Source organism: Triturus cristatus, chromosome 6 (genome assembly GCF_964204655.1).
Source record: "Triturus cristatus chromosome 6, aTriCri1.1, whole genome shotgun sequence".
Lineage (NCBI taxonomy): Eukaryota > Metazoa > Chordata > Amphibia > Caudata > Salamandridae > Triturus > Triturus cristatus.
This window is the reverse complement of record NC_140589.1, coordinates 137,522,812-137,594,900: the sequence shown is the minus strand read 5'-3', so window position 1 is coordinate 137,594,900 and position 72,089 is coordinate 137,522,812.

The window sequence follows — 72,089 nt, the reverse complement described above, 5'->3', positions numbered from 1 at the left end:
ATGTTACATAAAAATAAACATAGAAATACTTGAATACCTGTGTTTTAAACAGCATACTCTGTAAACTTGTGTACAAAAAGGTAGAAGCAAGAGAAGTGCCGAAAGAAGCAACAGAGATGCAGAAAGAGGGAAGAGGGGTGCAGAAAGAGGCAGGAGAAGTGCAGAAGGAAGCAACAGATATGCAGAAAGAGGTAAGAGAAGGGCAGAGAGGCAGCAGAGGTGCAGAAACAGGCAGGAGAGGTACAGGAAGAGGAAAGAGAGGTGCAGAAAGAGGCAAGAGAGGTGCACAAAGAGGGAATAATGCTACAGAAAGAGTTAAGAGGGGTGCAGAAAGAAGCAAAGGAGATGCGGAAAAAAGCAAGAGAAGTGCAGAAATAACCAACAGATGTGCACAAAGAGACAAGAGGTGTTCAGAAAGAGGCAAGAGAAGTGCAGCAAGAAGCAACAGAGGTGCAGAAAGAGGCAAGAGAACTGCAGAAAGAGGCAAAAGAGGTACAGAAAGATAGAACTGGGGTACAGACAGAGGCAAGAGAGGTACAGAAAGTGGGAAGAGGGGTGCAAAAAGAGGCAAGAGGGGTGTAGAAATTTGCAAGAGAGGTGTGTAAAGAAGCAAGATCAGAGCCGAAAACCAACAGAGGTGCAGAAAGAGTCAAGAGGGTTGCAGAAAGAGGCAACGGAAGTTCAGACAGAAGAAAAAGAGGTGCATAAAGAGGCAAGAGAACTCCAGAAAGAGCAAAGAGAGGTGCACAATGAGGGAAGAAGGGTGCAGAAAGAGGCAAGAGGGGTACAGAAAGAAGCAAGAGAGGTGCAGGAAGAAGCAAGAAAAGTACAGAAAGAAGTAACAGAGGTGCAGAAAGAGGGAAGAGGGGTGCAGAAAGAAGCAGCAGAGGTGCAGGAAGAGGCAAGAGAAGTGCAGTAAGAGGCAGCAGAGTTGCAGAAACAGGCAGGGAAGGTGCAGAAAGAAGGAACAGGGGTACAGAAAGAGGCAGGAGAGGTACAGAAAGAGGCATGAGAGGTACCGAAAGAGGGAAGAGGGGTGAAGAAAGAGACAACAGGGATGCAGCAAGTAGCAAGTGAGGTGCAGAAAAAGGTAACAGTGGCGCAGAAAGAGGCACGACAGGTGTAGAAACAGGCAAGAGAAGTGCAGAAAGAGGCAAAGTAGTGCTGAGAGAAGCAGCAGCGGGGTAAAAAGAGAAATGATGAAAGACACAAGAGAGTTGCAGAAAGAAACCAGAGAGATGCAGAAAAAAAGCAAGCAAAGTGAAGAAAGAGGCAAGTGAGGTGCAGAAAGAGGCAAGAGAAGTACAGAAAGAGGCAAGAGAGGTGCAGAAAGAGGCAAGAGGGGTGCAGAAAAGTGAAGTGCGGGAAGAATGCAAATGATTCTTTAACTAGTAGTCGCGTTTACAGAGTGGTGGAGAAAGGGGGGCATGTCCTCCAAAGACCTCGTAGCAATCCCACTGTGTTGGACTTACTGGAGGTAAGTCCAACACAGGAGGATTGCTAAGTTCTCATAGCAGGCCATGCCCCCTTTTCCCACCACTCAGCAAACGCGCTCCCTGGTGCGCTCTTGGGGCCAACTAGCCTACCTGATACCTCCAGAAAGTCCTGACACAGTGGGATTACTAAGAGGTGGACACAGACCACTCCCCCTTTGTCCACCACTCTGCAAATGCTCATCCTGGCGCGCTCTTGGTTGGGTGATGAAGTCCCCTTGCCTCCTGAGGGTCCCTGGGGGCCAACTAGCCCTCTAGTAAGCCCCACACAGTTGGATTGCTGAGAGTGATCAGAGGCCATGCTCCCTTTTAACACCACTCTGCAAACGGGCCTCCTGGTGCACTGCTGCTTGGGAGATGAAGTCCACTTTAGTCCTGATGTCCTCAGGACACAAGAGGACCTCATCGCCCCAGCAGCAGTGCACCAAGAGGCACTTGTGCAGGGTGGTGTAAAAGAGGCACCATCTCTCAGCAAACCCACTGTGTGGGGCTTACTGGAGGTACCTGGTGGCCTAGTTAGCCCCTAAGGCCCCCTAGGATTAAAGGGGACTTAATACACCAACCAAAAACACGGCAAGAGGCACGTTTGCATAGTGATGCAGGGAGGGGGTGGGGCCTCCGGCGAGTTGCCGGTTTATTTAATTTTTTACATTTTAGTAAGGTGGGATGTGTGGCCCCCCTTCCCTTAACCCTTTTGGGCCCCGGGCACCCCATCCCCCGGGGCCTTAGCCATTAAAAAAACAAATTGTAAAGTGAGAGGGGTGCGTGCTGCTCCCCTCCCAGGTCGATTTCGGCCCCGGGTACTCCATTCCCCGGGACCTGGCAAAGCCTTTTTATGGAAGGGGGCCACTTTTTGCCCTGGGGACCCCATCCCCCGGGCCTGCCTTTTAAAAAAACATTTTGGAGGGGGACGTGTGGCCCCCCTCCTGAGGCCGTTTTCGGCCCCAGGGACCCCATCCCCCGGGGATTTCCTTCTTTTAAAAAAAATATATATTTTATTTTGAGGTAGGGGGGCTGTGTGGCCCCCCCACCCTGGCCCTTTTTGGCCCTTTTTGGCCCCGGGGACCCCATCCCCGGGGCTTGGCAAATCCGTTTTATTTCATTTTTTAAAGAGAGGGGGACCGCGTGGCCCCCCTCCTGAGGCCAATTATGGCCCTGGGGGCCCCATCGCCTGGGGCTTGCCTCACTTTTTTTTAATTAAATAAAATAAAAAGGGAGGGGGCTCCCCTCCAACATGAGTGTAGCCCCAGGGAGGTTGTGGTCCCCAGGGCCTCGAGGAAGTGGTGGTCCCCGGGGCAGTGTGGGGAGGCTCGAGCCCCCCACACCTATTTTTTTAAAGTAGCCCTGGGGAGGTGGTGGTCCTTGGGGCTGCGGGGTGGCCATGTGGCCCCCCACATTTTAAGCAGAGAGCCCTGGGGAGGTGGTGGTACCTTGGGTTTGGGGGGCCCGCAAGGCCCCCTGCCTCAAATAAATGAAAGCCCAGGGGGGTGGTGGGCCCCGGGACATGGGGGGCCCGTGAGCCCCCTGCCCAACAAAAATGAAATCCCCAAGGAGGTGGCGCTCCCCAGGGCAGCTTGGGGGGGCAGGAGCCCCTTCACACATTTTTAAGAAAAACCCCCGGGGAGGTGGGGGTCGCCCAGGGCCTCCGCTACATAAGTATGTAGTGCCCCCGGGACCTGGTCTACCCGGGGGCTTAAACCAAACGAAGCATGGTTTGTTTTTAAAAAGAGTTTCATCCGGATTCATGGGCCCTACCCGAATCCAGCCAATGTTTTTTTTTTAAATTGCTTTTTTAAGGCCCTGGGGGTCCCTATGAGAACCCCTGACCACGCCTAGGGGGTCAGGGTGTTTCTACCCTGCTCCCTTTTCTTGCTTTGAAATGTTTTTTCACCTTTTTTCTTATGACTCGGTTCAACAGAGTCACAAGATGGCTGCCAGCACTTCCTGGTTTCAAGTATTGGAAGCCAATCAGACTAAAGCTCATGCTTGGCAGGGTTTGCGTATCCACCGCAGTCACCAAATACTAATATTTTTTTAGGTATGTATTTCTCAGAACTACTGAACATATTTACACCATTAAAAAAATGTTGCTTTCTGAACTAAGACCTACCTTGTTGCCAAATTTGATGTAATTCCATTGATCAGTCCGGGCTGTAGCCTTGTCTAAAGTTTCCTATTGAAATGAACATGGAGAAAATGTGTTTTGGGACCCCTTTTTTCTTGGCCCACGCTTGACGAATCATCCTGAAACCTTCAAGACAGGAGTTGACCGGAGCGCCCCATTCATTTAGAAAATTTCGGGAAGATTCGTCAAACGGCGCCAAAGATATTGGCAAAAGAGAAAAATGCTTTTTGAATAGAAACTAGGTCCTAACTATAAATACCTACTGGCGACCACCAGTAGGTAAAAATGATTACCCCATCACGCCTCAATTATACCTCCTTCCAAAGATACATAAGAATGCTCAGATTCCTCCTGGCAGGCCAATTATATCTGCAATTGGCAGCCTATTTGAAAACACCAGCAGATTTATAGACTATTTTTTACAACCATTTGTTAAGGAACTTCCAGCCTACATCAGAGACACTGGTGACTTCTTGGCAAAAATTTATGATCTAGCTTGGCACGATGATTATGTGCTCATGACTCTCGACGTACAAAGCCTGTACACGAGTATCAGACACAAAGATGGCCTAAATGCACTCAACCACTACTTAGGCACCAGACACATAGGGTTACATCATCACACACTCATGCTTTTACATATGGCCGAGTGGTGTCTGGAAAATAATATCTTCATTTTTGATAGGCTATTGTACAAACAAGTGCAGGGAACTGCCATGGGTACCTGCTTCGCCCCCAGCTATGCTAATTTGCATATGGGCTGGTGGGAGGAGCAGGTACTCAAGAAGAGACATGAAAGCTTTTTCATGAACAATGTCATTCTAAATAAAAGATATATAGACGACATCTTCATCTTATGGCAAGGCACTGAACAGAGCGCAATTGACTTTGTGTCCGTCATCAATGACAACTCTCTCATCCTGAAGTTTACATGTGCCACCAGTAAAGAGTCCATTTGCTTTTTAGATCTGGAATTGTATATAGAAAATCAAAAGATTCAATCAAGGACGTTTAGGAAACCTACGTCAGGCAATGCTATCCTCCACGCCAGCAGTTTCCATCCCCGTAATCTTATAGACAGCATTCCTTACGCTGAATGCTTAAGGATGAAACGTAATTGCAGCACCCAAGACAGTCTTAACACCTCCACAGACAGTCTCTTTAAACGGTTAAAGAATAGGGGTTACAACACCAAAACATTAAGATTGGCGAAACAGAAATATGACAAATTTAAAAGGGAAGAACTAATCTTTAAGGATAGCAAACAACAAACACAAAAGACAATAGATAACACATCCGACTCATTACTGGTTATAACACCTACCACATGAATCTAAGAAAGATCCTATATAGACACTGGCCCTTAGTGCGCAATGACCCTACAATAGGACCAACATGCTCAAAATTCCCCCAGTTGACTTTCAGAAGAGCAAAGAGTATGCAACAGGAATTGGTAACTAATGCACCTACACTCATCAAGGGGGGTACCTGGCTCAAACCACAGAGAGGTTTTCAGAAGTGTTCAAAATGCAAAGCCTGCAAACACGGTGTGAACACCAGATCCATTTCTCTTCCCCTTAGAAAAACCCCTTTTGAAATCCGGGGAAGTTTTTCTTGCAAAACAGATTTCGCAGTATATGTCCTTCGCTGTACCTGCAACAAAATGTATGTAGGGAGTACGATACATCCTGTACATGTCCGGATATTGCAACATCTAAGGGCCATCACTAATGATGACCCGACATATCCGGTAGCGAGACATATCAACCTACAACATGAGGGCAGAATAGATGAACTATCTTATTTTGTAATTGACAGTATTGCTAAAAATATAAGGGGAGGGAACAGACAATTAAGTCTGAGAAGACTAGAATCCAGATACATTATACTTCTGGACAGCAAGATCCCTAATGGGATGAATGCTGACGAAGCGCTAAATGTACATCTCTAAAAATATTGCAAATGTCTACTAGCTGTGTACGTATCTCGCTCCTGAGTTCCGATCCGTAACATGTGGATCCTTCTCCTTTCACAACACTTTTTATTTTCATGGCACATACACCTCTAATCTTCTCTTTCTTTTTGAACACTTTGCTTATCTGCCCACTTGGGCTTATATAACGAACATCATACCAACATGGCACATTGGATTTTCAAATGGCTGAACAATTGTTAACCAGCGTTTGTAATATATCCAATTGTTGAATTATTTCTATATGTATACATACATTCCCAACCGTGGTACATTTACACACTGGTGTATCACTATAGTTTCTTATGTAGACTTAAATTAATACACGGTTTTATTGTGCCACAATGCATTGATGTTCTCCTATTAGGTTGCAATCATAGTGTTTTTTATTTAATCATTGTATTATAATTACTGTTACTTGGTGTAGACATACCTGATATTTCCTTTATGTCTATGATAAGAGTTGCTGTGACAACTATGGTGGATTGTGACTCGCTTTTGCAATATAAGTAAACACTATAGAGGGACCAGATGGTAGTGAAGAAGACGGTTCTACCCGTCGAAACGCGTCTGGGCGTCCTTTGAAATAAACATTTCTTTGATACATCGTCCCACGGTGTCAGCGCCTGTCTTCGTATGCCAGAAATTCAGGATTGGTTTAATATATATATATATATATATATATATATATATATATATATATATATATATATATATATCAGGAGCTCCGTTTTTTTTTTTTTTTTTTATAAAGTATTTTATTGAGTTTTTCCAACCAACGTACCAATAAATCACTGTTACAGTAGCATCTTATATAAGACCCAACCTTCAATGCGCATATCAAGAGAAACCAGTTCTTCAACATTTACTACCCTACCTCCCCCCCTACCACCCTCTCTACCCCCACCCCCCCTCTGTCAGCGTGCCCGCGTCAACCCCTCTTAGGTTTAGACATTAAGCACCCGGTGTCCGAGACAGCCTAGCTCAAAGCAATAGAAAAGACATCATCAATGTTCTCACAGGACTGGAGGCTCCAATCAGGAACTCCGTTTATATGTATTTATCTTACCTACTGGCGGTTAGAACCTAGTTTCCCTAGGAAAAGCATTTTGATTTGCTAATAACTTTGGCACGAAATTCTACAAAAAAAAAGTCTATCCAGGTCAGCTCCTATACGTAATCAAGCGGGGGCTGAGAAAAAAGGGGGGGTCCCAAAAAGTGTTTTCTCCATGTTAATTTCCGTAGGAAACTTTAGCCAAGGCTACAGCCCGAACTGCTGAACGGAATTACACCAAATTTTGCAAAAAGGTTGCGCTTGATTCACAAAGCGACCTTTTTTTAAAATGGTGTAAATCCAGTCAGTAGTTGCTGAGAAATTAAAAAAATAATAGTCAAAAAATCAATTTCCATTAGGAAACTTTAGCCAAGGCTACAGCCCGAACTGCTCAACGGAATTACACCAATTTTGGACAAAAGATACTGCTTGGTTCAGAAAGTGACCTTTTTAAAAATGGTGTAAATCCATTCAGTAGTTGCTGAGAAATTCCACAAATAAAAATATTGATATCTAGAGGCGCGGTGGATCCACGGACCCTCCCGACCATGAGCTTTATTCTAATTGGCTGTTAACACTCCAAAGCAGGAAGTGTTGGAAGCCATCTTGTGACCTGGTAGAACCGAGTCACAAGAAAAACAGTGAAACAAATGTGAAAAACAAGAAAAGGGGGCAGGGTAGAAACACCCTGACCCCCTAGGCCTGCTCTGGGGTCCCACAAGGACCCCCAGGGCCCCAAAAATATATTTTTTTTAAAGTGTCGCTGAAATTTGCGCTGGGTTCGTGAATCCGGCTGAAATTAAAAGAAAAATGAAGCGTGGGCCCAGGGACCGCCACCTCCTGGGACATGGTTAAAATGAAATGATGTGCGGGAGGGCACTCGGCTCTCCCGCAGCCCCGGGGACCTGGGCGCCCTGGGGGAAGATGGAGAAAGGAAACGTTTTAGAGGCATAGAAAATACATGATTGCAGGCCAGGCTGTGCCTGGCAGCGCTGTCACCCGCGGCAGCACTATGCTTTTGTACTCTGCCTTGCAGACCTGCGATCTCACAGTGAGCGCACGTCCCTGAAGACTCGGGGCCTTCTAAAGACAGATGAATAAATCGATTCAGACATTAAAATATAACAAATGCATCTCAAGTCTTCTAAATAGAGCATGGACTTTAGACTTTAGTTTAAATCACTAGGAGACCCCAAGCGTAGCTATTAAACTCTAATAGATTCCTGAGATCTGCTCAAAATAGCTAAATACATGGCATTTGCCATGCCAGTGACGCTGTAAAGCACATCAGCTCTCCGAGTAGACATTTTAAAGTACAGCTAAATGGCCATTGTGAGTTTAAAGTAGGGAGATACCGTCTGTAGTTAAGGGTTCAATTGCACCCTTTCTGATAACATGGGCGAATCCAAAACATGGCCATTTTTGCATTTAAAGGACTGTTTTATCAAAATCCCATCAACATATATCCAACACGGAGATCCGGGTTGCAAGTCTAATATACACTTGTGAATAGTTAGGTCCTTCAGAGACTTTACATTTGGAGTTTCGTTCTTAGATGTGTGTTACACTATGTTAACGGCAAACCTCTCACAAAGCATCGCTAAAAACTTGCCGTTCAATAACCAGCATTCATCTCCACACAACATGTAGGTAAGCCCCAGACAGACCTTAGAACCCTCGCCTCCTTACATGTAATCAGCGATAGAGTTTGTGGTTCGCAAGAAAACTTGTGAAGAGAAAGTAGTTACTTAGCAAAGTGTTAAACACAGTAACACAGTATAGTTTGTGCTTTAAAACACATGGACGTGGCCTACAAACGTCTAGCGCCCCTTCCATCTTTAGGCACTTTGCGCCGTGTCTGGTGAGCAGTACTGAGTAGTTGAATGCATTTTGGTGTACACATTGTGGTCATCTTTTTTCCAGGGCCATTGCCTGTCGGAGTGCAGTGAAAGGGCTCTGTAGCCGCAATTCCTATCGTAAGATTTCTGCTTTTATTTTCAGTTTATGATTTTAATTTTTATTTTACAAGCCAAACTTGTTTTTTGTTCTGTTCTCTAAATGCCCATTTACAGCAAACCAGAAAGGCCCAGAAGCAGAAGAGAGCCTCGGACAGCCCCGAGTTAAAGGCTGGGGCTGATTTAAGCAGGCCGCGTCTGCGAGGCAGACTCAGGCATTGTACATAAGCCCTTGACGCTTGGCCTGCGACTTCTATGCGGTTCAATGTGATAATGGCCTGCTACAAGCTTCCGCAGACCATTAACAAGGAGCCTAAGAAAATAACGATGGCAGTTCATCCAGAGGGGAGTCAGCACGCGCTCGGGCTGCTTTTAAACGCCAAATTTACATGTAAAGGAACACTCATTCTCATCCGCTCTCCCCGTTGCAATGCAACCTGTAAGGGCTCTTAATTTCCACATTACAATAGCAAGAACACTAAAAAAGCCCTCTTTCACTTTCTATTTTGCCATCAAGGTTGATAATCTTTTTATTTTAAACTTGTAACTGGTGATGGAGCAAGGTTTTGTATAAAATAAACTTGCTTCTATGCAATCCTCTCAAATAACCTATTACCTTGTAACCAACCTGTTCGTGAATACTAATTTTGCAACAACATTCTACATATTGTATCCAGGAGACGCTTTCCTATGTGCCTCACTAATGAATAACCCAAGTGTCCTAAAATGGCCGCCAAAAATGTGGGAACTCTTCAGCGCATTCGTCTACTACATCTACATAGTATGACGTCTTCTGTTGCTTGGGGGGAAATCTTTGCAGATGAGCAATAGCTTTTAATATGGCTTTCTTTAAGTAATGCACTAACACACATGCTGTGCTGAAACTAACCTATGCAAGTTCTACTAAGCTATTAATGCAATGGATTTATTAAGGAATGGGGTTAGAGTAGAAATAAGTGGTATACAGTGAATTAATTTAAGTTTATATTCTAACGTGTTCTTCTTTGACTTTATTAATAGTTCATATTTGGGCCATGGAGGGTGATCGCGTCTCTGGTTCCTTGTGGCTTCTAGGCATGCGCAAAAGGCTGCTTGTCCTAAGGCAACTGAAGTATTGACTGGTTGCCAAACTCTAAGCCCAGCAAGGACATGGGAAGAAAAACTCTTGACCCTACGAGAGGAAGAAGATGCAACATTGTATTACAGACTTATCAATCCACATATGAAATGCTTGTGGGAATAAAGTTTGTGGGTATTAAAATTAAGGGGCGGGGAGTTAGACAATAGACTAAAGAAAATACTACACTTAGTATGGTGTGATGTCCTCATCCCACTGTTTGGCCCAATCAAATTGCGGGTGAACATGGAAATGAAACATTTGGGTGTGGATCATACATTTGAATTGGTATAACAGAGGTAAGTTCTAGATAGTTAGACACACTTGATGCTGAGATGCTGATGCTATGCTGAGATGCTGCCCGATTTTGCTGCAATCTGACTGAAGAATCCAACACTAGGGAAATCCACGGAGCAACTGAGGAGGCACATCTATGAAGGGGTCCCGATGAGCCCGAGCCAGAGAGAGTAGCACCAGAGAGGGGTGTAACGCTGGCGTTACACTAGAAGAGGTCACCTTCCCTGAACCTGTCCTGAATCCTTGACTCTTTAATGTCGAGGTCCTCGCACCATTCTAGGTAAATATAATTGTAGGGTTAATGCTCCATACTTGCTCCCTATTCTTTCTCTCGTCAGGTGCTGTCATTGTAAGAATTTATTAATGCAAACTGATTATAAGCTAACTGTACTATTTTTCCAGATGGAGAATTCTGGCACATCTATGTGTATTCTGATTTGACTCACGAAAATATTAATTCAGATAAACATTTAAAACTCCTTCTGAGTCAATAAAATTGATGACCAGTGGATATTTACTAGCTCATTGAGTGTATGAATGTATATGGGCCCGAATGAGTGATGTGTGTATGAAGGAGTAGAGCTGGTAAACTCCGCTGGATCAGTTTTACTTGGTAGCAGAGGCAGGTCCCTGAAACCACGGCAATTTCGACCAACATGTCACAGAATGCATACAAATAGGCCCCCAACTCTCAAGTCACTCACACACAAGCACTTGAGCGGAGGAACACTCTTTCATTAGCTTTCAGCTGCCCAGATGTTACTGCCACACAAGTCCACAAATTATAAACACCATTCCCCTGTGGTCCACAAATATACACAGGGAGCTATGAAAGAGGGTGCGTGAGTCCAGGGGCACTGAACAGCTACAAACTGTCTCCTTTTCTCAGGTATTAGGAATGAGCCCAAACTCACGGAGCATTTAGCATTCTTTAACCCCGCACCTCTCTTCCTTCAGTTACCGGTTTCTTTCTTTCCTGACCTCTTCAAGTCTCCCCCTAGAAAAGCCCCCTCATCTCTGGCCCTTTTAAGTTTTCTTCTACGAGTTCAGTGGGACTGTTCCCTGTAGAGCCCTCACACTCCAGCGAGCCTTCATCGCCCCATCCCTTTCACGACTGTCCACTTCCTCCTCGTCTGATAGTTTCCCTCTCCTCGAGTTCCTTCTGAAGTACCATCTTTTATGTCCTTCTCATTTCTTTGGCCCTTCCATTCTATTTTTTTGCACACGCCCCCTCCCCCTTTATTGACTATGTCCCAACTCTCCAGCCCTCAGAGCTGCATTGCAGAGAGTGTAAAAAGGGGCGAGGCCTCTGAACACCTCTCTGCAGCGCAGCTCTGTGGCGCTTACTGGAGGTACATGGTGGGCTAGTTTTTACTGTATTCTAAGTGTCTTTTAGCATAGCACTGGCTCCGGTCCTGGTTAGTCAGAGTAAGTTACCACCAGTACCCGTCACTAAAAATGTGGGGGCACAGGAGGACTTTCTGCTCCTCTGTTGGTTCTTTCTGCACATCTCTTGCTTCTTCCTGCACTATTCTTCATCTTTCGGGACGTCTGTTGCCTCTTTCTGCATTTGTCTTGCTTCTTGCTGCGCTTTTCTTCCTCTTTCTTCACATGTCCTAACTTTGTAGGCATAGTTAGAAATTAGCATTTAAAAAATCATTGAAATTCACAGAAAAAAACATAGGTTTCAGGGACGTTATAGTTAGTTGGACATTTCACTCGTACAAAACCATAGAAATTCCCCCGTTATAGTTAGTTCAGCTAACTACTATAACTCGCGCCCCCGCAATGCACTGCTGATGACGTCACATATTACATCATTCATGACATGGTCAGTGATATCACTGATGACATCAGTGATGACATCTCAAATGACAACACAATCAGAATTTGGACAATTGCGCCTGGAGAGACAGCGAGACAGAGACACAGATAGAGAGACAGAGACACAGATAGAGGGACAGAGATGGAGACAGAGAGACAGATACCACAGCACAGAAATCTAGGGTCAAATCAAAAAAGATCAAGCAATTCAAACATGTAAATTGTCTACACATGAAACGTGAATCCCATCAGCCACCAAAATAGCAGCCCACATCATTTGGGATCCGATAGCCCTGTCTGAGCCATCAGAAAGAACAAGGCTGCAAACAGTACGGGCACCTCTCTATACATCTCGAGATGAGGTGTCTATCAAGTGATAGTGTGGCTGACAAACATACATAGTGGTGACAAAAGCGGTGCAAAAAAAAATACATTTTTAAAGAGAGTGATGTTAAAAATGCCCAATGGAAAGAAAAACTATTTATTAATATCTATCCATGTGGCAACAGTTAAAAACAGTGTAGACGCAGTTTTGACAAAATAACTGCATAAGTCCAAAAATTAGGTCAACATGTTTCAGCCGATGGTGACTATTAATCCGGCTTTCGTCAGGACCAAACAGAACTCTTGCTACTGCTATGTGCTGTGGTATTAGTCTTAGAATTAAAGGGATTAGTCTTCTAGTGGTCGGTAAAAAATTCTCCCTTTGACCCTCCTTTGAAATATTCGTATATCTTGTTATATAGTGGACAGAGACACAGAGACACAGATAGAGACAGAGACAGAGAGATAGATACAGCTAGATAGCTAGAGACAGTGTCACAGATAGAGACAGAAACACAGAGACACAGTTAGAGACAGATAGATGAGTCAGATGGATGGAGACAGGCAGATGGATAGAGTCAGATAGATAGAGACAGATAGATAGAGACAGACAGATAGATAGATAGATAGATAGATAGACAGACAGATAGATAGATAGATAGATAGATAGATAGATAGATAGATAGATAGATAGATAGATAGATAGATAGAGACAGCCAGATAGATAGAGACAGACAGATAGATGGATAGAGACAGACAGATAGAGACAATACATAGAGAGACAGAGAGATATAGATAGAGAGATAGAGACAGACAGACAGATAGATAGAGACAGTCAGATGGATGGATAGAGACAGAGAGATGGATAGAGACAGACAGACAGATTGATAGAGACAGATAGATAGATAGAGGGACAGAGATAGATAGATAGATAGATAGATAGATAGATAGATAGATAGATAGATAGATAGATAGATAGATAGATAGATAGATAGATAGATAGATAGATAGATAGATAGATAGATAGATAGATAGATAGATAGATAGATAGATAGATAGATAGATAGATTGATAGATAGATAGATGTGTGTATGCCGGGTCTGGTGGCTCAGTGGACTAATGCGTACGCTGCAGGGGCCTGTGTTAGACCTCATCCCTAGCCCCGCCCCCACTGGCCCCGCCCCCACCGGTGCAGCCCTCGGCCACAAACCACACTGTAAATTTGGCCCCTGAGAGAAAGTTTGTGAGTACCCATGAATCTAAACCATCTAAGGAAGGGTCGGTGCCATAAAAATAATAAAGAAAATTTCACAGTGAAGGATTGCCATGACATCTCTGCATTAAAGAATAATGCATTATTGATCATTAAACCCTTGAATAAAGGGGGGAACATTGTACTGTTGGACTGGGACACATATCTCATGGAGGCAAAGCACCAATTAAACAGTACTGTACACTATAAATGGCTCCCTTAAAATCAGACAGCAAGTATTGTACAGAACTTCCATCAAAAATTGCAGATATGGCACCTAAATGACTTATTAGATTGGGATGAATAGAAAATAGTAAATGCCAAAATAGCGCCACGTATTTCCTCCTTAAAATCTACAAAGATCTGAAGACACCCCTGTGCAGATCGATCATTAGCTCTATAGATTCTACACTAGAAATCCGCTCAAGATATTTAGATCTATTCTTATAGCCCAAGGTTATTAGTCTACCTTCTTATTTAAGAGATTCTACCAATTTACTAAAACATTTGATGGCATAACATGGAAAAATGAATATGTAATGGTAACTCTAGATGTGGTGTCCTTATACACCTCAACAAATCACAGTGATGGTTTCCAAGCATGCAAAAACTTCTTGAGGGATCGAGAATCGAATATTCAGAACACACCTGGATTGTGATCAAACTGTTGAGATTCTGCTTCATAAACAATGTGTTTATATTTAAAAGCAAGTACTATTTGCAACAACAGGGCATGGCTATGGCCACCTCCTTCGCCCCCACCTATGCAAACTTGCTCATGGGTAGGGGTGGGCAGAATTTGCGTAGTCGCATAGCTCCGAGAAACAGTAAAAATCTGCGCGCGCGCAAAAATTCCGCGAACACGTGGAATTGCTTGTTCGCGATGCTTTTTTCCTGTTCGTTAACGCTGTTTGCGTGCTTGGGGGGAAATATCTTGCGAACACGCATTTTGAAAGCGCGAACAAGCAAAAAAGTCCGCAAAGCCGCAGATCACGGAATTTTGGGCAATTTCGAGTTCTCCGCGGAACACGAAATTACCTAAATTCCGCAAATTCCGCGAGCGGAACAGAATTTACCGCCCAGGCCTACTCATGGGGTGAAGGAGGTGGTCTGAGCTGAAGAGCATGATGAACACATGAAAAAGGTTGTGTTATGGACCAGATTTATAGACAATCTGTTTATCATCTGGGATATCACAACTGGAGATGTTCATTACAAAGCTAAATTCCAATCAAGTGAACATTCAACTGACAAGCACATTCAGCAAAATATGTTGTGACTTCTTGGATATCGAACTGGAAATCAAAAACAGAGAACTAAGTACAAGAATACATAGGAAAGCAACAGCCAAAAATTAAATGCTTCATGCCAACAGTATTCACCCTGCATTTTTGAAGTGAAGTATCCTGTACCGTCAAATGCTAAGGACAAAAAGATCTGCTCAATGACAGAGGAATATGATAAAGAGACTAGTTTAATGATTGAAAGGTTTACTCAGCATGGATATACCCCTTTAAAGTAGTGAAAAACACTAAGGAAAGGGTTGGCAATAAGACAAGAGAGCAAGTATTATACCAACAGAAAGGTAACTCCATCAAAACTAGCAACCTATTAAAAAGGCTGCTTGTAAGGTTTTTGGTTCGGCTCAATCCAGCATCAAAAATATATTGTAGAAGAAGTGGAACATACTTGAAAGGGATGAACACATCAAGGAGATCATTGGTACAGGTCCACGAATAACATTCAAGAAGACAAAATCTTTAGGGGATACTCTGATGTTCAGCTTCTGTGATCCCAAAAAAGGAAACAACTGGCTATCCATTAGGAATAATGGAATACTAAAATGCAGATAGCCTGTCAGTATAGACTGATTCAGAAGACTTACAAAATGTCAGAGGGCTGAACAATCACAATTCAGGACCACATAGCATGTGACACTGACCACGTAGTATATATTCTAAGGTGTGACTGCAATAAATTGTACATACATTGGGATTAGGATTAACAAATTTAGGATCAGAATCCTGCAATTTATGAGGCCCATAAGGAATGGGTACAGGAGTTACCCAGTGGCTCTGCATTTTGAGAAGCATCACAATCGGTCACTAACAGGGTTTAAGTTTTACGGAATAAAAGATGTGAAGATCAGAAGTCGACGAGGTGATTGGGAAAAGGAACTAAGGAGAGAAGAATCCAGATTGATTATAGCATTGGACACGGAACCATTCTCGGGCCACAATATGGACGCAAAGCTTTATGTGACCTATGATCTGGCCCTGAGTGGTGGGATGTGTGTTTTTATCCCCAAATTTAGTGATTGTAAAACTGATGCAAAATTTCAGTCTGCTATTACGTGGAATCATTACAACAAACAAATGATGGACGGAATGCTGACAATGCAGACATTCTCCCCCAGTCAAGAGATCTGGGTTACATCCATCGTTCTTTTGCCCACTACACCACCCCAGTTTGGACATGGCCATATGCAAATCAGTCTTGACCCTGTGCCTCATGGGAACAGTCCAGCCCGAACTGCCAAGCCATGTCTTCCCTGGACCGGAATCAAGCATCCTAGGACCGGTTTCTGGCTATCAGCCGTCATCAGCCAGGATAGCTTGACTCCAGTGGCGTAGTGAGCACGGGTCCCACGTCTGGGAATACCCATCCCACTTAGGGCGAAAAGCGTAACAACAAACAAATGATGGACGGAATGCTGACAATGCAGACATTCTCCCCCAGTCAAGAGATCTGGGTTAAATCCATCGTTCTTTTGCCCACTACACCACCCCAGTTTGGACATGGCCATATGCAAATCAGTATTGACCCTGTGCCTCATGGGAACAGTCCAGCCCGAACTGCCAAGCCATGTCTTCCCTGGACCGGAATCAAGCATCCTAGGACCGGTTTCTGGCTATCAGCCGTCATCAGCCAGGATAGCTTGACTCCAGTGGCGTAGTGAGCACGGGTCCCACGTCTGGGAATACCCATCTCACTTAGGACGAAAAGTGTTACAACAAACAAATGATGGACGGAATGCTGACAATGCAGACATTCTCCCCCAGTCAAGAGATCTGGGTTAAATCCATCGTTCTTTTGCCCACTACACCACCCCAGTTTGACCATGGCCATATGCAAATCAGTCTTGACCCTGTGCCTCATGGGAACAGTCCAGCCCGAACTGCCAAGCCATGTCTTCCCTGGACCGGAATCAAGCATCCTAGGACCGGTTTCTGGCTATCAGCCGTCATCAGCCAGGATAGCTTGACTCCAGTGGCGTAGTGAGCACGGGTCCCACGTCTGGGACTACCCATCCCACTTAGGGCGAAAAGCGTTACAACAAACAAATGATGGACGGAATGCTGACAATGCAGACATTCTCCCCCAGTCAAGAGATCTGGGTTAAATCCATCGTTCTTTTGCCCACTACACCACCCCAGTTTGGACATGGCCATATGCAAATCAGTCTTGACCCTGTGCCTCATGGGAACAGTCCAGCCCGAACTGCCAAGCCATGTCTTCCCTGGACCGGAATCAAGCATCCTAGGACGGGTTTCTGGCTATCAGCCGTCATCAGCCAGGATAGCTTGACTCCAGTGGCGTAGTGAGCACGGGTCCCACGTCTGGGAATACCCATCCCACTTAGGGCGAAAAGCGTTACAACAAACAAATGATGGACGGAATGCTGACAATGCAGACATTCTCCCCCAGTCAAGAGATCTGGGTTAAATCCATCGTTCTTTTGCCCACTACACCACCCCAGTTTGGACATGGCCATATGCAAATCAGTCTTGACCCTGTGCCTCATGGGAACAGTCCAGCCCGAACTGCCAAGCCATGTCTTCCCTGGACCGGAATCAAGCATCCTAGGACCGGTTTCTGGCTATCAGCCGTCATCAGCCAGGATAGCTTGACTCCAGTGGCGTAGTGAGCACGGGTCCCACGTATGGGAATACCCATCCCACTTAGGGCGAAAAGCGTTACAACAAACAAATGATGGACGGAATGCTGACAATGCAGACATTCTCCCCCAGTCAAGAGATCTGGGTTAAATCCATCGTTCTTTTGCCCACTACACCACCCCAGTTTGGACATGGCCGGATTTATAGACAATCTGTTTATCATCTGGGATATCACAACTGGAGATGTTCATTACAAAGCTAAATTCCAATCAAGTGAACATTCAACTGACAAGCACATTCAGCAAAATATGTTGTGACTTCTTGGATATCGAACTGGAAATCAAAAACAGAGAACTAAGTACAAGAATACATAGGAAAGCAACAGCCAAAAATTAAATGCTTCATGCCAACAGTATTCACCCTGCATTTTTGAAGTGAAGTATCCTGTACCGTAAAATGCTAAGGACAAAAAGATCTGCTCAATGACAGAGGAATATGATAAAGAGACTAGTTTAATGATTGAAAGGTTTACTCAGCATGGATACCCCTTTAAAGTAGTGAAAAACACTAAGGAAAGGGTTGGCAATAAGACAAGAGAGCAAGTATTATACCAACAGAAAGGTAACTCCATCAAAACTAGCAACCTATTAAAAAGGCTGCTTGTAAGGTTTTTGGTTCGGCTCAATCCAGCATCAAAAATATATTGTAGAAGAAGTGGAACATACTTGAAAGGGATGAACACATCAAGGAGATCATTGGTACAGGTCCACGAATAACATTCAAGAAGACAAAATCTTTAGGGGATACTCTGATGTTCAGCTTCTGTGATCCCAAAAAAGGAAACAACTGGCTATCCAATAGGAATAATGGAATAATAAAATGCAGATAGCCTGTCAGTATAGACTGATTCAGAAGACTTACAAAATGTCAGAGGGCTGAACAATCACAATTCAGGACCACATAGCATGTGACACTGACCACGTTGTATATATTCTAAGGTGTGACTGCAATAAATTGTACATTGGGAGTAGGATTAACAAACTTAGGATCAGAATCCTGCAACTTATGAGGCCCATAAGGAATGGGTACAGGAGTTACCCAGTGGCTCTGCATTTTGAGAAGCATCACAATCGGTCACTAACAGGGTTTAAGTTTTATGGAATAAAAGATGTGAAGATCAGAAGTCGACGGGGTGATTGGGAAAAGGAACTAAGGAGAGAAGAATCCAGATTGATTATAGCATTGGACACGGAACCATTCTCGAGCCACAATATGGACGCAAAGCTTCATGTGACCTATGATCTGGCCCTGAGTGGTGGGATGTGTGTTTTTATCCCCAAATTTAGTGATTGTAAAACTGATGCAAAATTTCAGTCTGCTATTACGTGGAATCATGTCATTGTTTGTAGCTTTATATTCCTGTTTGAACATAGCATATTCTAATTGACATGGCTTTTAAAAACCTTTTGAGGTCACAGGCCAAGTCCAGTACAGAAATCTTGGTGGAATACTGTTTGGCTTACAAATGTAACTATAGGGTTTCCCCTGTTATTGTATAAGTCAGGGATACAGCAACACTTCTATGAAAAGTTACTTGGGCAACAGCATCAAATGGGGGCATTAAAGTATAAATACAAAAAACCAGATCATGAATGGCAATAGAATCTTTTATTCATATCAAAAACTGAGTACAAAATCATCATGATTATGCATTTCAATATATGTATCAAACAAATGAATTCAAAAGGACTTTCATGTTGATATATGATGTAAAAACCCTATCATTCAGTCATACTTATTCATTCAACCTTCAATAATATTATACTGTCCATAGGATTCAGTATTACATGAACGTAAAAATAAAGTCATAGGTCTATTAAATGTTCTAATTTATTTCTCACATGGAGGATGTTTTCTTCTATATTTCTATACTAGTGGTAGCAATGTTTTCTAATAAGATAGCAGATATTCTTGTGAACATACTGGCAATGAAAAAATCTCAGTTGTTTTGTCAACTGTCAAAATTATATTAGAGCTAAATTTTCATCTTCACCATGGCTTATTTGTTCCCATTACATGCTGGGGGTCACGTAACTAGTTAGCATGGAGGAGTCTCGTTCATTATCGGAATTAACCAGACAAATCACTCCCCCAACTAAGAACTGCCATACGCTGTTTGGCTTATACATGATGTATGAAATTCCCGTGTCGGCTTGGGTCTATTGATAGGCGAGCGCCCTCACATATCGAATAACTTTGTACAAGTATCCACTTATGCAGTGACGACTCTATCATTCTACCCTTCGCATCTCTACGTAACGATTGTTGTTGCTATTCCCACTGCTTCAAGCAACATATTACTGCCCAAGCCACTTGATGCACTCCATGGTCCTTCGGGCGATTTAGGATGTAACGCCATCCATGATCGATTTAATCATTACCATGGAATTAGAGTTTGTTGAAAAATTCTGAAACGGCTTACCAAAGTACATACATAGATTCCACAGTGGGACCTCTCAGTCGCAGGCTTCTTCGTGAATCCTAATATCTGGAATACTTGACATCTTTCCTCTATAATAGCAGCATGCCATTTGTATCCTGAGAATATTCTCTTCTCTGCATGTCCATCCTGAACATAGCAGGAATTATTTTGACTTTTTTCCTGAGAAGGCATCTTCATGCCGAAACGCGCGTAGAAAACCACATCTTTCTACAGAAATTACCATCTTCTGTTTTTCCCCCTTTTTTATTTCACAAGCCAATATAAGTGATTCTTTATTGTATTATGTATTTTGTTGGAAACAATGTGTTGTGTCAGTAATGGTTATTTTATATTGTTGCTACATTCAATTGTCTTGTTGTATATATTGCTAGATGTTTTATTTAATATAAATAAAATGATTAAAACTAATTCTTGACCGTAGTGTGAGTACACTGTTTCAATTTACTAGAATTTTGACATTGTTTCATAATTCTATAATTCATGTTTACTGCCTAGATAAGTTATTTTGTTTTTGAACTATTTCCCTGTTCTAGGAGTACCTATTATTTACAGGGGGCCCTTATTTATACATGAAATTCCACGTAACCCATCAAAATTGCTTCATAGAAACATATAACAATGATTCCTTTGGATGGCATGAGTATATGACAGTACAGCTCAACCCGTGAGACCTCGTTCATCTTAGGATCCACACATTACAACTGACTCTAATGTAAAGATTACTTGCTATCCTAGTTGTATAAACTTCAATCCATTAATCACAGTATGCCTAATTTAGGTTTATAAATAGTGTATTGACATCATAACCTGTTAGAAAGACATAACCCATTTTAGAATCAGTTCTAGCACAGGTCACTTTACCTCGAGCCTAAATGCTCATCAACATATTATGGCATAGAGCATGCAACACTTTACCCAGATTAATTGGCAATAATAAACATCAATCACTGTATATCGGGCATGCAGAACCTATTCTGAAATTGTCATCAGCACGTGCCACTTAGCACTTAACCCTCCCAACAAAATGGTGGCACATAGCACGTGGCACTATAAATTGACCAATTGGTCTAAATATGCAGATGTCACTATATATTGCTATGCTACCTTTCCAAATGTGTATTACAGGTTCAGCCTTTGCAACCAAGGAAGCACAGATAATTTTAATTTGAGCCCTTTAACATAGCCTACTTAATGTTTGCACCGTGCGCGCACAGTAAGCACGCGGTGCTTACTGTGCTTACGGGGCTTATAAGCCATGCACAAATGGTGCCCTTCGGGCACCATTTGCACACGGGGTGGAGAGAGTGTGGATAATTTTTTCTTTTATTATTTTTGTTAAAAATATTGTGGTTTTTCACACCACTGATGAGCCCTGCACATTTGGTGGACTACGGCCACCAAAAGCACAGGGGGTGGGGAGAGTGTGGATAGTGTTTTTTTTTTTACATTTTTTACCGTACGCGTACGGTAAGCGTAATCGGCGAAATTAGCGAAAAAATTAAAATGGCATTTTTGGCCTTGGGGGGTCTTGGGGGACTCCCTCATCATGGCTATGTGTGTGTGAGCTGTCAAAACAGCTCCTTTACATGTGTATTGGTTTTATTTAACAACCTAACTCTCAGTGCGAGAGAGAAAATGGCGGCCGCCGCTTCCTGGTTTCGGCCGATTCGAATGTTTACTAAGATCTAAGAGCCAATCAGAATCGCGCTCGCGCACGCCACCGTACGCGTACGGTAAGCTTACGGTAAGCGTACCGTAAGCTGGCTCAGATATATATATTGATTTAAAGGCTATTTTCTCAGAATCAACTGAACAGATTTACACCAAACCTACAAAAGGCACTTCCTTGACCTGAGGACTACCTCTCTGCCAAATTTCAAGTAATTCTGTTCAGCCGTTTGGGCTGTAGCCCTGTCTAAAGGTCCTATGGAAAAATGCATGGGAAAAACGCGTTTTGGGACCCCCCTTTTATCTCAGCCCCCGCTTGACGAATCCTCCCGAGACTTTCAGGGTAGGAGCGGAGCCTAGCGCCCCACCTATTTTGAGAAATTCGCGAGGATTCGTCGACCAGCGCCAAAGTTATTCAAAATAAAATGTTGCGGATTTCCTATGGAAAAGGGGTCCTAACTATAACTACCTACTGGCGACCGCCAGTAGGTAATATATAAATATATATATATATATGAAGATACACGATCCTGACACGCTTCTCTCAGCATTAAGCAGGTACAGACCACAACGTGCCTTTTAAGGTTAAATGTGCAGGTTTATTACATCCACGAACAGCTACATTTCTCACAGCAAGTGCTTGGCATGACGCGTTTCGACAGCAGGACGCTGTCTTGATCACATGATGCCCCCAGGGCCAATCCGCAATAAATACTCATAATGGTGAGGAAAAACAAATTTTTTCTAAAATCAGAGACATAGAAAAAATACTATAGTTGTCCAAATACATTCATGATCACCATATGTTGAATAAAATAACACAATATGTGTAAACATTAAAAAAAAACTGCCAAAACATTAAATCATGATTAACAGATCATATCCTCATTGGCAACCAGTTATTGCAATCATGACTGATAAATCAGTTTGAGAAGTGCCGAATAGATGCTTATATCATTAGTGCAAAAGTTTGACTCAAAATATCTCGAGCATAAAGTGCAAATAGTGTGCTAAAGTGCAAATCGCTGCCAGTCATCACAACTCTATAAATAATTCTTGTCATCACAGTTGAATTTAGATTTGTTGATATGATGATTGCAGATAATGTCAGAATAAAGTGCAAGTGCATGACATTAGAATGACACATAGTATACAAAAGTGCAAATCGCTGCCAGTCATCACATCTCTATAAATAATTCTTATCATCACAATTGAATTTAAAGTTGTTGATATGATGATTGCAGATAGTGTCAGAATAAAGTGCAAGTGCATAACTTTAAAAAGACACAATAAATAACAAACTACACAAGGGTGTGGAAAAGGAGAACCAGTAGATAAAAAGAAGGTAGGTGTTATTAAAAAAGAGAGGAAACTCTAAAACCTGCCCATAAAAAGACCCCCAACAGAGACCAGTAAAAGCCAAATAAAACCAAAGGTAAAAGCCAGAGAATCCTGATAAAACCAATGGTAAAACCCAGCTAAAACCTGACCACACATCGGGAACTAATATGAGGCTAGAGATCAGAGTTAATTCCCTTTTAAAACAACCGAGTCATTAGGTATTAGATAAGAGAGGACACAAATCATGTTCTTACAATAAATCATTCAGTTATAAGAAATTATGTAGGTCCTCCCCTGTATTTAGACCATTAGGCATTTTCGTATCAAGTGTAAGTATATAACTAGACTCCAATTGCCTAAGCTTTTTTTCCCTATTGCCTCCCCTTATTGATTTTGGCACAGAATCAATTACGTAGTAACTCAAATCCTTGAGGTCATTACTATGTACATATTTAAAGTGTCTGGCCACAGGGTAGCTAGGGTCTGAGTTCACTATGGCTCGTATGTGTTGTAATATACGATTGTATACTTGTAGTTTGGTGCTGCCTATGTATTTTAATTTGCAGGAACATTCTAACACATAGACAGCATACTCTGTCCGGCAGGTTAGCAGAGTTTTGATTTTTAATGGTTTAGAATCAAATGCTGTGATTATTTCATGCATATTTTTCCCAAACTTACATTGGTGACAGCTAGTGCTCCTGAGGCGGAAGCCGGGAGCGGGGAATCCTTTTTAACAATTTTAAAGTTGGTTTAATCTTGTTTTAATCTTGTACGTAATAACGTGTAATACCTGAACTTGCATCCCGCGGTGTTGGCGCCATTCCAGGGAAGCCCCTCGCTCCTGGACACGCCCACTGACGCTTGGCCACGCCCCCTCCCACACTATTTAAATCGCGCCGTCGCACAGCGCGTATTGGTGACAGCTAGTGCTCCTGAGGCGGAAGCCGGGAGCGGGGAATCCTTTTTAACAATTTTAAAGTTGGTTTAATCTTGTTTTAATCTTGTACGTAATAAAGTGTAATACCTGAACTTGCATCCCGCGGTGTTGGCGCCTTTCCAGGGAAGCCCCTCGCTCCTGGACACGCCCACTGACGCTCGGCCACGCCCCCTCCCACACTATTTAAATCGCGCCGTCGCACAGCGCGTATTGGTGACAGCTAGTGCTCCTGAGGCGGAAGCCGGGAGCGGGGAATCCTTTTTAACAATTTTAAAGTTGGTTTAATCTTGTTTTAATCTTGTACGTAATAACGTGTAATACCTGAACTTGCATCCCGCGTTGTTGGCGCCATTCCAGGGAAGCCCCTCGCTCCTGGACACGCCCACTGACGCTCGGCCACGCCCCCTCCCACACTATTTAAATCGCGCCGTCGCACAGCGCGTATTGGTGACAGCTAGTGCTCCTGAGGCGGAAGCCGGGAGCGGGGAATCCTTTTTAACAATTTTAAAGTTGGTTTAATCTTGTTTTAATCTTGTACGTAATAACGTGTAATACCTGAACTTGCATCCCGCGGTGTTGGCGCCATTCCAGGGAAGCCCCTCGCTCCTGGACACGCCCACTGACGCTCGGCCACGCCCCCTCCCACACTATTTAAATCGCGCCGTCGCACAGCGCGTATTGGTGACAGCTAGTGCTCCTGAGGCGGAAGCCGGGAGCGGGGAATCCTTTTTAACAATTTTAAAGTTGGTTTAATCTTGTTTTAATCTTGTACGTAATAATGTGTAATACCTGAACTTGCATCCCGCGGTGTTGGCGCCATTCCAGGGAAGCCCCTCGCTCCTGGACACGCCCACTGACGCTCGGCCACGCCCCCTCCCACACTATTTAAATCGCGCCGTCGCACAGAGCGTATTGGTGACAGCTAGTGCTCCTGAGGCGGAAGCCGGGAGCGGGGAATCCTTTTTAACAATTTTAAAGTTGGTTTAATCTTGTTTTAATCTTGTACGTAATAACGTGTAATACCTGAACTTGCATCCCGCGGTGTTGGCGCCATTCCAGGGAAGCCCCTCGCTCCTGGACACGCCCACTGACGCTCGGCAACGCCCCCACTCACTCACCTTAAAGGATGCGTTGCCTCCGACCGCGCAGCGGACGCGCGCAGCAGGCGCGCCGCTGGCGCGCCGAAGGCGCGCCAAAGGCAAGCCCGTCTGCGCCCGTCCGCGCACGATCGGGCCCAGGGCCAGACCCTATGCCTGTCCTTCCAACTACAAAGGTAAGCTACTCTCGTAGAGAGCTACTTAGCCTTAGACCTAGAAAGACCAGCACATGCTACGCTCCGCAAGACCCGAACCTCCCCTACCTCAGCTGCAGCAATTGCAAACCGACGAAGCTACTCCTCCCCAAATCCCCGGTCCCACCGCCTGTCCTCAAGTTGGCGACACTCAATTGCAGATCGCTCCCGAAGCATGCCCTGCATATTAATCATCTCATGGTCGATCTAAACTTGGACATACTCTTCTTGACAGAAACTTGGATCACTGAGCACTCCAATTCCGACATGGTACTGGCTCTCCCCCCCGGCTTTCTCATCTGGTCCCAACCACGCCCTTCAGGTAGAGGTGGTGGTATTGCCATCATTTTCAGGGACCACCTCGCCTGCCGCACCAACACGATTACAACCCCGGACTCAGAGAGCTGTTTCTTCACTTTTCAGCTTACTCCGACCAGCTCCCTGTCAGGCCTTCTGGTGTACCGACCTCCCGGCCACTTCGTCCCCTTCGCAGCTTCCCTCTTGGAAATCGTTTCCTCCTCAGCCCACCTATCATCAAACTTCCTCATAACAGGCGACCTCAACATACACTTTGACGACCCGCTGGATACAGGTGCGGCCGATCTTATCTGCGACCTGGCATCTCATGGCCTTCTCCTTGCCAACACTGGTCCAACACATGTTAAAGGGCACCTTCTTGACCCAGTCTTTGCGAACATCCCCTCCCTCCAAGTTATTAACTCCCAACCACTTCCATGGACGGACCATTTTCTGATCACTTTCCACATTCCTGGGGCCACCAAGAAACCCCACAAAGCCCCCATCTTCACTAAAGATAGATCGTGGGCCAAACTCTCTGCGGTGGACTGGTCCATAGCTCTGGACTCTTCTACCCCGAGCCTTGCGGCTGACCCGTCCGAGGCTGACACCCAAGTAAGAGGCTGGCTCTCCTCCTCCCTCGATAGCCTGATTCCCATAAAAAGTCGGGAGATCAAAGATAGGACAATGGGCCATGCCCTGTGGTACACCCCGGAACTTCGAGACCTCCGCAAGGAATGCAAAAGAGCGGAAAGACTGTGGAGGAAAGACTGGGCACATAATAATAAAGACTCCTACAACATGGCGGTAAGACGCTACAAATTGGCCATTAAACTAGCCAAGACTACCTTCTACGACAACAGAATTAAAAATGCGACCAATTCGGCCAAAGAATCCTTCCTGATAGTTAAGGAACTGCTCAACATCCCCTCATCTCCCGCTGCCTCCCTTCCCCCACCGGACAGATGCAAGGACTTAGCCTCATACTTCGATTCCAAAATCACGCGGATCTTGGAGTCCCTTCCCCCAATCAGCCCCCCCATCCCGGTTGAGGCAGACGCCGGCTCCACCAGCCCACGACTGTCCTCCTTTAGAGGAGTCTCCCTCGATGAGGTCACCACCACGCTGGCCAAAATGAGAAGTGGATCCCCCCTGGACCCGGCGCCCGTCAGATTCTTAAAAACCGTTTCTCCCAGCATTTCACCCACTATTAGGGATCTGATTAACACATCTCTTGCCCAAGGCACAGTGCCCTCCGCTTGGAAGAGCGCAGTTGTCAAGGCCTTGCTGAAAAAGCCCAATTTGAACCCGGACGATATGGCTAATTATAGACCCATCTCGCTCCTCCCCTGCTTCAGCAAGGTGGCGGAGAAAATAGTCAACGTGCAACTCTCCCAATTCCTCGAAACGAATAAAATTCTACGTCAGTCACAAACCGGATTCCGGCCGGGCCACGGCACAGACACCGCACTCCTCTCCGTCATCGAGGAGGCTAGGTGTATCCTGGATTCAGGAGGATCAGTGGCGGTGATCCTCCTGGACCTCAGTGCCGCTTTCGACACGGTGGACCACCATGTCCTCCTCCATCGCCTGGCCAAGGCAGGAATTGTGGGAACGGCTCATGCGTGGATCAAATCCTTCCTCTCGGGTCGCTCATTTCAGGTGTGGGACGGCAACTCCCGCTCAGACCCCCTTCCGCTCACATGTGGTGTGCCCCAGGGGTCTTCGCTTAGTCCCACCCTGTTTAATGTGTACATGGCCCCGTTAGAGGATGTGGTTACCCCCTATGGGATAAAAATAGTCAATTATGCTGACGACACCCAACTCGTCGTCTCTCTTTCCCAGCTGGACAATAACCCTAAAATCCTACTCAACTGCCTTCAAGACATACACACCTGGATGTGTGAATCCTCGCTGAAGTTGAACGGGACAAAAATAGAAATCATGCTTCTGGGCAACAAATGGTCCTCCGTCCCTCCTTCAGTCTGGCCGGATTCCTTCGGTGACATCCCCACGCCTAAGACAGAAATTAAAACACTGGGCTTCTGGTTGGAGCAGGACCTCTCCTTGAAGACCCAGGCAGTCAAGACCGCGGGGACTTGCTTTGGCCTTCTCCGCTCAATTCGTAAGATCCTCCCCCTCCTGCCCCCCTTGTCCAGGAAACTTCTAGTTCAAGGGCTCATTCTAGCACGTCTGGACTACGGCAACGCCGCCTACCTCGGCGCTCCTGAATCCACCCTGGCCAAACTCCAGCGTGCACAAAACGCCGCGGCGAGACTCATTCTCAACCTTCCTCCCAGAGCCCCGACTACACTGGCCCTTAAATCTCTGCACTGGCTGCCGGTCCGCCAGCGAGTTGAGTTTAAGGCCATGTGCATCACGCACAAACTCATCAATGGGGCTGGACCTGCCGCCCTCAAAGATATGATCACACCTTATAAAGCCCACAGAAACCTTCGTTCGGACAACGAACATCTGGCCACAGTGCCAAAATTCAAGAAGTCGCGCACCGGTGGCCGCCGCTTCTCGGTCAAAGCCGCCTCCAACTGGAACGCTCTCCCACGCCTGCTGCGCCTGGAATCTAGCCACGCACTTTTCCGCAAAAAACTCAAAACCCTCCTCTTCCCCAAATAGTTCCTGGTTCCTGGTTTCCGCCTGTCCTGGATTTTACACTCATATAGCGCGGGGATGCCCTCGGGTCACCAGGCGCTCTATAAATCTCAAAATAAATAAATAAATAAATAAGCTCGACACGAGCTACATTTGAAAAAGCCTGTTCTTTTGCTAAGCCAATTAGAAGAAACAGTAGAAACCTCAGGACTAGTTCTCACCAGTGCATCCCTCATTGAGGGTGCATGTCTAAAAGTAAGAGCAGGTAAGTCTGGTACCAATTGGGACATAGTCAAATCAGTTTTGATAATGGGCCAATTTTTGTATATTATTTTCCTGAGCTGTTTCTCTTGGCAACTAAATGTAGTGATAAGTCTAACCATATTGCATCTAGGTTGGTCGATATCATTATTGTTTTTGTTTTTATTTTCATTGAGGATGCTAGAATTCAGAGTTTCAAGTGTTTCATCCTCAAATGTCTGACCGTTTGCTTTCTCCAAGGCCAGATTTAGATCTTTATCCTTGTACCCTCGACTCTTAAATCTTTGAAATGCCTCATGTTGACAGAGTGTGCGGTCGTATTCTGAATTACAGATACGTTTTCTTAAAAACTCCCCATAAGGGATGCTTTTTATTAAATGGTTAGGGTGCAAACTGCTAGCGTGAAGTACTGCATTACTTGCAGTGCTTTTTCCATGCAATTTAGTGTGGATAGTGTCTTGTTTGATATAAATCTCTACATCAAGAAATTGCACAGATTCTTTACTGACTGTAGCAGTAAAATTCAAATTCAAATCATTGATGTTAATTTCCTTGATAAAATCATATGCTGATTCTATTGACCCTTCCCATATAATACAAACATCGTCAATAAAACGCCACCAGTGTTTAACATGTGTGTCGTACAGTGACTTGTGGGTGGTTCTGAGGACGTGCTCCTCCCACCAGCCAACGTGGAGACACGCGTAGCTGGGAGAGAAGCACGCCCCCATCGCCACTCCACGTAACTGTTGATACACCTCTCTGTTAAACAAGAAGTAATTATTGTTTAAGCACATTTTGATCATGTTCAACAGCATTGCATTATGATGATAAAATTCCATGTTGCGTTTAGATAAACAATATTCAACTGCTGTTAATCCATCTGTATGATGTATGCTTGTGTACAGGGAACATATATCCATAACAATCAGAACATAGTTTTCTTTCCACCTGATTCCTTGAATTTTAGATAAAAAATGACCAGTGTCACGTATGTATGATGGTAAAGTTTCAACAAATTCATGAAAAAAAAAATCCACATATTTCAACATGGGTTCTAGTAGTCCCTTCTGTGCAGATATGATAGGCCTTCCAGGTACTGGCATAGTATTTTTATGTACCTTTGGGATAAAATATAACACAGGGGTAGGATAGTCATTTTTGAGGAAACCAAATTAGTTTTTACTGAGGAGTCCTGTTCTTTTCCATTGAAATAGTTCTTTATGGGTGGATTCCTTTATGTTCTTTAGATCAGTAAATGTTGCTTTTCTGTAACACGTTGTATCATTAAGGTGCTTGTTCACTTCATTCATATACATTTCTCGAGGCCAGAGAACTATATTGCCACCTTTGTCCGATTTGTTTATAATGATGTTATCTTTGGACTGTAGTTTACGCATGAGAGCAGAATATTGAATTTCTTTGTATTTTCTTTGCTTATCTTTACGTAAAACAATTTTATTGAATTGTTTCAGATCTTCTACAACACAGTCACTGAAGATGTCGATGGCATCTTTGGGCATCAAAGGTATAAATATTGATGACGGACGAAAAGGGGTTAAGTTGGTTATATTGCTCTGAATGCCCAGTTCTGATAAATCATCCTGAGTTGGATTGATGGTATTATCATTTTCCTGAGCGAGTGTGTGCATAGATCTAAGCACTTGGATATCTGATACTTGTAAATTACTTCCAGATATGTTAGTGGGTTCACTGATGTTGGTCGTATCTTTTTTATTCAGTTTAAAATGTTTTAACAGTTTAAGTTTGCGGATGAATTTAAAAACATCCACTTGTGACTGTGCATATTTGAAATTGTTACTCGGACAGTATGAAAGGCCAAGTGAAAGTAGTTGGAGTTCTGCAATCGACAGTTGGACATCTGATAAATTAATCACCGTTTTATCGGGGGTGGTAATGTCTTTTATTTTGGGGGCCACTTCCTCCCTCTGCCCCCTCTGCCTGCACCTCTGGGTTTTCCACCTTTGCTTTCTGCATATGTTTTTACATCGCCGTTTTTCTTCTCTGGATCGTGAGAACGTAGTGTTTGTCGGCGGTCCTCTATAAGAAAACCCAACTCCTCTGAAGGTGTAAAGTCGGTGGGCAGTTTAGTAAGTTGGTTGTTACTACTGTCGTCAGATTCATAATTGCTACTTATGGAACTGATTTCTGAGCTAGATGGATCGATGGTAACTTGATCTGTGATATTGTTGGTCACTATCTTTGGAACCAAGGCTCGTCTTTTAACATTATCAAACTTTCTTGAGAAAGTAAATATTCTGCCTGTCTCGTAATCGTTTTTATCACGAGCAAATTTCCAAATTTTTCGAGCCTTGATAGTCTCCTCGTGTTTCTTAAGCCTTGTATCAATTTCTTCTCTGCTTTTCTTAACAATATCCTTTTGATCATGAGCTTCTAATTTGGCATTGATTTCATCTATTTCTTTTACAATTTTCACTCTGTCAATTTCGGCATATTTGATTAGGATGGACACCATGTTCATGGAGGCTTCTAAATTATTGTTGGCCCGTTCCTTTAACATTAGTGGGTTTGGTTTTTCAAAAGATGGGGCAATCAGCACTCTAAGCCCCCGCGGTACCCTCCCTACCTCCCTGTATTTCTCCAGACTCTTCTTTTCCCACCATTTGGTTAGTTCAGTCCAGAGCAGTTTTTCCAAACTTTTAAGCATACTTTTCACATCATGATTTGTACTTGTGGTTGCATCGACTTCATTGGACATAACTTTGTTCTCCGATACATTTAGAAATAAAGCATCCGCTACGGCTTCTCGAGCCCGTAGCGCATCTGCCGATGTAGACATTACGCTGCTGGATGCACGTTAGATTTAATATACTGCGTTTGCCGAATTATATCCTCAGTTGTTGATTTCGGCAAAAACTCCTTGAGGCATAATCCCAAATACCCGCAACTATAGCAAAGAGGTGGAATCACTTCCGCTTACCCGTTAGAATAGTAACAGCTCATCTGCGTCCTACGACTCCTATCAGCTGTTGGCAGTTCCGCGGGGCCGCTGAGCGTTCACTATCTCCTCAGATTCCGCTGGCGGGGGGCTGACACAGCAAATACTCCTTTCGGGTTATCGAATAGATCGCATCCGCGATGTCGGCTGCATCCCGGTCCGCCACAAACAAATGGGAGGGTCCGTATGGGCGAAGACAGCCGTACTTCGTCCGAATTGATATGAAGATACACGATCCTGACACGCTTCTCTCAGCATTTAGCAGGTACGGACCACAACGTGCCTTTTAAGGTTAAATGTGCAGGTTTATTACATCCACGAACAGCTACATTTCTCACAGCAAGTGCTCGGCATGACGCGTTTCGACAGCAGGACGCTGTCTTGATCACATGATGCCCCCAGGGCCAATCCGCAATAAATACTCATAATGGAGAGGAAAAACAATTTTTTTCTAAAATCAGAGACATAGAAAAAATACTATAGTTGTCCAAATACATTCATGATCACCATATGTTGAATAAAATAACACAATATGTGTAAACATTAAAAAAAAACTGCCAAAACATTAAATCATGATTAACAGATCATATCCTCATTGGCAACCAGTTATTGCAATCATGACTGATAAATCAGTTTGAGAAGTGCTGAATAGATGCTTATATCATTAGTGCAAAAGTTTGCCTCAAAATATCTCGAGCATAAAGTGCAAATAGTGTGCTAAAGTGCAAATCGCTGCCAGTCATTACAACTCTATAAATAATTCTTGTCATCACAGTTGAATTTAGATTTGTTGATAAGATGATTGCAGATAATGTCAGAATAAATATATATATCCAGTAAACTCCGTTTCACCTCTAATCTCCACAAGGACGGATACGGACCACAGTGAGTACTTGAAAATTATTTTCGTGCACAGCCATAACATGTTTCAATTCTCTTCGAGCCTTGATCACATGTATACATATTACCTACTGGCGGTCGCCAGTAGGTAGATATAGTTAGGACCTATTTTCCATAGGAAATCCGCAACATTCTATTTGGAATAACGTTGGTGCCGATTGACGAATCTTCGCGAAATTTTCCAAACTTTTGGCCAGCTCCGGTCTGCTCCTCTCCTGAAAATTTCACGGTGATTCGTCAAACGGGGGCTGAGAAAAAAGGGGGGTCCCAAAACGCATTTTCCTCACGCATTTTCCCATAGGACCTGTTGACGCAGCTACAGCTCAAACTGACTGAACGGAATTACACCAAATTTGGCAAAGAGGTAGTCCTCAGTTCAGACTCGTGCCTTTTGCTTAAATGGTGTAAAACCGTTCAGTAGTTCCTGAGAAAAATAGAGTTAAAAAGATAGATATATCTATGGCCTCGGAGGATCCGCGCACCCTCCCCGCACCCAGCGCGCACCCAGCCGTGCACGAGCTGAATGCTAATTGGCTGCCAACACTCTGAATCAGGAAGTGTTAACAGCCATCTTATGCCTCGGTAAACCGAAAAAAGGCGCAAAACGCGACAAGGGGGCAGGGTAGAAACACCCTGACCCCCTAGGCCTGCTCATGGGGTCCCACAAGGACCCCCAAGGCCCCAAAAAACATTTTTTTGATTTTTTTTTTTAAATTGCGGGATGCTCCCTTGCACATTCTGGAGGTACCTGGTGGGCTAGTTGGCCCCCAGGGGACCTCAGGATTGAAGAGGAATTAATTCCCCAACTTAAAACGCGCCACAGGGCGTGTTTGCACACGTCACCTCAGGCCCCGCCCCCTTCCTTCACCATTGGAAAAATATTCCTCTAAAATCAGCCGAACTACGAATTCCGATTTACTCACCTGTTATCAGGAGAGAACCCAGTGCTGCATCTTTTAGCCCAGCACTGACCCTGAAAAGTAATTCTAAGCGTACTTACCAGTAACTTGTATTTCCTTCCATAGGAATCCATTGTGTGGTTTTCAGCAGAAAATTTTCTGTGTCCATTTTTGAAACGTACAAATATCCCTCTAAAATCAGCCGAACTACGAATTCCAAATTACTCACCTGTAATCAGGAGAGAACCCAGTGCTGCATTTTTAGACCAGCACTGACCCTGAAAAGTAATTCTAAGCGTACTTACCAGTAACTTGTATTTCCTTCCATAGGAATCCATTGTGTGGTTTTCAGCAGAACATTTTCTAAGTGTCCAATTTTGAAACGTACAAATATTCCTCTAAAATCAGCCGAACTACGAATTCCGATTTACTCACCTGTTATCAGGAGAGAACCCAGGGCTGCATCTTTTAGCCCAGCACTGACTCTGAAAAGTAATTCTAAGCGTACTTACCAGTAAATTGTATTTCCTTCCATAGGAATCCATTGTGTGGTTTTCAGCAGAAAAGTTTCTATGTTTCTATTTTCACAAACTAAAAATATTCCTAAAAAATTGTCTGTATGACTTAAACACATTCTTTCAACTGTTTACAGGAGGTTAGCCTGTGCTGGATCCAGGATCCACCACTGAGTAAGAAAAGTAGCCATAACACTACTTACCTGCTAAGTGAATTTTCTGCCATAGGATAACATTGGTGATTCTATGTGAAAATTTTTATAAGTGTCAACTTTTAAAATACAATAATATTCCTTAAAAATTACTACTGTTGTGGAAATATGGATTTTTCTGGTCAGTTATGTCCCCTATCTTGGACCCCAACGGTTCTATGTGCATGTCACAAGTACATGTATGTTCCCTCCAGTTCCAGTTATGAAGACGCAAATACATGTGCGTCCACCGTCAACATGTCCTCTGTCAGATCCGCCATGAATAGGCCGGATATTCCATTCCTAAATATGAAAGGCCACCGGCTTTATATGGTTCACTTATGCCATTTTACAGTCCAGGCAAGTAGGCCCTGATTCTGTCATCAAACTCCTCTTGCTTTCTGCCTCTGAAACCTCGAGTCTGAGCCTGCATCTGTGACCATGAACTTTGTCTCATTCTCTGCGCGGCTCACGAAGCCTGACATCAGCCTATTCTCTGCCAAGAACTGTATTTCACCTTCGAATTATCTGCTTCACTCCTTAGCCGATGCATTCCTGTCTAGCAGCTTAAGTAAACATTCTTCCAGCTACTGAGCAAAGGCTCGGCTTCTCTGTCCTCATGCAAGTAATTCATAGCCCTGTTACCATGGAATATTCCTACCCCCTCGCATTCAGTGTAGACACTTAGACGCTTGTACACGCACGCACAGTCAGTATAGAATAGATTCTGTCCGAGAGTCCTTCTTTTGTGGATAACATAGTTCTTTAAACATAGGATGTTAGATATGATTTGGGATTAGGTTGACTTGACCCCCCAGACTTTTTGTCTCCACATGTAGAGCTAAATGTCAAGTCCCCTTCACCCCCTAGTTACACGTCAATTACACGTCATGTTGCTGCGCGCGCATCTATGCCAAGTATTATCTTATAGATCCACCTATATGTGACATCATAACCAATTATGTTCCTTTTTACTCCTTATTACACCCATTTTTCGGTTACGTATGTAACTCGTCAATTTCCTTATCAATTGTTACGCCTACTGCATTCGCTTCATTGTAATGTATGTACTATAAAAGTTACTTCTTGTCAATAAAGTATGTACTTCACTTCCTGAACCTCCGTGGTGATGGAACTTGGAGCAACCGATTATAATCGATCATTGGAATAAAGCCCATTCCGAACCTCTAATACCACGGATTCTGCCTCTCATTTTACTGAGCTATTTTATTATGTTTCTGTATCAAATTAAGTCCAGGTAAAGGAATTTTATTTACCACATGAATGGCGCCCGAACAGGGACACTTTCTCATCTCACGCGCCGGCGGTGAGTTGCAGGCCCGGTCTCCTGCCACAGCTGGACGGACAATAACGCGTACCAGCAGGATTTCCTGTATCTCCCTCCGGTCAAGCGGGGGCGACTGAGGCTGCGATCAACACCCAGACGAGGCGGTGAGAAGTGCGAAGTATCCCGACCAGAGCCTAGCTGAGAGAGCAAGATCCGAGGTATACAGAGACCCACCAGTTCAAAGTCGAGCCCAGTTTCCGACGAGTCTAGTCGAGTCCAGTCCGGTTCAAGTTCAAGTTACCGAGGCCTTCCGTTTCCGAAGCTACCCGGTGAGTACCATTACTGGGGAGGCATTTCTGACGTGCACATAGGTTGTGCCGGTCAAGACGGGTTTGGGTACACAAATCCGGTCTGCACTGTTTTAGCAGTGTATCTGTACTGTTTAGCAGTATATCAAGTATTCCGAAGTATCTAGTTATTGTTAAGAATTATCTTGGTGATTAGTTATGCAGACGATCACCATTGTTGTTTATTTTAAAGGTTAAAAATGTGTTTAATGTTTAATGTGTTAAACGTCCTGCATATTGTGGTATGAATGGTTGTTCATTATTGTGCTTTTGTATTAAGTGTGTTCAAGATTAAGTATCGGATCAGTTGTCAATATGCCGCTCTTTTCGAAACTAAGACAGATCACAACAAGAAAAGGGGTACTCGAAGAAGCCGTCCCTATTCCTCCTAGGGACACTCCAGGGCACTTCATGTATCACAAACATGGCTTAGACGCTATATTATTTCTTGATTTATGGGTAGACTACACCAAGGGATTACCAGAAAGTCAGAGGTGGCCCGCAGCGGGGACCTGGGATGCAGAGTGCATCATGAAAGTCGAGGAAGAGTTATGGAAAAGGAAAGTCAGACAGTCACAGAAAGACGCCGTTGAGTTATGGCGTAAAGAATCTCATAGACGTACAGAAAAAGCACGTAGACAGGAAGAGAAGAGTAAAGAGAGTTCAAACAAAGATCGAGAAAATCTATTAATTGAGGAAGGTATCCGAGTGAAATCAGAACAAGTAGATAGGCAAAGAAATGCCCTTATGAATGGTATGTACCCCCTTCTAGCCGAAGGATTACCTAAGGCTACTCCAGAGATACCGAAAGACTTGCCACCTCCATTATTCCCAATCAAGGTACATCCTAAGGGGCATCCTAGAACCGCAGAAGATGTTTTTCTTTCCTCATATTTAGATGACGCAGCTCCCGAGTATGCTAATTCCGCCCCACATAGACCGCATACCAGGGAGGTCCAACGCCAAGATCCAGTACCCGTATCCCTACAGCAACAAATCGAGTCACAAGTTCCGGCAAGCACATCTGTTTCTGCATCCGTCCCTACAGCTACTTCTATAGCTGTGTCCACACCTGTAGTTGCTGTGTCACGTTCGACGAATCCTTTCACACCCGACACCCCAGATGGGGCCACGGGAGGTGCTACCAATATTTTTTCTACGCCACCCAGAATAAATAAACTTACTTTTCAAGAGTCAGCACATTCACGTACACCCAAACTCATAAGTGCCCGTACACTTAAGGAACTTCTTATAGATTGCAGATATGACCCTGTGCCCGGTAAAGAGGACGAAATGACCCTGGCATCATTGCGTATCAGACGAGCCGCAGTGTATTTAGGGAAGTTACCAGGAATGACTGCGCATCTAGATAAAATATATCATTTTGTCCAAACAGGGCGAGATCCAGAATGTATTAACAGAGCTATGGAATACCAGAAAGTAGAGATACAGGGGGAACTGTTACGTTTCCTCATAAATTGTGTGATCAGAAATCAAGACCGACCGGGGGTAGACCCGGAAGCAATGCAAATTCTTACCAGATGGAGCCAGAATATATCAGAAGGGAGACATGATAAGCAAAATTGTATAATAGCCATGTGCCGAAAGATCCGTAAAGAAATAGAACGCCTACACGAAGAAAGATTAGAGGCAGACGAGTTCGAACAAAGCGAGGAAGAAGGGTCAGGACTGCCCGCGGGACAGTCGGACACCATAGCCTATGTAGGTAGAGGAAGATCTTGTAATAGTAATAGATGTCTTACTGACTCGATACGTCCGATATGTCCAGATAATAACAGGAATTTCCAAATACCTATAATTAATATAAGGTCTAACGAGCATTCGTTCCAAACCGCCGACAAACTACTCCAAGAACGAAGGGGTTATCATTTTCTCGATTCTATGGATGAACAAGATTTAGCCAGGGCAGCTGTCCATTGGGTGGACAGTCCCGGAAAATATAGTGATGATACAGTAGTACGCACATTTTTGAATCTCACCCCAGATGAACAGAGGTTAGTTGGGATTTATATGATTCAACAACTCATTATACTATATCGGAGTCAGCGTTCGGACCCTGGTCTCTTACCTGACATATTGACTGAATTGCTTATGAATAAATGGAGAGGTGCAAGTACTAAATTAATTAAAGAAATTCTAGAATCAAGAAAGCAGTATATTCTTTTTGTATGCGCAGAGCATGTCTCATTGCCCGTCAAGGAAAGAACCACGTATCACATGGATAGACAGAATCCCTTACGAGAAGTGCACCCAATAAAAGGCGAGGACAACGAGTTTAAGCGCGTATTTGTATATACGCCCATATCAAAAATAGAATTGTTACAAATGAAGAAAGTGGTACCCAGTCATGACAAAGATCCAGCGGGTTTTCACCGAGAAATTAAAGACATGTTACTCATGGGAGAGTATACCTATCCCGACATTATGACAATATTAAAGGTATTGATGCCTGCTGGCATTTATGAGAAACTCAAGGAAAAAGAGTGGGAGGTAGGAGACCAAAAGATAGAATGGTCAGTGTTAGAAGCGGAAGAAAAGGCCCGAACTGCAGGAGCAGGACTTGGGGATAAAACTAAAGCATTACCAGGTTTATTAGTACAAGTACTGCCACGTTTATTAACTACGAAAAAGGAAGATTGGGGTACAATTTCAGCCTGTAAACAGAAGCAAGATGAAGACACTAGTGATTACTATGCCCGATTCGAAAAATGTTTTGGTATAAATAGTGGCATAAAAGCAAGTAGCGAATCATACCCGCATCTGTTTGTAACAAAATTAGTAGAAAATGCCCTGCCCCCAGTAAAGAATAGAGTATTAAAATTCGAGAGTACCTGGCAAGGTAACGCTCCATCACAAATGTTACAAATGTTACAGTACCATCACAATAGAATTAGAGAGGAACAAGAACATGAACACAGACGCATGAAAGACACGAAAATGAAAATGCTAGTTTCCCAGACAGTTCCAGCTGAAGGACATAAAAAGGGTATGACACATTCCGATTCAGCAGGACCTGTAAAAGGGACATGCAATTATTGTAAAAAGCCAGGTCATTACGTACACGACTGTCCAGTTTTAAAACATAATATCGCCATAGGTAAAACACAAGAAAGATCACGGCCACTCAGACAAGATCAGAATGAACAAGGAGCTCTGCAGCATGCACAGGCCATGCCAGCCGCACAACAGCCAATACAGTTTGTGCCAGCTGCACCACCGTTGCCTGTTGCTGCCACACAGACAACAACACGACAAATGTATCAGACCGCACAGTATGAATATCCTGAGTATCAGCGTTACGCATGAACTAGCCTAGAGAGGGAAGTTGACTTACCCCTTATCGAGATTCCTGTAGATCAAGAAGGACCTTATGTACATAGTGAATTATTAGGCCAAGATAGAAAATTTTTACTCGATACAGGGGCAAGTCGAACAACTATAAAACGTAGTGAAGTTCCAGGGGCACCCCTCTCAGGCTCTCAGAATATTTCCCTTGGTTTTTCAGGAAAACCTATTGTTAATGAAGTATCACAGCCTCTTCCACTTACGATAGGACCTCTGACCCGAACTACAGATTTATTGCTTACTAAATCATGTCCAGAAAACTTGTTAGGAATAAAAACCCTGAAAGCTCTAGGAGCCATAATATGTTGTTCTCCGGAGGGTGTAAGGTTGTTTTTACGTGATTTTAAAGGTCACTATGTGTCTAGAGACATGGATCCCCGACTGCAGACTTTACCTACACATCTATGGGCACAAGGCCCTACTGATGTTGGTTGCATGAATATTACACCATATCGAGTCACACTAAAGGCAGGAGTGGTGCTACCACGAATGCGACAATACAAGTTACCACCAGATGCTGTAGTGGCTTTACTACAAATCATTGACGAGCTCATTGCCCAAGGAGTAGTTGTAGAAACAGACTCCAATGTATGTAATTCACCGATAATTCCGATTCTTAAACGAACAGATCCTAAGGCCCCGCCAGTATATCGATTGGTTATTGATCTGCGCGAGTTAAACAAATGCATTGTGCCACAATTTCCTGTGGTCCCAGATATCTCGTCATTACTGACAGCTATTGATTCCGAAGCGACATTCTTTACTGTAATCGATCTCAAGAATGCCTTTTTCAGCGTCCCAATAGATCCGGAAAGCCAATATTTGTTCGGATTTAGTTTAAATGGGCGTAGCTTTAAATTCTCACGCGCACCTCAAGGATTTACAGAAAGTCCCAGCATCTATAGCCAAGCACTAAAACGAGAACTTGACAGTATCCACATGCCAGTTAACACTGCCCTGCTTCAATATGTCGATGATCTGCTGATCACCGCGAGAAGCGAACCGGAATGTGAAAAAGCATGACTGACAGTTTTACAATTTCTAGCCGAAAAGGGGCACAAGGTGTCCCCTTCTAAGCTGCAATTCTGTGTCCAGCGAGTTGTTTATCTTGGACACTCGCTGTCCAAGGAGGGAAGGCAGCTTACACCGGACCGTATTCAGTTAATAGCTAACATGCCAATACCCAAGACACAAAAGGAGGTGCGGGCTTTCATAGGCCTCACTTCATATTGGAGGCAGTGGATCCCTCAGTATGCATTTCTAGCAAAACCACTCATTCAGTTAACCACACAGGAGGCAGCCACATCGACTGTCCTCCCTTGGACTCAGGAACATACACAAGCTTTTGAAAGCCTAAAGAAAGCTTTATGTCAAGCACCTGTTTTAGCAACGCCATGTTACAGAAAACAGTTTACACTCTTTGTTACAGAACGCGAAGGTACTGCCTTGTCAGTACTCACACAGGAACAAGCAGGAGCACACAAACCATGTGCTTATTTTTCTAGTACATTAGATCCCGTAGCTCAGGCTTTGCCTGCGTGCCTGAAATCAGTGGCAGCGACAGCTTTAGCAATCAGACAAAGCGATGCCATAGTGTTAGGACATCCATTGACAGTTCAAGTACCACACGCAGTAGAGGTTCTTGTAAATAGAACGCAAACACAACACTTGACTATAGCGTGACTTACAGGGTACGAACTTACATTGTTTCAGCCACATATAGAAATCAGACGCTGTAACACATTGAATCCTGCCACACTTTTGCCAGTAACCGGAACAGACCCACTAGCTCATGACTGTATTGAAGTTATTACAATAACGACAAAACCTAGACAAGACTTAACCGATGTCCCATTGTCGGATGTATGACGTTACAACGCACACTTTTACAACGCATGCACTTACAACGCATTTTTTACAACGCATAATCCATTACAACGCATGACATTACAACGCAGGACACTACAACGCATTTTTAAAAAATACCTTTACAACGCATTACCATTACAACGCATACTACCTTTACAACGCATACCATTACAACGCATAATATTAAATTACATTTAAGGTAAGTATTAGATAGTATAGGGGTAAAAATTACTATTCTAACTCCAGGGGGTGCAACAGTAGGGTAAGTGTTGGATAGTGTAGGGGTAAAAATTACTATTCTAACTCCAGGGGGTGCAACAGTAGGGTAAGTGTTGGATAGTGTAGGGGTACAAATTACTATTCTAACTCCAGGGGGTGCAACAGTAGGGTAAGTGTTGGATAGTGTAGGGGTAAAAATTACTATTCTAACTCCAGGGGGTGCATCAGTAGGGTAAGTGTTGGATAGTATAGGGGTAAAAATTACTATTCTAACTCCAGGGGGTGCATCAGTAGGGTAAGTGTTGGATAGTATAGGGGTAAAAATTACTATTCTAACTCCAGGGGGTGCATCAGTAGGGTAAGTGTTGGATAGTATAGGGGTAAAAATTACTATTCTAACTCCAGGGGGTGCATCAGTAGGGTAAGTGTTGGATAGTATAGGGGTAAAAATTACTATTCTAACTCCAGGGGGTGCAACAGTAGGGTAAGTGTTGGATAGTATAGGGGTAAAAATTACTATTCTAACTCCAGGGGGTGCATCAGTAGGGTAAGTGTTGGATAGTGTAGGGGTAAAAATTACTATTCTAACTCCAGGGGGTGCAACAGTAGGGTAAGTGTTGGATAGTGTAGGGGTAAAAATTACTATTCTAACTCCAGGGGGTGCAACAGTAGGGTAAGTGTTGGATAGTGTAGGGGTAAAAATTACTATTCTAACTCCAGGGGGTGCAACAGTAGGGTAAGTGTTGGATAGTGTAGGGGTAAAAATTACTATTCTAACTCCAGGGGGTGCAACAGTAGGGTAAGTGTTGGATAGTGTAGGGGTAAAAATTACTATTCTAACTCCAGGGGGTGCATCAGTAGGGTAAGTGTTGGATAGTATAGTGTAATATTATGCGTTGTAATGGTATGCGTTGTAATGGTAGTATGCGTTGTAATGGAATGCGTTGTAAAGGTAGTTTTTAAAAATGCGTTGTAGTGTCATGCGTTGTAATGTCATGCGTTGTAATGGATTATGCGTTGTAAAAAATGCGTTGTAATGGTAGTGCGTTGTAAAAGTTGCGTTGTAAAGGTTGTTCCCCCCCATTGTCAGATCCAGACCTGACATTGTATGTAGATGGTTCATGTATGAGAACAAGTACAGGAGAGTTAGTGGCCGCTTACGCAGTCACAACAGATACTGAAGTCATTGAAACTAATCGTATAAATACTTTGTCAGCTCAAGCCGCAGAGCTTATCGCTCTGACACAAGCCTGTATTCAAGCCACGAATAAAAAAGTCAACATATACACTGATTCACGTTATGCATTCGGAGTTGTACATGACTTCGGCGTGCTGTGGCGAGAGAGAGGTTATTTAACTTCCCACGGTGCCCACATTCAGCACGGACCCCTCATTCATGCCTTATTAGATGCAATACATCTACCCACTGCAATATCAATTATGAAATGTAAGGTTCATACGAAGGTTACTGATATCATTTCCCAAGGCAATGATCTAGCCGACAGAACAGCTAAACAGACTGCTCAAACTCAAACCCCCGACATGACAAAGACAATAGTCCCGACACCGACACATTGTATGACAGTTAAAGATCCTACTCTTGACGTAATTGACATACAGACACATGCTACACCAGACGAAATAAAGAAATGGACTGAATTAGGAGGGATTCAAACGGACCAAGGATGGATGATGAAGGAAAAGTCTGTATGGTTCCTTCCTGATTCAATGGTCCAAGTTATAATTAACACTATACATAGTCCAGCACATCTAGGAGAAAAAGCCATGCTAGACAGCATTCAACACATTTGGTTCAATAAACATTTACGAGCAGCAGCCAAACAAAAGGTCCGTACCTGTATGATCTGTTGTCAGTTTAACCCAGGAAAAAGCGTTCCCGTAGAACAGGGTGGATTTCATCCTCCTAATCACCCTTTTGAAGCCCTCCAGATGGATTATATCCAGATGGAACGATGTCGAGGATTCAAATATGTTCTTGTAGTTGTCTGCGCTCTGTCCCGTTGGACAGAGGCATACCCGGTTTCAGATTACACTGCCCCGACTACTGCCAAACAGTTGGTTCGAGAATTCTTCCCACGATACGGTTTACCACGTGTTGTTCACTCAGATAACGGCCAGCCGTTCTCATCCGAATTAATGAAACATGTTTCACTTCTGTTAGGATATCAGTGGAAATTCCACTGTGTCCGACACCCCGAGGCAGCAGGTCTCGTAGAAAGACATAATCAGATACTGAAAATCAGATTGTCCAAAATATGCAGAGAGAAAGGTGTCGACTGGGTAGTAGCGTTACCAGTTGCACTCTTTTACATGAGAATGGTAGCACACTCTCGAACAGGGCTATCCCCGTATGAGGTGATCTTTGGCAGACCACCAAATATGTGGGGGACGCCTATACCACGCAAAATAACTGATGTTGACTGTAATATGCTGACAGATTACTTGGCTTCCTTGATGTCTGCACTACAATCTTGTCGTTCACAGGTAGCTGCAGCCTTTCCCGACAACACTGAGGTGAAGCCCCATGACGTAGTTCCGGGGGACCTCATACTTGTGAGGAATTTCGACCGAAAGACTCAGCTGGAGCCCAGGTGGAAGTCGCCCAAGTTGGTCCTGCTGACCACAAGGACAGCCGTGAAGATCGAGGGCAGGAAAGGCTGGATTCATTCAAGTCATATCAAGAAATTTCATGGACTATCCTCGGATATAGACATTGTGCCCTGCACTCCCTCACAGACTGATTCAAAACTTCCTTTGGTTGAAAAGACTAAAACCGAACTCTATAAAGTAAAATTGAGGCCTAGAACGTCAGGCAATTTGATTGTTTAAGTCCTCTCCAAGGTGAAGCGGTTGAATTTGTCTCTGACATGTATCCTCTAGACCTGAATCATGGACAGTCGCGGAAAATGTTGAAACGACAGGCGTATTGTAAATCACTGCGTAGCCACTGCATAGTGACATTATTAATCTTGTTTTTCTTGAGTCTTTTAATAATTACTGCAAGTATATTGTTGCACATATATTACCCTATTTCTAGACATGTTTATAATGTTACTGCTGAACATTCTTTTAGTGACTTACCTCCGCATGAATTGTCTTATAGACTTGCGCTGCGCAATAACACTTTCATTAGTATGTTACATCATTCCCATCAGACTAGTAATGCCACTAATTGTTGGGTGTGTGGCCGACTCCCTCCCTATCAGAATTATGAAGGAGTCCTGCCTTTCTTTCCACACCCATTTACACATAATGGCTCCTGTGGAGCATGGTTCAGTTTAATCAATTCCATAGACTCAGACACAGCAGTTTACCAAGATCATTGGGTATGGGGAAACCTGAACCTAGTTTTACTCAAGGTCTGCTACCCTGACAAGGAGGGTCGCCCCAAAAGAACAGGAACTGATCTAGAAAATGAAGTATATGGATTAGGTAATTTTACACCTAATCTCATGATTCTAAATGTCGTATCCGAAGTTGAACTAGTCTTACCCACCATGTCAGTATTCCCAGCGAAGGGTGAATTGTGTGTAAGAAAGGTTGGTTCCATACATATGGGCCATAGTAAATGCACTACTATAGTAGAATTCAGTGATCAAGGCAAATCTTCATTTAGAGCTTATCGCCACTCCTACTTTATATGTGGTCAGACTGCATATATGCGTCTACCTCTAGATTGGGATGGTACCTGCTACATTGCATTCCTTTTGCCACCTGTTTTCCTAGCTCCTCCTGATTATTACAGAAATATTCATTTAGTACACAACAGAGAGCGGAGAGATCTCCCCATTGTCGATTACACTGAGACGGCATGGGACAAGTATGTAGATTTTAATAAAGGCATCTTTCCCTATATAGGTACTGTTACTAATAGTAAGCTGATACGTAGATTAACTAGAACCCTTGAAGCAGTAGTGAATGAGACTATTTCCGCCTTAGGCAATTTAACAGAAGAGCAGTCTGCTATGCGGATTGTTGTGCTTCAAAATAGTCTTGTCCTTGACGTTATCCTGGCCGATAGGGGCGGAGCTTGTAGGGTCATCAAATCAAGCTGTTGCATTTTTCATACCAGAAAATTCGCCATCTGTATATAAAGCCATAACTCGCCTTCATAAGATTGTAAGCCAGATACACCAGAATCCAGGCACCTGGACTTGGTCCGGTTGGTTTTGGAGTGTATTATCTACCTTTGGATGGAAGGTCCTATCTTTCCTAGGTATTGGCCTTCTCATACTATTCAGTTGCTGTCTATGTCTACAATGTGGACCAGCGATCTGTGGTCTGTGTGCCACATCGTGTATTCCACCACCAAGATTTCATTCGTCACGGAAGAAGAAAGAAGAACAAATGATGTTATATGAACAGATCAATGGATTGATGAAGATTGATATCTCTTAACGGGCAAGTAGGGGACAAGGAGGGAATGTGGAAATATGGATTTTTCTGGTCAGTTATGTCCCCTATCTTGGACCCCAACGGTTCTATGTGCATGTCACAAGTACATGTATGTTCCCTCCAGTTCCAGTTATGAAGACGCAAATACATGTGCGTCCACCGTCAACATGTCCTCTGTCAGATCCGCCATGAATAGGCCGGATATTCCATTCCTAAATATGAAAGGCCACCGGCTTTATATGGTTCACTTATGCCATTTTACAGTCCAGGCAAGTAGGCCCTGATTCTGTCATCAAACTCCTCTTGCTTTCTGCCTCTGAAACCTCGAGTCTGAGCCTGCATCTGTGACCATGAACTTTGTCTCATTCTCTGCGCGGCTCACGAAGCCTGACATCAGCCTATTCTCTGCCAAGAACTGTATTTCACCTTCGAATTATCTGCTTCACTCCTTAGCCGATGCATTCCTGTCTAGCAGCTTAAGTAAACATTCTTCCAGCTACTGAGCAAAGGCTCGGCTTCTCTGTCCTCATGCAAGTAATTCATAGCCCTGTTACCATGGAATATTCCTACCCCCTCGCATTCAGTGTAGACACTTAGACGCTTGTACACGCACGCACAGTCAGTATAGAATAGATTCTGTCCGAGAGTCCTTCTTTTGTGGATAACATAGTTCTTTAAACATAGGATGTTAGATATGATTTGGGATTAGGTTGACTTGACCCCCCAGACTTTTTGTCTCCACATGTAGAGCTAAATGTCAAGTCCCCTTCACCCCCTAGTTACACGTCAATTACACGTCATGTTGCTGCGCGCGCATCTATGCCAAGTATTATCTTATAGATCCACCTATATGTGACATCATAACCAATTATGTTCCTTTTTACTCCTTATTACACCCATTTTTCGGTTACGTATGTAACTCGTCAATTTCCTTATCAATTGTTACGCCTACTGCATTCGCTTCATTGTAATGTATGTACTATAAAAGTTACTTCTTGTCAATAAAGTATGTACTTCACTTCCTGAACCTCCGTGGTGATGGAACTTGGAGCAACCGATTATAATCGATCATTGGAATAAAGCCCATTCCGAACCTCTAATACCACGGATTCTGCCTCTCATTTTACTGAGCTATTTTATTATGTTTCTGTATCAAATTAAGTCCAGGTAAAGGAATTTTATTTACCACACTGTAACCAAAACGCTTTTACTCAACTGTTTACAGGAGATGTCCAAGGACTGATTCTAGGATCCAGTCCTATGGTTAGAAAAGTAATCTATTTGCATTTAACTAGAAATTCACATTGAGCTCAATGTTGCTTTGTGTTTGAAATTGTGTTGCTCATTGCAACAACTATAACTACTGTACTTAAAAGTCTGTTGCCTATTTGCCAAGTATTCAAACTAAAGTAATTCATTCTGAGAAAGTATATTTTGTATTGTAATGTATAATGTAATTATAATGTATTTAAAAAAATTTATCTAAAAATAAATAGTTTAAAAAACTGCAGTAAATCAGTATAAAAAAAATCAGTATAACAATTAATACATTCAAAATTGTCATTTACAAAACCTTTGAAATTCACTGAAAAAACCATAGGTTTCAGGCCTGATATAGTTAGGAATTAGCATTTAAAAAACCTTTGAAATTCACTGATAAAACCATAGGTTTCAGGCCTGATATAGTTAGGGATTAGCATTTAAAAAACCTTTGAAATTCACTGAGAAAACCATAGGTTTCAGGCCTGATATAGTTAGGATATAGCATTTAAAAAACCTTAGAAAGTCACTGAAAAAACAATAGGTTTTAGGGGTGTTATAGTTAGCTGGACATTTCACTCGAACAAAACCATTGAAATTCCTCCGATATAGTTAGTTGTACTAACTACATCTTGCGCGCCTGCAATCCACTGCTGATGATGTCACATATTACATCATTCATGACATGGTCAGTGACATCACTGATGACATCTCAAATGACATCACTGATAACGTCACTGATGGCATCATCCACGTGACAATCAGATACACCTCATCATACACTAGTAAAACCTTTCATCACTCACTGTAAAATACAGAGTGCCAGATTTAAAACCATTGACACACCAATACAAGTTTCTAAACACCCACTCAGTGATTCCTAGATCTATACACACATCTAATCCCTTACCTATAGATTCACTCATACTTGCTGTCAATGATCAATAGAACACTATCACTTATACACCTATATCGACATTACACACCAGCACACATCCTAATCACTTATGAAGTCATCCTACTCACTTATGCAAACAATGGATCATACGTACTTTTACTTACCTATACACTTATAAAAACACCACTTCATCTATTCATATAGATAATAAATCATACTTAGTGTGTTATAAAAACACTATTACAAGTATACAATTATCCATACAGTCACTCATACAATCACTGAGTCATATATATACTTATTTATATACAACAACTGACACATACACTGGCTTTTATTTTCCTAGTTTGTTGGACATGTACCATTGAGACATGTGTTGGCTCATCACCACACCCATAAAGATATTCACTCACCCAAACAACTGATATAACATTTAGTATTAACTTCATATACCTACTGAATCAACTATTCACACATCTTTGTGCAGTCACACACCCCCCACCGAACCACACACACATTCACTCTCCCATACAAATACTCAGTTAACTAATCAATCAATAATATAGACTTTCACATAGCTAGTAACCAACTGGTGCAGCAGTTTACACAACAACTTACAAAGTGATACAGATATTCACACAGTTTAGTCACTATCCAATTTATTTAGTGAGACACTAGAAATTAGTCAAGTAAACAGTCAATCACACTGCTACTAAATCCTCCATCCAGATATTTATATTTATATATCCACTCATTCTTCAATGCAAATTGCTATATATATATAACACATATTTAAATAACGAACCAAACCACATTCACTCGATGATGTCATCAGTGATGTCATCAGTGATGTCATTTGAGATGTCATTAGTGATGTCACTGACCATGTCATGAATGATGTAACATGTGACATCATCAGCAGTGGATTGCGGGTGCGCAAGATGTAGTTAGTACAACTAACTATATCAGAGGAATATCAATTGTTTTGTTCGAGTGAAATGTCCAGCTAACTATAACACCCCTAAAACCTATTGTTTTTTCAGTGAACTTCTAAGGTTTTTTAAATGCTAATTCTTAACTATATCAGGCCTGAAACCTATGGTTTTTTCAGTGAATTTCAAAGGTTTTTTAAATGCTAATTCCTAACTATTTCAGGCCTGAAACCTATAGTTTTTTCAGTGAATATATATATATATCTATATATCTATATATCTATATATCTAAATATGTATATATATATATATAGATAGATATAGATATAGATATATATATATATATACATATACATATACATATATATATAGATAGATAGATATGTATATTACCTACTGGCGATAGCCAGTAGGTAGTTATAGTTAGGACCACGTTTCCATAGGAAAACCTCAACATTCTATTTTGAATAACTTTGGCGCCGGTCGACGAATCCTCGCGAATTTCTCAAAATAGGTGGGGCGCTACGCTCCGCTCCTACCCTGAAAGTCTCGGGGGGATTCGTCAAGCGGGGGCTGAGATAAAAGGGGGGTCCCAAAACGCGTTTTTCCCATGCATTTTTCCATAGGACCTTTAGAACGAGCTACAGCCCGAATGGCTGAACAGAATTACTCAAAATTTGGCAGAGAGGTAGTCCCTAGGTCAAGGAAGTGCCTTTTGTAGGTTTGGTGTAAATCTGTTCAGTAGATTCTGAGAAAATAGCCTTTAAATCAATATATATATCTGAGCCAGCTTACGGTACGCTTACCGTACGCTTACGGTAAGCGTACGGTGGCGTGCGCGAGCGCGATTCTGATTGGCTCTTAGATCTTAGTAAACATTCGAATCGGCCGAAACCAGGAAGCGGCGGCCGGCATTTTGTCTCTCGCACTGAGAGAGATTTTTAAAATCGGAAGCCCAAAAACATGTAAAGGGGCTGTTTTGACAACTCCCTCCCACATAGTCATGTTGAGGGAGTCCCCAAACATCCCCCAAGTGCAAAAACGGTTTGATTTTTTTTTCGGCAATTTCGCGGGGTACGCTTACCGTACGCTTACGGTAAGCGTACGGTAAAAAAATAAAAATAAAAAAAACACTATCCACACTTACCCCACCCCCTGTGCTTTTGGTGGCCGAAGGCCACCAAATGTGCTGGGCTTATTACAATGGAAAAAAACACTATCCACACTTACCCCACCCCCTGTGCTTTTGGTGGCCGTAGGCCACCAAATGTACAGGGCTTATTATAAGGGAAAAAAACTTAGCATTTAAAAAACCGTACTAATTCACTGAAAAAACCATAGGTTTCACACACGTTATAGTTAGGAATTAGCATTTAAAAAACCTTGCAAATTCACTGAAAAAACCATAGGTTTCACACATGTTATAGTTAGTGGAAATTTTACTGATAAAAAACCAATGAAATTGCCCCGTTATAGTTAGCGCAGGCAACTATAACTCACGCGACCGCAATCCTCTGCTGATGACATATGTGTCTTTATGAAAAAAAAATATTTGTAATATATGTATAGCTAAAAATGTATGGAAGAAGACATGGGCAAATAATGGTCTAAATACAGTATTAGCATCAGCAGAGGATTGTGGTCGCGTGAGTTATAGTTGCCTGCGCTAACTATAACGGGGCAATTTCATTGGTTTTTTATCAGTAAAATTTCCACTAACTATAACATGTGTGAAACCTATGGTTTTTTCAGTGAATATATAGATATATAGATATAGATATAGATATGTATATCCAAAGAAAAAAAGTGCAGAGCCCAATTCCGGAGTGAAAATCGTGCGTTTATTTCTCAAGTGAAAGTGGCTGCAACCTTATGTCCTCTTATCCTTAGGCGTTTCAGCAGTTAGGCCTTGGTCACAGGTGAGTAAAATTGCAATCACAGGAGAGTGCTTTAGTCCATATCCCACCTGGTTGATGTCATCTTCCTTCAAGTCCCAAGAAGCATCAGTGCTGCCATTTGAATGTCCATACATGCGGTGCCATGTTAATCCTGCTACATGACATCTGAATCACCACAGTAAGTAATACACTATTATTGATGCATCTTGTTTCTATACTAATAAAGTGCTCATGTGCATGTAGATTTAAAATAGCACAATAACTTGTCACGCTAAAAATCCAGAATTGTCCAAGAGAGGCTGTTACCTCTCCCTTCTCCGTTTCTCACCCAGTATCCAGCAATTCCAGCAAATCCATTTCGTCTGGTACGGAGTCAGCGGGTCATGCCCCCGAAAATATGTCACCATATCGTAGCAAAAACTCCATCAAGGTGGCACCCAACCCTGCAGGGCGGCATCTGCTTAGAACAGTTATGGAGATCCTGTCACATTAATCCAAAGAAACAAAGTGCAGAGAATGATTCCGGAGTGAAAATCGTGTGTTTATTTCTCAAGTGAAAGTGGCTGCAACCTTATGTCCTCTTATCCTTACGCGTTTCAGTCGTTGAGCCTTGGTCACAGATGAGTACAATTGCAACCATGGGAGAGTGCTTTAGTCCATATCCCACGTGGTTGATGTCATCTTCCTTCAAGTCCCAAGATACATCAGTGCTGCCATTTGAATGTTCATACATAGATATATAACCACATACATATGTATATATTTATATATATATATATATATCTCCTACTGGTAGTCGCCAGTAGGTAGTTATAGTTAGGATCTAGTTTCCATAGGAAAGCATTTTTTTGACTTGCCTATATCTTTGTCGCCGGTTGATGAATCTTCACAAAATCTTCCACAGTCATTCAACACTCACGTTAGCTTGAGAAGACATCCACACTACACTCAGGAATCACCAATTGGAAATCTGAATATTTTTTGCTATTGAGTGAAGCCCTGAAGAAGTTCGTTAATTGTTTACAAAGGAACGAAACGCGTTGGCTGTCGTTGTGTACTGATATCATCTATGAAATAAAAGTCAAAAAAAGAAAAATAAATACTTTGGACTTTGTATCTCACGTTTAGTGCACCTCTATTTGTATAAAACCCACATTAGCTTGTGTCTGGAAAGTTTCAGGGTGGCCTGTCAAGTGGGGGCTGAGAAAAAGGGGGGTCCTATAATGTGTTTTCCCCATGTTAATTCCCGTAGGACCTTTGAATAAGCATACAATTCAAACTGCTAGACGGAATCACACTGAATTTGGCACAAAGGTAGATTTGGGTATGCAGATCATGTTTTCACTTATTTGGTTTAAATCCATTCAGTAGTTTTAGAGATATTACCTGGAAAACACATTTGTATATATAGGGACGCGGATCCTCCGCGGATCCAACATTTCCCATATTAACACTTCTGATTGGCTGCCAGGAACTTCAAATAGGGACTGTAACATTTTAAGACTCGCCTTGAGCTGAGTCCCACATATAAAAAACCCAAAGGGGGGCAGGGTAGGACTACCCTGACCCCCTAGAAATGAAGGTAGGGTTCCATAGGGACCCCACAGGGGGTTAAAAGCATTTTTTAATTCAGTTTTGCTGCAAATTCACAGGTTGATCTGTTGCAATATTGGAAAAAAAGACGGGTGGTCTCCCGCACTACTTTGTCAGGAAGCCCCCTGGTGGGCCTTTCAAATCACACCAAACGTTCTGTTTTCAGCAAGTGAGAGCAGAGAAATGCATGTTTAACAGCTCTCTCGGTGTCAAAGCAATGCCAGCTCTCGCAGGAGGAGGGGAGCCACCAAGGACTGCAGGGGCATTCATTGTCCCCACATGTCCCCAGTGAAGATGCTGAACCCAAGGGGGGATGGGGTACCCAGGAAAGGAATCAGCCCAGGGAGAGGGTTCGCATGCCCCCTCCTTCACAATGCCCAGGGGATGAGGTCCTCGCCCCTCTGGCCGTAATAAAAGGAAAAAAAGCCGGGCCGGCTAATTGCCGGAGACCCTACCCCCTTTCACCACCGCTCTGAAAATGCACCTAGTGGTACATTAGTAGTTGGGGATGAAGTCCCCTTGGCTCCTGAGGGTCCTTGGGGGCCAGCTACCCCTCCTGTTACCTCCAGTAAGTCCCAAACAGCAGGATTGCTGAGAGGTTATCGGAGGCTGTGCCCCCTTTCTCCACCACTCTGCAAACGTTCCTCCTGGTGCACTACTAGGTGGGTGATGAAATCATTTTGGCTGCTGAGGGTCTATGGGGCCAACAAGCCCTCCTGTGACCTCCAGTAAGTTCCCCACAGTGGAATTTCAGAGTCGTCTTCGGAGGCCAGCTGGTCGGATGCACCACCCCCTATCTTCACCACTATGCAAACGTGACTACTAGTTAAAAAACCATAGAAATTCACTGAAAAAAACAAAGGTTACAGGCACGTTATAGATAATTTAAAAAACGTTGGAAATTAATTTGAGATGTCATCAGTGATGTCATGAGTGATGTCATTGACCATGCCATGAGCGATGTAGTATGTGAGGTCATAAGCAGCCCAGTTCAGGCATAGCTATATGCAAATCAGTCTTGACCCTGTGCCTCATGGGAACAGTCCAGCCCGAACTGCCAAGCCATGTCTTCCCTGGACCGGAAACAAGAATCCTTGGACCGGTTTCTGGGTAACACACCTCATCAGCCAGGCTAGCTTGAATCAAGTGTCAAAGTGAGCAAGGGACCAACGTCTGGGCATACCTTGCCAGCTTAGGGCTAACAAGCAAACACAAAGAGATGGAGCGCCGAAACGTTTCAGACACTCAACCCCAGTCACAGATCTGGGTTTAATCCATCATCGTCCGGGAAGTCCGGAGTAACTGTGAAAACGGAAAATAGGTTTTAGAGATGGTTTTTCTAGAAATACACTAGAAAAACATGGGTTTGAAGTGTACAGTAATAAACCCCTAGTGTATAAAATACTGTAATATGTGTGCATATAGGTGTTTTCACTTAATGGTTAAGCCGCTACTGTCACGGTTAACAACATCATCGCTAGATCCCTGATAACCACAGAAAGAGAAAATAGGTCAGAAAGACAGTTTTTATAGAAACTTAGTAGAAAAATATGCATTTAAACATGCTATGAAAGAAGTATGTATTTAGTAATATGTGTAGGGCAATTGATTTTTTTTAGGGGTGGGCTGAATTTGTGAAATTCACTTTCGCAAATCTTCGCGAAAATGTTAAAAATCTCTGCAAACACGTGGAAATATCGCGAAGATGCGGAAGTTTTTTTCCCGCCCGTTCGCGGTATTTTCTGCGTTGTCGCGGCTCGCCAACTTACCCATACAGTTGCTCACGGGCGCGCCCATCTTGTTTTCACTTGTCTCGCGGTGCATGATCGCGAGAAGAAAGACGTGATCGTGCGACGAATGACGTTACTGCGGGCGCGAACTGTCGCGAGACAGCGCAAATAGCTACCAAGAATCCAACATCTCGTGGAGAACGCGACCGGATCGGGAAAACTTGTCGGCGAACGCGGGGATTCAGGTAAGGCAATCGCGCGCACCCGAGAATGTATTATTTTACAGCGCGAGCAAGCAAAAAATTTCCGGTAAAATGCGGATTGCGGAAATTTGGACATTTTCGCGCTCTCCGCGGAACGAGAAAATGTCAAATTATCGCAATTTCTGCGAGCGGAACGGAATTTTAGCCCAGGCCTAATTTTTTTACATATTTTTTGGGGATGTGTTGGTAGTCATTGATTGTCTGCTTTTGTTTTCCATTCTCGCGACATCCTCTCAGGTATCACAACAACCTTGCAAATATAAAACATTTAAACAAAAAAACAGTGCTTATTAATTCACTGAAGAAAATACAAGCTTATAAAAATACCACTTACAGAGCCATTTTCAGTTAGAAAATGCAATTTCAAAAACCTTAAAAATTCAATTAAAAAATCAGAGGTTACATGGATGTTACAGTTGAGAAATAGAATTTGAAAAACCTTAGAAATTCACTTAAAAAAAAAGGTTACAGGGATGTTATAGTGAGGATTTAGCATGTAAAAAAACCTTAGAAATTCACTGAAGAAAAAAAGCTTACAGGGGTGTTATAGTTAGGCTGATATTTCACTCGTACAAAACCAGAGAAATTCAGCAGTTATAGTTAGCTGAGCTAACTATAACTCACGGCCCCGCAGTGCACTGCTTATGACATCACATATTACATCACTCATGACATGATCAGTGACATAACTGATGTCATCTTAAATAACATCTCTGATGACATCATCCAGTGACTGTGAGTGTTTTTAAAATGTTTATGAGTGTTAAATATATATAACAAGGTGTATTGATGAATCAGTGGCTGTATGCATGCCTGTATGGATGATTCAGTGGGTGTGTGACTGACTGTATAAGTGAGTGATTAGGTGTCTCACTGAATGTATGGGTGAGAACTAGGTTTTGGGAATGTCTGTATCAGTCTGTCAGATGGTGTCTAAGTGGCTGTATGGGTTGATGAGTGGGTAAGTGAGTGGCTGCATGGGTGATTGATTGAGTGTCTGAGTACCTGTATGGGTGTCTGGGTGAGAGGGTGTGTGACTGGCTGCATGGAAGAGTGAGTGGAAGAGTCAGTGTCTGTATGGGTTAGTGAGTGTGTACGTGAAGGGCTATATATGTGACTAAGTGTGTGTATGGTTGTGTTAGTGAGTAAATCAATGGTATTTGGGTGAATAACTGGATATGTGAAAGGCAGTATAGATGAGTGTTGGAGTATAAGAGTGACTATGGGTGAGTGAGGGAATGTGATAGTGGCTGTATGGGTGAGTGTGTACTTTTGTGAGTAACTGCATAGGTGAGTGAGTATGTATTAGTACCTGTATGAATAGCTGTGAGTAGCTCTATGAGTGACAATATGGGTGTATGAGTGGATAGATCAGTGGATGTATTAGTTAGCCAGTTGATATATGAGTGGCTGTATGGGTGACTTAGTGGATGTATGTGTAGACCTATGAATCAGAAAGTGGGTGTTTAAGTACTGGTATGGGTGTGTTAATGGTAGTGTGGAAGTTGGAGTGGGTGTTTGAAAGGTTATATGGGGGTGTGAGTGAGTGCGCCTGAGATTCTGTGGATGAATCCATCAGGGATGTCACTGACCATGTCATGAGTGATGTAGTATGTGAGGTCATAAGCAGTGCATTACGGGCGCGCACGTTATGATGTTAGGATTTTCATTACGATAAATCCTGTCTTTTACTCGGTGAAAGCAGGCGGGTTAGGCTCCTGTTATTAATTCCAAACACCTTGCTCCATGAACACAAGGCTCAGATCCTGGCAGGGCAGTTCAGTGTTACAGGATTAGAGCCTCCTGTAAATACATCCAAACACGATCCTTCTCTCCTGGAAAGAGATACACCGACTCCTGCTGAAAGTAATTTCAAGCGCTTTATTGCATAAAGCGATACGCTCAGGTAGAAAATGACCCAACGCATTTCTGCTCTGACTGAGCCTTGTAATGGGTAAGTGTCTCTGCATTTAAAATGAAGACACTGGATGAATGATTTCACAGAGTGTGCAATTGAAAACAGAAGTGTAACAATCTCATTTACAGAAAGCAGCATGTTTTCACTTTAAAATCCAATGTCTCAAATCCTCCTATCCCTATATTTCAATTCATACTGTTCAATGCGATGTCTTAGTTTGCAAACCTGTTTTGTCACGCTTTTGCATCTTTCATTTGCGTTATACATACTTTCAGCCAGCAAGTGGAAATCCTCCGTCTCTCTTCCATTGCCGGCTTTCACAGCAATATTCATAAGGATAAATCCTGTCTTTTACTCAGCGAAAGCAGGCGGGTCGGGCTCCTGTAATTAATTCTAACCACCTTGTTCCATGAAACCTAGCCTCAGGCCCTGGCAGGGCGGGTTTTTAATTCTATTTGCTATCTATAAAGTCCTTGAACCTTTGTTTGCTTTTTTCAGTGAATTTCTAAGGGTTTTTAAATGCTAAATCCTAACTATAACGCCACTGTAAAAAAAATTTGTGTGAATTTCGAAGGTTTTTTAATTAGCAGTCATGTTTGCAGAGTGGTGGAGAAAGGGGGCTGGGCCTTCGACCAGCTCTCAGGAATTCCACTGTGAAGGACTTCCAGGTGGTACCAGGAGGGCTTCTTGGTTTAGAAGGACCCGCTGGAGCCAAAGGGACTTCATCCGCCTACTAGTAGTGTGTCAGGAGGGGCGTTTCCAGAGTGGTGGAGAAACTAACCCTCCTGTTAACTCCAGCAAATCCCACACATTGGGTTTGCTGAGATGTTTTCAGTGGCCACTACCTCTTTCTCCTTCACTCTACAAACCCGCCTCCTGGCGCACTACTATTTGGGAGATGAAGTCCCCTTATCTCTTGAGGGTCCTTGGGGTCAACTAGCCCTCCTGTTACCTCCAGTAAGGCCCTCAGCAGCCAAGGGAACTTCATCTCCCAATCAAGAGCGTGGCAGAAGGTGTATTTGCAAAGTAGTGGAGAAAGGGGGTGGGGCCTCCTGCAAGTTGTGACTTTTTAAACTTTTTAGGAAGGGGGCCGTGTGGCCCCTCTTCACTGTACCATTTTGGGCCCCAGGGACCCCATCCCTGGAGCCTAATCCTTTTTTTTCAGAAAAACGAGGTGGGGGGCCGCGGCAGCCCCCCTCCTGGGCCGATTTAGGCCCCGGGGACCCCATCCCCCAGGTTCAGGCCATCATTTTTTTTTTAAATGGGGAGGGGGGCCTGTGCGGCCCTCCTCCACAGGCTGTTATTGCCACGGGGACCACATCCCCTGGGACATGCCCATTTAGAAAAATAATTGGGAGGGGAGCCACACTGCCCCCCTTCTGAGGCCGATTTCGGCCCGGGACCCCATCCACTGGGGCCGGACCTTTGTAATTCATTTTTTCTAAAGGTAGGGTGGCCAGCATACCCTCCTCCCCTGGTCGTTATTGCCCCGGTGACCCTATCCCCCAAGGTATGGAGCCCCAGGGAGGTGGCAATCCCGGGGCTGTGGAGAGGACTGGAGTCTCCCTACGCATTATTTAAATATAGCCCCAGGGAGGTGGCAGTCCCCGGGGCTGCGGGGGGGCCACGTGGCTCCCCCACATTTCAGTATATAAGCCCGGGGAGGTTGCGATCCCCAAGGCTGCTTTGGGGGCTGGAGCCCCCCTGCTTATTATTTTGAATATAGCCCCAGGCAGGTGGCGGTCCCCGGGGCTGTGGGGGCCAACTTGGCCATCCGCAATCCAGTATATTAGCCCTGAGTAGGTAGCAGTCCCCGAGACTGCAAGGGGGGGCTGAAGCCTCCCACATATTTTAATATAATATAGCCCCTGGGAGGTGGCATGCCCCCCTTGATTTTTGAGGTATTTAGCCCTGGGGAGGTGGTGGTCCCCGTGGTGGTGGGGGTCTGCGTGGCCCCCCGAATTTCAATCAATTAGCCTCAGGGAGGTGGCATTTCCCAGGGCTATATATATTATATATATATATATACATATTATCTACTGGCGGTCGCCAGTTGATAGTTATAGTTAGGACCGTGTTTCCATAGGAAATCTGAAAATTCTATTTTAAATAACTTTGGCGCCGGTTGACGAATCCTCGCGAATTTTTCAAAATAGGTGGGGCGCTCCGCTTCGCTCCTACCCTGAAAGTCTCGGGGTGATTCATCAAGCGGGGGCTGAGAAAAAAGTGGGGTCCCAAAACGTGTTTTCCCATGCATTTTTCCATTGGGACCTTTAGTCCAAGGTACAGCCCGAACGGCTGAACAGAATTACTTGAAATTTGGCAGAGAGGTAGTCCTCAGGTCAGGGGTGTGCCTTTTGAATATCTGGAGTCAATCTGTTCAGTAGTTCCTGAGAAAATTTTAGTTAAAAGTACATATATATCTATAAGCGTGCACCGTACGCGTACGGTAAGCTTACCGTACGCGTATGCTGCCGTGCGTGAGTTTAATTCTGATTGGTGGTTACATGACAGTAAACATTCCAGTCGGTCAAAATCCGGAAGTGTCGGCCGCCATTTTGTGTGTCTCACACTAAAAATCAAAGGGGAAGAACGTGAAAAGGGGGCAAGGTAGAGAGTTGCAGACCCCCTAGCGTTTGTCAGGGGGTCCAAGAAGGACCAAGAAGTGTAAAAAAAATATATATATTTTTTTTTTAAATCGCGGGGTGCGCGCACAGTGAAAAACCATAAAAAAAAAGAAATTAGCATTTAAAATACCGTACAAATTCACTTAAAAAACCATAGGTTTCAGGCACGTTATAGTTAGGAATTAGCATTTAAAAAACCTTGCAAATTCAGTTAAAAAACCATAGGTTTCACACATGTTATAGTTAGGTGGACATTTCATTCGTAAAAAACCAATGAAATTCCACAGTTATAGTTAGTTCAGATAACTATAACTCGCGCGACCGCCACTCTATCACAAGGATGATGTCATCAGTGATGTCATGAGTGATGCCACTGACCATGTCATGAGTGATGAAATATGTGACGTCATGAGCAATGGATTGCGGGCGCGCGAGTTATAGTTATCTGAACTAACTATAACGGTGGAATTTCATTGGTTTTTTATGAATGAAATGTCCACCTAACTATAACATGTGTGAAACCTATGTTTTTTTAACTGAATTTGCAGGGTTTTTTAAATGCTAATTCCTAACTATAACGTGCCTGAAACCTATGTTTTTTTAAGTGAATATATATATATATATATATACAGAGGGGCTATGGAGAGTTGAGGGGCAATTTTTCTGAGTGGCAGTGAAGGAATCCAAGAAGAAAGTCATGGGAGGTGGGGCCCCAAAAGTGATTCTCGCACTGGGCGCCACCAGCGCTAAAGGCTGTGATGATCGGTATGTGGCAAGGTGAAATAATACTGTGTTTTTTTGGTTTGTCTTTGGAGAGCCTGCTCATTTTGGGAAGAGGACAAGGTAAGGTAACCAGCGTCATTTTCACTGTTGTACGCATCACTCACACACACACACTCGCCAACAGTTTTAGAACAACCTATCGGCCTTCTACATAGGATAGTGTTTTAGAAGGAAGCTTTTAGCCAGTAGCAGATGTGGCGTCTCGGTGGATGACTGCTTCCTAGACCCTAAATCTGGTTCTTGAGTACAGCTCTGAGGCAGGATCAGAGACTTAGACAGCACCTGAGGGAGAAGACAATGGAGCAGAATCTGGAAGTGATTTTTCAATTGGCGCTGTTCCATCCAACAACTTCTCTTCCAGCGATTCTGAGGGACACAATGATTACAGTTGTGCTGTTCCTTTGCAACCACAGTGTGGTGACAACAGTAGCAGGTTACACCAACCCACAGAGCAGGCACGTGCGGTGGCAAGCACAGACCGAGTGCTCTTTTGGAAGCCCCCAAATTTAGTTCAGCTCCAATTTCCACCTTTCACTGGCGACGCTGGATGTAAAGTCAATACGGACAATTTCTTGTCAATTGACTGTATCCATTTCATTTTTGATGTTGACAGTCTTGAGCAAATTGTGCAGTAAACAACTTTGTGTGCCGAACAATTTCTGAGGGAGCATGGAGGCATTCTTGGGCCTCATTCTAGGACACACAAATGGACTCCCATCTCGTATGGGGAGTTAAAAATAAATGTTGGCCTTAAACTCAAAATGGGGGTAGTACTAAAACCAACCTTGCTGTCCTATTGGTCTACTAGCACAGTTTGGTTACCTCCCATCTTCGCACCGTACATGAACAGAGATCGGTTTTTGCTACTGCAGCACATGCTGCATTTCAAAGACAATTCTGCTGCATTGTCCCAAGACCAATCAGACCATGACAGGTTGTTCAAAATTTGGCCTGTCATGGAACATTTGTCTGCCAGGTTCCACAGGTTTGTACTCCTGGAAAGAATATTGCCATTGATGAGTCCTTGATCCTTGTTCAAAGGGAGGCTGGTGTTCAGGCAGTACATTGCAAGCAGAAGAGCTTGCTATGACATTGAGCTGTACATGCTGTTTGAGAGCTCGACTGGCTATGTGTACAGCTTGAGAGTGTATACAGGGAAGGACTCCAGTCTCAACTCTGTAGATTGCTCTCTCACACACAGAGAAGATTGTATGGGAGCTTGTCCAGCCTCTCCTTTACACAGTTTATAACCTTTAGATGGACAATTTCCATACAGGACTATAGCTATTCAGTGAGCTGTACAAAGCTGGCACTGTGGTCCTGTTTGTTGTTGCTGCAAAGGATTCCTGCATGAGCTCGTTTGACTGAGGTGGAACTGCTGTTAAGTGAGCCTTTTATTGGCTGTGCATGGATACCTACCTTCCATAGGCCACTACTTTACTAAGCAAGCTGCTGTAGATTTTTTTCTGCCTCTACTTGAGGAAATTATGGACTTGCTTATTGCCTGCTTAACACCTTTATCCGCAGTCAGAACATGGTTGGTGTTCTGTTCACTGATTCACAAGTGCATTATATTCCACACACTGCACATAGTGGGAGGCAGAACATACGCCACTTTGTCATGGAGTACCCTGTGTGGAAAAATTGTAAAGGCTTGACTAGATTGTGAAGTGCTTTTTAGGGAACTTATGAATACAATGCAGGGACCAGACTAAGTGTAATAAGTCAAAGAAATGTCCAGTGGGACGTATTCACCAACACTTATATTTGCTTTGAAAGTGTAGAAACTCAATTTGTAACTTGTATCATAAACAATGTTATTGAAAACAAATGACCTTGATCTAATGTATGGGCCTTTATTGATGATTAGAAATCATTTTTCCTACAGTTTCTCCCTATAATCATTTTTGTGCAATTTATGTGTTTAATCTATTATAACATTGTATGATAATGCATTGTATTTTGACCATATGTTTGGTTAATTTTAATAAAATATTTTTATAACTGTGAGCACTTGGCCTTTGATGGGTGGTGGTGTTATGTTCTGGTGATATATTGGTCCGCAGGAGTGTGTTTGCCTTGGTGTACTAAGCTGCCCAAAGGGGATCGTCTTGTTACCATGGTCTATTTGGTGCCCTACTCCTTATGTGTTTAAGGGGCCCCTCTCATTGTTTTTGTGCAATATTGTGGAGCTATCAAAATTATCCATCACAAAATGCCCTGTATTTGCAATGGGGACACCTGCGTTTTTGGTCTCTGCCTCGGCGTCCATCTAGGGAAACCCAGACATTTCTGAAAGCTAGAAACATGGGGAGTCCAGAAAGGTGTGGCTTGCGTGGATCCCCCAACGTTTACACCCAGAATCCCATGCTAACCTCAAATTTAGCTAAAATAATTACATGTTCCTCTCATTTCTATGTACCTGCACAAATTTCCCACCACCCAGCATTCCCTTCTGTCTCCCAATAAAAATGATACCTCACTTTCTAGTTTTAAGAAATGTCTAGGTTGGTAGGTTACCCTAGATGGCGCCGAGCCTGGGACTAAAAATGCAGGTGACTCCACTTGCAAAACCAGGTTGTTTTGTGATAGATAATTTAGATGACTCCACAATACATTTTGGGCCCTTCCCTGCCATGGGCATGTGGCCCACCTACACAAGTGAGGTAGCATTTATATCAGGAGATCTGGGGGAACGCTTGGTGGTAAGGATTTGTGCCGGCCCGGTGTCCTACAACTTTCCCACACATAAATGTGAGGAAACTAGTATTTTCTTTGATAAATTTGAGGTTTGCAGGGGATTCTTGGTAAGAAAACATTAGGGGATCCATGCTAGCCACATGTCCCTAGACCACCACAGGTGTCCAGCTTTCAGAACTGTCTAGGTTTGGTAGGTTTTCCTAGTTGGCTGTCGCGTCTGGGAGCAAAAACACAGGTTTCCCCATGCAAAACCAGATTGCTTTGTGATATATAATTGTGATGTCTCCACAGTAGGTTTTGGGACGTTTCCTGTTACGGGCACTAGGCCTACCCACACAAATGTGGTGCCATTTTTATTGGGAGACTTGTGTTTTTTTTAGACAAATTTTGAGGTTTGCAAACGATGCTGGGTACAAAAACGTGGAGATAGCCACTCAAGTCAGCCCATCCTGGATTCCCCTAGGTGTCTAGTATACCAAAATGTGCAGGTTTTGCTAGGTTTCCCTAAATGTTGGCTGAACTAAACCCCAAAATCCACAGCTAGGCACATTCCAAAAAAGGGTCAGTTTTCAGTGGAAAAATATGACGTGTCCATGTCGCGTTTTGGGCCGTTTATTGTTGTGGGCACCAGGCATACCCACACAAGTACCTTTTTTATTGGGAGACTTAGGGAAATGCTGGGTAGGTGGAAGTTTGTGGCTCCCCATAGATTCCAGAACTTTCCATCACAGAAATATGAGGAAAATGTGTTATTTTAGACAAATATTGAGGTTTGCAAGAGATTCTGGGTTAAAAAACATGGAGAATGTCCTGCAAGTCAGCCCATCCTGGATTCCCCTGGGTGTCTAGCTTTTAAAAATGTACAGGTTTGCTAGGTTTCCCTAGATGCCGGCTGAGTTAGGGCGCAGAATCCACAGCCAGGCACATTGCAAAAAAAGGGTCAGTTTTCAGTGAAAAAATGTGATGTGTTCACGTTACGTTTTGGACTGTTTCCTATCATGGGAACTTGGTCTACCCTCACAAGTGTGGTACCATTTTTATCGCGAGACATGGAGGAATGACAGGTGGGAAGACGTTTGTGGCTTCTTGCAGATTCTAGAACTTTCCATCACAGAAAAGTGAGGAAAATGTGTTCTTTAAGCACATTTTAAGGTGAGCAAGGAATTCTGGGTAAGAGAACCTGGTGAAATCCACACAACGTAACCCCATCCAGGATTTCTCTGCATTTCTAGTTCTAAAAAAAAGAACAGGTTTACTAGGTTTCTCTAGGTGCCAGCTGAGGTAGGGTCCAAAATCTCGAGATACCCACATTGGAAAAAAAGGCTCTGTTTTTGGTGGAAAAATGCAATGTGCCCATGTTGCGTTTAGGGCCGATTCCTGCTGCAGCTTCTAGACCTAACCACAGAAGCGAGGCACCATTTTTATCAGGATACTTGGGGAAATGCCAGGTAGATGGAAGTTTGTGGCTCCCCTCATATTCCAGAACTTTCTATCACAGAAATGTGAGGTATGAAGTATTATTTTAGTCAAAGTTTGAGGTTTGCAAGGAAATCTGGGTAAAAGGATGTGGTGAAAGCCATGCAAGTCAGCCCACCCTGGCTACCCCTAGGTGTCTGGTTTTCAAAAATGACAGGTTGGCTAGATTTCCCAAGGTGACAGCTGAGCTAGAGTCTAAAATCTAGAGCGACCCAAATTATATTCAGTTGCAAAATGCTTTGCCTCAATGTTTTGGGCAGTTTCCCGTCACAGGCAGTAGGCTTACCCACACAAGTGAGATAAAAAATGTATTGAGAGACTTGTGAGATTATAGAAAAGTAGAACATTTGTTATTACCAATTGCATTTTGCTGCATTTGTGCTTTTCAAATGTAAGCCAGTTATCGAAAGCATGACTTTTAGAAAAATACCCTCTAAATCCTACACTAGTACAGGAACCCACAGATTCAGAGATGTACAAATAACTACTGCTCCTAAACTCCATAGCTTGTGTCCATTTCAGAAATACATAGGTTCCATATTACCCATTTTTCACCATACAATTTGGTCTATACTCTGTACTCAATACAAAACCATTGCGCAGTGCAGCTCAGTTGTTGTCTTTGAATACCTTGGGTTCTTGGAGGACCTACAAACCCTATATATAACCGCAAGCAGAATGGTCTAGTGGACAAAATGATATATGGCTTTTGTAAATCGGATATCGTGACAAAAAGGTACAGATGAAAATGTTGTCGCAAATTACTGTTTTTCCCTACTCATTTTCAAAATTTCTTTATTTCAACAGTTATTATCCTTGGGAAAGCCATGAGGGATCTACACATATGATCCCTTGCTGAATTTGGAATTTAGCTTCTTTTCAGATATATATAGCTTTTCTGGATCACCCATGGGTTTCACACTGGAAGTAGGTTGAGAACACAAACAATAGGGAAAATAGGCTACTTCTTAGAAAAATGCCAAAACTGTGGTACAAAATTAGGTTTTCTGATTCAGCTCTGGGTGTTCCTGAAAGCTGGGAAGATGGTGACTTTAGTACAGTAAACTGTTTGTGGATGCCATTTTTAGGAAAAAAACAAGACACTTTAATCTGAAGCACTTTTTCCCTATGTTTTTCCCAACACTCTAAGGGGCATATTATCCAGGACGGCGTTAAAATTATCGCCGTTTTAGCGGCAGAAAAACTTCCGCTAAAGTGGCGATAATGGGCTTGATAATATTCCCTGGACAATTCCAATAGAAGCCCATGCTGACACCAGAACATGGGCTTCTATTGGAATTCTCAAGGGCATATTATCAAGCCCATTATCGCCGCTTTAGCGGCAGTTTACTGCCGCTAAACCGCAGATAATTTTTAACGCCGTCCTTGATAATATGCCCCTCAATTTGCTATATTTTGCCCTATTTCTCGGTCCCTTCCAGGGGAATCCACAAAAGCTGGTTACCTTTAGAGTCCATAGGATCTTGGAAAAAAAGATAGCAAATTTGGTGTTTATACCTTATTTTCAAGAGAAGTTATGGAGCCCTTAGCATGAACTACCCCCAAAAAGGGCTCAGCACTGGGAGGGGGGGGGGGCAGCAGTTAAAGTGTTAAGACATATCATCAAGGTGCTTAAACATATCTGAATAGAGACAAAGAGGCACAGTATTATTCTCAGTCGCAAAAGATAGTAAGAAGAGTGGATGACAGAACAATTTGTGGTTTAGATGTTCAAAGAGTAGTGGAGGGAAGGAGGGGAGACAAACAATAAAATCAAACAAGAATTAATAAAACCAAAAGTTCGCATCTTGGAAGATTTGCAATGTTTTTCTTTATTTTAGTTTTTTGCAAATATGCACATATCAATAAAAGTTCAACAATTATTAAAAAAAATTCTGAAGGTGGTGTGAATATGTTTGCATACAAAAAAATGTAAAAACCAACAATTGCAAAAATAAAAATTAACTGCAATCAAAGCAGAGATTGTCCCACCAGCACTAAAACAAAAGTGGGGTTCATTTTAGGTAGATGACCACAGCATTGAGCCAGTGAAAGTGGCCATTGGCTGAAATTAGCTGCCCCATTTCAGGCAAGGTATTGTTAGCTAGCCTACTAAAGCTTCAGGCAGGACATGCATAACTTTAAAAAAAATACTTTCCCTGTATATTTTTAAAAATAAAACCCAACTTCACAGTTTATATGGATTTTTTAAAAATATTAAATTTGAGGGGTGAATGAACGTAGCGGCTTGTTTAAGGGCAAAAACAATGCAAACATGGTATTTACCTGTGCTTGCTTTAACTTTTCCAGTGGAACAAGCCACAACCCTACACAGTGATAATACTTTTGGGGGCTAGTCCCTGTAAGAACATGCCAAACCGAATTCTTTACATACGCCACCTTTAAATGCGAGGCACTACTTTGGAATGACATACATAATGTTTAAGAGTATGATTTTCTTTTCTCAAAAAGGGTTATTTTTACAGGTTTTCCTGCAGGTTTAAAAGCTAAAGCAGTCAGCCTACTCATGCAGACCTGAAGCCATATTTTTCTTGCCAGCCGACTGAATGGCATAATATGTGCTGCAGTCTACAAGTCACGTTTAACTTCCAGGCCATTGGTGTATATTCTGCAAAATATACAATGGCCATACAGGAACATTAAATATGCCATTTGAGTATTAGCCAATTTTATCATGCTTAGTGGGTCAGAGCACATGCACTGGGGACTCAACAGCAGTGTCCCAGTGCACAGAGATAAAAAAAACAGCAATGAGTCCATCACAAATGTGGGTGATCACATGGACATTTTTTACAATGTGGATATATTTATGAATTTTTATAATACTTTTTTTGAAAACATGAGATATGTACAATATTTAAAACTGTTTTTATGCTGATCTAAAAAGAGACACAAAGAATAAAGACAGAAGAAAAATAGACAGATGGAGATAAAGAGTGAGAGAGAGAAAAGGAGAAAGAGCTTAAGAAAGAGATAGTAATAGAGTGACAGGACGGAGAGACTGTGAGAATGAGAGAAAGAAAGAGAGATAGATGAACAGAGTAACACAATAGAGAGAAAAGGTGAGAAACAGAAACCCTTGTCCTTTAGTGCTGGGCGTTGACTCTGAGGTCTCTATGACGTTCCCTTGCAGTCTATGCTGTAATGTAGTAATATCCCAAATTAGTTCAAGAAAAGAGATGCTGCTGGAACTCTTTATTAATGCACCCCATTAAACTGCCTCCTGCACCAGTTCCCCATAGCAACTTGAATCATATCACTGTAATACACCTAATAAAACATCTAAGGCTGTATTGGCAACCTTAAGTATAGAAATACTAACATGTCAACATATCACATCTGCATATAATAAGATGCCATTGTTGCCATTTAAAACCCCTTGGAGGCAAATCAGTATTTAACTGATTTGTGTAGGAGACAGAGGGAGGCAAAAAGTATATTTATCTTTAATACTCATGTGAACATCAGCACTCATGTTGTCTATTGGTTTTTAAGGCTACTTGTTTGAAACAATTTTGAAATTGCAAACCCTCTGATTTTAAAAACCCAGGGTTTGCAACCGCAAAATGGTGTTTTGCCATGTGCAATTCGGTAGAGCCTTTCCAAAGCATGAAATGAGTATAGTGACTTACGCAGAATCAAAATTAGGAAGGGAAATGACAGTCCTCTACCTTCCACTCATCATTACAAATTGCAATGAGATATATCAGTGGCTTTTGACCATAATTGTGGTAGCAAACCATTGAAAATTATTGACTCCTCAAAGCTGTTGTTAGCTATTTGAGGAGGGGAAGCTGTCCTACAAAGGGAAAGCTCTCCTTGTTGGACCAATTTCCGTTTGGAAATTGTGTTGTCTAGGGAACCACTGCCTGCACCTCCCAATGTCATCACAAATGGGAAATGTTTCCAATTTGGGAAAATGGGCTGTTTTAAAAATATTCCATTTGAGAATGCAAACACATGGAAGTTGATCTGCTGTTCCTTGCAGGCCACCATACTAGTGTTGACTGCAAACCTCACGAGCTCTGAAATTATAACCTGTCTAACTATAACTTTGGTTAATTATATTGTTTTGCAACTCTAAGCAATCTGAGATTTTGTGACATGACCTATTAGTACATAGGGTGCATTGCACAATTACAGCAAGATCACAAAACATTTTAGCACAGTTTGCAACCACTATTTGCAACCGATATATTTGTACTTCGGACCCTAAATGTTTTGAAAGTTCATGGTTGTGTTTTTAAATGCATGTCCATAGACAAGAGCATCTTTGTTGTCGTACGTTTTCCACTTTTCATTGGGAACTGTTTGGTTGTTGGACAACATAAATGTTGGGATGGAGACATACTGATTCCGTACACCCCCTCAGGACATGTTGGCCTGCTAGCTCACAGTGTCACCATAAGTACCCCTAAACCTGGCAAGGTAACAAATGCTTTGGCCAACCTCAGAACATGACAACTCTGATCCCCAAGAAATCGTGGTAACGGATCCAGAACCTGTTTGCTCAGTCACACATGCTCACTCAGAGAGATATATCTGAAATACACATAGGGGCATTTTAATATGTATTGAACCATTGTGATTCTTGTATAAAATATATGTGCTGCAGTGATTAATAAACAGAGGCAGATGAAGGTGATTAGCAATATAAGGACAGTGAAAAGAATGAACAATTCTACCATCATGCTAAAACAGCGTATATATAATGGCATGTAAGTACTGTGAATAGTGTACTCCTGCCATGCATTCCCTAACCTACTTGCCTGGGCGGGTGATCTGCCAAGAATCTTTTACTGGATGGGCTAAATCCCTATTACCTGAAGGCCAGGTATGTAGATCCCCATCTTGTTCACATGTTGGACATCCCTCCTTGCAGAGTTTAAACAGGAATCAGCTGTGCTGAAACGCTGACAATACCGATGACCTCGTAATGACAGCAGAGTGCTCTGCTAATTATGTATGGAAATGCATGTGTATTTATAACAACAGCATTCATGGATCCATGTCGAGGCTTCAGCTGAGCTGACATTGTCTATTGTCTCTGTGATAGTGCTGTCGCCTTATGGATGAAAAATTAGATGGCAACATTTGCACGATGTATGTTCAGGTCTTGTACCAAATGTCAAAGGTGTCGTGATAACGTATTTATGAAGTGGAATTGTAAGCAATGTGGATTCAGAGAAACTAATATTGCACTGTCACATAAGCAGATGTGTGTCAAAAGCCATCATGTGGAAAAATAAGACAACTTTAGAAATGCGTACATGTAAAATGACAGTGTTTCGTCCTGGGCCTAACCTATCCGCGTGACATTGTTGCTCTTTAGCTTTTTTGTAACAACTATTGGGAAGACTCTCGAAGTCGGTCCTTTCTCCTTTGCAGCAATTTTCACCTTAAATATTTTTATCAGTTTGTTTACCTACTTATTTTTTGGCAACGCATTTGACTGCATAGTGGGTGAAAGCCAGAAAAGATGTTTTCTATGGAACATGTGGTTAAGCTGAATGCATCTGTGCCAGCTGCAGTTCCTCTGATGTTTGGCAGCTTGAGAAGGTTTCTGCTGCTGTTTATGTGTCTACCACTTTAGCTTCTGGCTCTACCTTGCCATCTGTGGCTTGCCCTTTGAAGCCCTCTCCAGTTGAATCACTTGGAAACCCACATAGGTGTTTTTGTCAAGTTATATTAGGGCAGTAAATAGTTAAATCCCTAGATATATTGCCTGGTACCTTATTGGATTTAATATCTGATCGGGTGATGGCCTTAGTATCCAGGCCAACAATGACAAGCATTGATATACCTGTTTTATAAAACTTGAGTATTCATAAGGTATAAAGCTGTCCAGTAACTTGTGGTTGGTAAAAGGCAGCATTGATAGAAAGTCTTATTGAGGCCTGTTTCTTGATTTCCAATGTACTCTGTATACTAAACGGGATGCTGCACAATGAGTCAGTAGTGTTACATCTTGAAAATGCTCAGGCACAACATCCATGGGGGGCGACACATATGAATGAGTACTTCACAGTACATTAAATAAAATGTAAAAAAAATACTTAAAAAGTACAACTGGTTATTGGAAGCATGAATATGCTTATCTTTTAATTATACACAAAGGTACAAACGGTAATCTATACAAGAACATTAGTTGCTCACTTGAAATTATTTTTTGGCGTAGATGTGTTTCAACATGACTTGTAGTTGTGCATATACTCCCAGGAGCTATATGTTGCTCAGCCATCACTTTGAATATTGCTCCAGTTTTAATGAAATACGTACTTGCATACCTTGAATTTTTACCGGGAACTTTGGGTGTTTTTTTTCTCTTTTTCAGAGTACATCTGTACATTATTGAGATTATACTTTTTTCTTCTGGCCTGTATATAGGATGTTGCAGAAGACCATTCCCGCCTCTGTTCCCATTCCTTACTATTTATCATGTGTGGAAACTAATTTGCACTGGTGTTTTTTTCCGTGTACCTGGCATAACTTTGTGACATGATTTTGTTTTCTTTACACCAAACAGGAGAATCCTTGTGGATGGCTCTTTTGCTAATGTGGTGCCTTTTTGGCACAGTATCCACTATTCGTGCCTTTGAGGAGTTATGGAATTTTGCCTCGTTACTTTCAGCTTTATTCTGTATTCCCAATCAATGCGCTTGTCATTCAATCAGAAAAAGCAGATTCTGCCCTGAGTGTGGGGACTCCACCCGATTTGTATCTTTACTACACTTGAGTTGGCTTCGTGAATTGGGGCCTCACTTTTTTTTATCAGTAGAAATAGTTTTTGCAGCAGGATAATGGATCTTTTACCATCCCAAAGAGATGTTTGCATTAATTTACTCTAGCGCAGTAGTTCTTAACATTTTGACCTCTGTGGACCCCTACTTAATCACTCCTGTAACCTAGGGACCCTCGCTGAATCATTATTGAAAGCGGTGACCTCCATTGAGTCATTACTGGATGCCACAGCTCGCGGCATAAGCATTTTCGATGATTTGAACTGCAAAGCAATACAATAAAAAAATACAGAAACACACATTCTTCAAAAAATACACAAAATATTAAATGTTTTGTTTAATACACAAATATTAAATTATCTAAATTTTAATTTTAATGGGAAGGTTGGAGCTTTTTTAAATTCAATTGCGGCTACTCATCATCCATATTATATCTTGTCTGATGCACTTTCACACATCTCACAAATCTGAGGATACTAACTTAGTTTGTAGCCTCCAATTTTACATTTACTTCTTTATTTATATAGATTTTATTGGTCTGTGCTGTAACACTAGGCCAAACTTACCATTTACCCTTCAATAAATCTTTCTAGGTGCCTGAGAGCAGAAGAGGTAAAGAGGAGTTAGCATCAATTTACAGTGTCGCCATTAAGGACCAGGAATCGGTCTATAAAGTTAACTGAGGTTTATTACAAATTAAGAGTCAAACTGAACTATATGAATCTCAAAGGCATATTGTAAATGTACAAAATTGCCACAGGATAGCCAAAGCATCTAAAGAAATTCAATCAATACAGCATAAGACATACAAGAACTTCAGTGACAGCAATACAAAGACTAGGAAACAAAATCTGATGATCAGTATATGGGTTTCGATCCTCTAGTTTATGAATCGGTAAATCTAAAATCACCTAATTTAGTCTGTTAGAAATGGGGTCTCTAGTTGACAGTGGTCCAAGTAGGAAGAGTCACTCTAGTCTGGGTAAGGGTGTCACACAGCTAAGATAACCCCTGCTGCCCCCCTTGGTAGCTTGGCACGAGCCATCAGGCTTATCTCAGAGGCAATGTACCCACATACACAGAAACACAGTGAAAACACTACAAAACAAGTCCACAACGGTTTAGAAAAACAGACAATCTTTATTTCAATAGAACAAGACGGAAATGACAACATTCCAACAAACACAAGTCAAAAAATCACTTTTCAAAGATTGAGCAAGTTTAGTTCATAGAAATCAATGGATGCAATTGTTTAAGCACAAAGTATCTTAAATGGGTCAGAAATCAAAGAAGATGCAATTCGCAGGGGAGGTGAGGTGCCGGAAAAGCGAAGCAATGCATCGGTTCCTTACTACACAGGGGAGGTGTTGGTTCCATACTGGTAGGAAAGGGGATGCGTCAGTTCCTTACTGCTAGGCAGGACAGGTGATGCGTCTGTTCCTTACTCAGAGGGGAGGGTGATGCTTCAGTTTCTTACTGCAGGGGAGGTGAAGCATTGGTTTCCGGGCATGTGGCCTTGGTTCTAATTGCGGTGTTGATGAAGAGTTGGTGCCGAGGGACGATGCATTGAAAATCCAGAATCCAGATGCACTGCATCAATGTGGCAGCTGCGAATCAGGCGCTGCGTCCATTTTGCAGCCGCGAAGCAGGTGCTGCGTCGATTCTGCAGCCATGAGCAGGTGATGTGTCAGAGCGGGAGCCATGGATGTCGGTGACATTGTGTTCAAAACTCACGCTGCAACATTCTTTTCTGACGTGCTGCAATAACAAGCTGGGGCCTGTGGTAAAAGCTGTGCTCAATGCTTCCAGGAGGAACCATATGCAGTTCAGACATCGGTGGTATGTCAATGTTTTGCAGCGATGTGTCCAGAAAACCAGTTGAAAGCAAAGTCCAGTCTTTTCACTCCCAGGACAGAAGCAGCAAGGAGCAGGCCAGTACAACAAAGCAACAGGCAGAGTGGCAGTCCCTCCTACAGCATCCAGCTCTTCTTCCTGGCAGAAAGTCCTCAGTCCAGAAGTGTTCTGATTTTGGGGTGT